This window comes from Doryrhamphus excisus, chromosome 1 (assembly GCF_030265055.1).
Source record: "Doryrhamphus excisus isolate RoL2022-K1 chromosome 1, RoL_Dexc_1.0, whole genome shotgun sequence".
NCBI lineage: Eukaryota > Metazoa > Chordata > Actinopteri > Syngnathiformes > Syngnathidae > Doryrhamphus > Doryrhamphus excisus.
This window is the reverse complement of record NC_080466.1, coordinates 29971371-30027426: the sequence shown is the minus strand read 5'-3', so window position 1 is coordinate 30027426 and position 56056 is coordinate 29971371. Positions and strand designations below refer to the sequence as shown.

Sequence of the window (56056 nt, the reverse complement as noted above, 5' to 3'; positions counted from 1 at the left end):
CCACCCCCACCACGTCTGACCGAGGCAGAGGAGCTGGCCATGAGTCAGACTGTCGGGAGGCCAGTCGCAGAGGGGATCCCTGGAGGAACCTCATCCTCGGACATGATTACACAGGAGCCACCAGCCTTGATAAGATGCAATAGGCCTAGGTCTCAAACTTCTTTTGGGCCTATAGTTCAATGTTAATTTCCCTTTCATGTGTTTTTCTTTTGTCTCAACAGATTCTGAAGGCGTACTTGGTCTAGTGGATCCATGTGCCACTTTAACTGTAAGTAGCCAATAGTCCAGAGATTATGCCATATTTAAAGTATAGCATAGTGAAACACAACACTCTAAACAGGATGATGAAGATGATGGGACCACAATGTCTGCTGCCTTCTCTGTGGTGTCTGAGAGGGAGCCTGAGAGGCCTACAGATGTAAAATCTTGATGTTACTGATTTCCTCTCCATTCACATGTGTTTACATGCTTTTGTGGATTATAGTGACTTTTAGCCTACACTGAAGTATTAACGGATTCTTATCCATTTTAGCAGAGCATGGCTGGGCAGCAGGAAGAGGGTCCCTCAACCTCCACAGCACAGATTGACACAGTGAGATACATATTCAGTAAATTCCAGAGGTTAATTCAGTGGAATTCATGTGCAACTGTATAATGTCATCCTTATGTGTTCTCAGCTACCACTAAAAGAAATCTACAAAGTGCATTTATTAAAAACAGTACAAAAAACAGAAAAAGAAATGGTGCTGCTGGACCGCCAGATAACTAAAACGGATCTGGAAATTGAATTATTAAAACACAAGTTAGAGGTGGGTGCATGGTCATAGGTGAATTGTGTTGATGATTGTAACAATTAAAAAGTAAGAAACCATTTTTTTTTCTTATTTGTAGGAAATAAAGAAGACCAAATAAATTTTTTTTTGTCTTTCTGTTTATTTTACTGCTGTTGGTGATGGTGATTATGAAAAACGACCAAACTGGCTTTAAACACGCGCGACAATGAATGAATCACACCGGAGACAGAAAGAAACTCGAGGTTCATTGAAGAAAACCTGGTCCCGACCAGGTTATGTTCACAGAGTCTGTTGCCATAGTAACTGACACCGAGGTTAAGTTACCTCTCTCTGTGAAACAGGCTGGAGTTACTCCTCTGTCTCTGGTTTGACTTACCTCCCTTTTTGAAACGGAAAACTCAGAGTTTCCCTCATTTCAGGGTTAACATACTCCGAGTTTTCACTAAACCTGCTTCGTGAAACGGGGCCCAGGGTTCGGTCCCCACCCTCGGCCATCTCTGTGTGGAGTTTGCATGTTCTCCCCATGCATGCGTGGGTTTTCTCCGGGTACTCCGGTTTCCTCCCACATTCCAAAAACATGCTAGGTTAATTGGCCACTCCAGATTGTCCATAGGTATGAATGCGAGTGTGAATGGTTGTTTGTCTATATGTGCCCTGTGATTGGCTGGCGACCAGTCCAGGGTGTACCCCGCCTCTCGCCCGAAGACAGCTGGGATAGGCTCCAGCACCCCCCGCGACCCTCGTGAGGAAAAAGCGGTAGAAAATGAATGAATGAATGAATTATATATAATAATAATGATAATAATATTATGGAATAATAATAATAATAATAATAGTATAATCATTATTATTATTATATAGTATTATATATAATGATAATAATATTATATAATAATATATATTTTATATATTATAATTATTAATATAAAAAATAAAAATATATAAAAATAACAATTAAAAAATAACAACAATAATAATAATATTATTATTATTATAAAAAATCATTTAAAAAACAACAATAAAAAAAATAAATACAATTCGATTTTCAAATTATTTATAAAATGTTAGAAATTTTAAAGCAAAACAAATAAATGAATAAATAAATAAATAAGAAGGGGTGTTGACATGTGATTCATTTGAATAGGATGCAAATGCTATAAAAAACTAAATGAATACATTTTTTTTACCAGACATGTAGGCAAACGTACACAGAAACATGTATGATTCAGTCCAGGGATTCTGCGATCGGTCACCGGTTTTTCTGTGAAAAATCCCATGAAGGACATGTGCCGATAAATGCCAACATATGATACAAAAACTATCTCACGCAGGTAGCACGTTAAAAACAACGAATACTTCATAGAGTGAAATGTTTACCAGTAATCGTCAACGGTGGCCAACATTCACCCGTATGTGCATGACAGTCACAATGCAAAAAAAAAAACCAAAAAAGAATTTAACTCATCGGACAAAATGACCAAAATGATCAAAGCATCCCTAAATGAGTCGTTTTACATTTACTGTTAAAACATTAAAAACATAAATCAAATACATCAAATTCCACAAGGTCCGAGTCTACTACCATGTCACATTTATATACATATATTATATTTGACACCTATATACAGCAGCCACCGTCAAGACCCGTCAATCAAGTTCCCAATGCGTCTCTTAAGTCTTGAACGTACAGCTCAAAATGTCCGAAAAGGAAGCTAAAACTGGTGCTGATGTGATGTAAAAGGTGTTTTTAATGAAGTGACATGTGATGTGTGTACCTGCTTGAACTATTCCGTGATTGGGTGATTGATTGTGAGTCCCATCAAATAGCGTCGCTGCAGTTCTCCGGTTTCTCAAGGACCTCCGGGAGCGCCAGAGAGTCCACCTTGAAAGTCCGGCAAAGGTCGCCTGCAGGCCAGCGATGACAGAGTACCGATGGAAGATAAACAGGATGAGACCTTGGGTGTCTGATATGACAATATGACATATAAATGGCTGCCATGTCTGCATTGGGGGCGGGGATAACTCAGGAAGTGATGACCTTATTTATTGTGCTTCTTCCACAGCTTGGATTATGCTATGTGAGTGTCGAGAAGGAAGAAACTGCTCTTTTAGGAGAATAATAATATTCATAAATAGTTAGCACGCAGGTCTAATGTTACACTGATCTCTTATTTTGTATACTAACACTAAATAATAGGAGTGTAAAAGTGACTATAGGGGTGTTATTTCACATCTGGAGGGCTCTAATAATGTTAAAAACTGTATTTAGAAGGTCAATATGACAATATGTAATTTCTTCACTGATAATATTCAACCACGAAACCATGTGATCGAGTGGTTAGTGCGCAGGCCTCACAGCTAATAGACCCGAGTTCAATTCCACCCTTTGTGGAGTTTGCATGTTCTCCCTGTGCATTTGTGGGTTCTACAAAATCAGATCTTGTTTTATACAAGATTTACACATTTTAATATCACAAGCAGCGCGCAGTCCAAACAGTAAATGTGACTATAGGGGTGTTATTTCACGTGTGGAGGGCTCTAATAATGTTAAAACACTGTATTTAGAAGGTCAATATGACAATATGTAATTTCTTGACGGATAATATTCAACCACAAAACTACGTGGTCGAGTGGTTAGTGCGCAGGCCTCGCAGCTAGGAGACCCGAGTTCAATTCCACCCTTTGTGGAGTTTGCATGTTTTCCCTGTGCATTTGTGTGTTTTTACACAATCACATCTTGTTTTATACAAGATTTCCACATGTTAATATCACAAGCAGCACGCAGGCCACACAGTAAATGAGACTATAGGGGTGTTATTTCATGTGTGGAGGGCTCTAATAATGTTAAAACACTGTATTTAGAAGGTCAATATGACAATATGTAATTTCTTGACGGATAATATTCAACCACGAAACCACGTGTCGAGTGGTTAGTGCGCAGGCCTCACAGCAAATGTGACTATAGGGGTGTTATTTCACGTGTGGAGGGCTCTAATAATGTTAAAACCTGTAATTAGTAGAAGGTCCTAAGCAGGGTTTCCATACTCTAACCACAAAAATATTGCATTAATAATCCTAGTATGAGTGGTTAGCAGCAGGCCTCACAGCTAGGAGACCCGAGTTCAATTCCACCCTTTGTGGAGTTTGCATGTTCTCTTGCTAAATTAGTGCTAAACATGCATGTTTTCGAAGAGAATTGTATCCCTGAGTAAAAATGACATCACTCACAGTCTGGATTCCACACGATGTACTCCTGTTTGGCTTCGTCTCTGCTCAAGTTGTCTGTGATCGTCTCCTGTCTGACCTCCCAAAACTGCAGCTTGACGCTGAAGCATGCGACCCCCTGGTGACACAATCATCATTATATTGCAACGCTAGTCCAGGTAAATGTTGGTTTTCATAACTCCATTTCGTTTCCGACAACATTTTCCACTAGCTAAACATTGCACATGGCATGTTTTGCGGAATTGTTTTTTGTAAATTAAATTAAATTAAATTAAATTAAATTAAATTAAATTAAATTAAATTAAATTAAATTAAATTAAATTAAATTAAATTAAATTAAATTAAATTAAATTAAATTAAATTAAATTAAATTAAATTAAATTAAATTAACAAAAAACAATTTAAATTATATTAGGAAAGCAGGAAGTGAACAAATGTAACAGTTACTGATTGTAAAAGTACCAGATGGAGGGGTAGGATTTAATAAGCTTTGCTTCTTCCTACTCCTTTTGGACATGTGGAACTGGGAACTGATTTTTTGTGAAATTAAATTAAATTAAATTAAATTAAATTAAATTAAATTAAATTAAATTAAATTAAATTAAATTAAATTAAATTAAATTAAATTAAATTAAATTAAATTAAATTAAATTAAATTAAATTAAATTAAATTAAATTAAATTAAATTAAATTAAATTAAATTAAATTAAATTAAATTAAATTAAATTAAATTCAGAAAGCAAGAAGTGAACAAATGTAACAGTTACTGATTGTAAAAGTACCAGATGGAGGGGTAGAATTTAATAAGCTTTGCTTCTTCCTACTCCTTTTGTACATGTGGAACTGGGAACTGATTATGTGATGCATTCAATTGTAATCTGATGCATGTTCAAATGAAATAAACACCATTACCATTACCATAACCAATGTGAGTGTGAATGGTTGTTTGTCTATATGTGCCCTGTGATTGGCTGGCGACCAATCAAAATAATTATAGCAAAACTATAATTATGCTCTATAAAATGTATTTTTGTTGCAATTTTTGGGTCTATTTTTGCCTGAAACAATCAATTATCATCACAGAGGTTAATTCATTTTCAACAGGTTGATGCTAACTTTCCTTGGAGGGGTTTTTTACTATCAAACAATGGCCGGTCCTGAATGAACCATCGGCACCAAGACCCTTAAAAAAAACTGTGTCCAAATAAGTAGGTCAGTGCAACCCCAACACACACATTTGAGAAGTGCCACCCCCACCTATTGAATACACAGTCGGGCAGACCCAACCCACAAGGGAATGAAACAAGAAGCCATCTAATGTCTATAAAGAAAAATTAATCTCATTATAATGATTATTATGTCTAACATGGAAATGATCTTTAAGGAAATTATATATATACAAGATTATCTTTTACCCTTTTGGCCGTGACATGATCAGAGTTAGTCTTTGTTCTTGGCAGTACATTGACCCAGTTCCCCCCCAACATGTGTTCCCCCCCCCCATGTGGTCATTAAAATTGCATAAAGCAAGCACCGCTTGAGTCTGGTGGAGGCAACCAGCAGTCTCAGGAGGACCAGACCTCTCGACTAGCTCGTCTAGGGGACATGACATCACCGAGTGCACCAGATTGTGTTTTCAACTGGATTTCAACTCTCAAATGCAAGAGAGGATGAAATATCATATCTTAACGTGACTTCAATCTGTTGCTTGTTTGATGTTTTAATTACATAATAATTCAATAATACTGCATACTGTATATTTCTTAGTTGGTTTTTTGTATTGTTTAGTGAGATAAAAATAAAAAACATGGAACTATTATTATTATTATTATTATTATTATTGTATTTTTTGTATTATTATGATTCCTATTTTTATTTTGTAATGTTTACATTTTTATTGTTTTTGTTATATTTAGTACTGTTTTTTTGACATTTTGTACATTCAAAGAAATAAATTAATTTTGTATATTTTTCATGTTATTTTAATGTATTTATTCTTTTATTTCTTATCATTCTGTATTGTTTTTTGACATATTGTACAGGCTTAATGCCGTAATTTTAATTAAATGTTGTTTATTTATTAATTTTGTTATTATATTTTAATATATATTTTTATTTTTTTATTGTTTTATTGAGATAAAAATAAAAAAACATGAAACTATTAAGTAACTTATTATTATTATTATTATTGTATTTTTGGTATTATTATTACATTATTATTTTGTAATGATTTACATTTTTTTATTGTTTTTGTTATATTTTGTACTACTTTTTTGACATTTTGTACATTCAAAGAAATACATTTATTTTGTATATTTTTTGTGTTATTTTAATGTATTTATTCTTTTATTTCTTATCATTCTGTATTGTTTTTTGACATATTGTACATGCTTAATTCTGTCATTTTAATAACATTTAGTTTATTTATTAATTATGTTATTTATTGTATTTAAAAATAATTTCATTTTTGTTTATTTTTTACTTATTTTATGTATTCTATATTTAGTATTATTTTAGTAAATTAAAATTAAAATTAAAATTAAAATTAAAATTAAAATTAAAATTAAAATTAAAATTAAAATTAAAATTAAAATTAAAATTAAAATTAAAATTAAAATTAAAATTAAAATTAAAATTAAAATTAAAATTAAAATTAAAATTAAAATTAAAATTAAAATTAAAATTAAAATTAATAGGCTGCTGGAATGTACTTGTTTACCTCTTCATTTCATTTCTGTTCCACCTGTAAGTATTTTGTTCTTATTATTAGTCAGTCAGTACATAACCTAAGTAAAGAAAACTGCTTTATAGAAGATCTGAAACATTAGGAATAAACCCAGTACCTGCTTTCCTCTGTATGCGTTGCCTGTTGTCGATCTCATAAACTTTAATATCATAATTCTCTGGGATTCCATGATCCGCCCAGCGAGATTGCACGGCATTAGAAGATTGTCTGGTGGAGAGGGGTGGGTCCTGGGAAGGATAGCGGGGATGACTGCCTGCAAAAACAGAAACATCCTTTTGAAACCTGCGCGTATTTCCATTTTATAACAAACATAACACTGAATCCTTGAACCTGCTTTCTTGGTGTTTTGAATGCCATAACCAAGTGCGACCTAATTCTGCAACTCAACTGTTAAGTGCAACCTTGGGGTTCATATATTAATGATATGACTTCTGGCAATGGAAGGCTTTCCCTGCCGCTAAGTGTCCGTGATATGACGACATTCTACACACGTGTCATCTCCAATTCATGTCACAATATAATAATAATATAATAATAATACATTTTATTTAAAAGCGCCTTTCAGGACACCCAAGGTCGCTGTACAGAAGATAAGAACACCAATATAAAATACAAGATAAAAGACAACAAACAATAAATAAAAGCATACAAGAAATCGGGATAGGGGGGACCATGTGATGGCAATATGGCAGCATGGAATTGTTATTCATTGAAAAATCACTACAATCTTCAGCTTTTTATACAATTCCACATGTCCGAAAAGGAGTAGGAGGAAGCGGAGCTTATTTGTAAAAGTCTCAGCAATCACTAAATATTTACTTCCTGTTCATTCATTCATTCATTCATTCATTTTATACCGCTTATCTGCTGGAGCCTATCCCAGCTGTCTTCCGGCGAGAGGCGGGGAAAACCCTGGACTGGTGGCCAGCCAATCACAGGGCAGATATAGACAAACAACCATTCACACTCACATTCATACCTATGGACAATTTGGAGTCGCTAATTAACCTAGCATGTTTTTGGAATGTGGGAGGAAACCGGAGTACCCGGAGAAAACATGCAAACTCCACACAGAGATGGCCGAGTGTGGAATTGAACCCGGGTCTCCAAGCTGTGAGGCCTGCGCGGTAACCACTCGATCACCGTGCAGCCCAGCAATATATTATTCATTTATTCATTCATTCATTTTCTACCGCTTATCCTCACAAGGGTCGCAGGTGTGCTGGAGCCTATCCCAGCTGTCTTCGGGCGAGAGGCGGGGTACACCCTGGACTGGTGGCCAGCCAATCACAGGGCACATATAGACAAACAACCATTCACGCTCACATTCATACCTATGGACAATTTGGAGTTGCTAATTAACCTAGCATGTTTTTGGAATGTGGGAGGAAACCGGAGTACCCAGAGAAAACCCACACAGAGATGGCCGAGGGTGGAATTGAACCCGGGTCTCCTAACTGTGAGGTCTACGCACTAAGCACACGACCACCGTGTGGGACTGCCTTAACAATTTTGGGACTTGAGGCTGTCTCGCTCGGTGCTAGCTAGGTAGCCGTTAGCATGTTAGCATTTTAGCTAATTAACTTATGTCTAAAGGCAAATACACACATGGCATGATGTGGGGACATTGTTTACAATAAAACTAATAAGTAAAATTGTTTTTATATTTTATAATATTTTATAATATTGTGGTTATATTTCATTTTATTTTCATTTTGTGTTGCTAGAGAGCATCATAACACCTCGATTACATCGGATAACGGTCGCATGATACCTGTGTTTCCTCTTCGTCGAGACGATCTGCTGCCACGGGCCTCTCGAAGAAGAGAACCACTCCTGTCGCTGGTGGAATCTCGGTTCGATGCCCCGCTGCCCGTGGCTTCGCTGTCCCTCAGCAAGCTGTCATAGCCGCTGCTCATGGTGCTGTTTCTGTTTGAGAAATACAGCGACGTTTTACCCATGGCGGGCGGAAGATCGCCACTCAGGACGCTGGTGGCATCACTCGCATGTCCGCTCATGTGCGGCGGCGTTCGAGGTGACGTGACTTGGCTGTACGGAGACGGAAGCGAGCCCGTTTGGTCCACTGCGACAGAATCGGGGCCGTCGGATCTTTCCCTAAGGAGCTCTGAAATGCGACCTATGGTGAATCCCTGGATGGCGGACTTCGTGGATGAACACGTGGAGCTTTGACTCGGAGTTCTACTCATGGAGTGAAATGAGAGTGGAGGAGACGAGGAAACGAAGGAGGAAGTCCTTTCAAAGCTTACGCTTCTGCTGTCTGGGGAAAGACTGGAACTGCGGTTTACGGACTCTTGCAGACTTTTGTTGGGAAGACTGAGGTTCTTGATGCTGGGGGCGGATAAACGTCGGACTTTGGGGCACGCCATCTTTAGTTTCCCGACAGCGGAAAGCTTCGAATGACTCGGTCTGGATTGAGGTACATTTTCAGAAGAATTATGACCGTGGTTGGTTTGTCGACTCTTTCTGGAGGTCTTGCTAGACCTTGGCAATGTACAATTCCCAGGACTCTTCCCTTTATGAGCCCCTTTGGAAGCACCTTCAGAACTTCTCTTGGAGCTCCCCTTTGAGTTTAGAGAGGTGTTGCTACTTCCTGGATCTAATCTTGGAAAGTCAGATTGGTTCCTACCGAGGGACTTGATCGTCCTGCTGCCGAGTTGATCCGTTTTTGCACTGGAAAGACTTCCGCTCTCGTTCAGGGGTGACATCATTTTCCTCTGCATATGATCGTGTTTCACGCCCCCATGTGGGGAATCAAACAATGATCCAACACCCTTTCTGAGGGGTCTCTTTGCTTCCTGTTTGAAGTCCGTATCATATTTCGGATATGATAAGCTCTGGTTCACTGGGGAACTCTGTTGGCCTCGCCTTCTCTCCAGGGTTACCCCGGGGCTGCACGGGGTGGATGACGTCACCCCCCTTGGGTGTCTCCAAACATCTGCCGTGTGACTGGCGTCCAACCAGCTTCGAGGTAAGCTCCCCGTATTTAAGGACGCAGAGGCCGTTTCCAGGCAACGATAATTCCCGAGACGTCTGCAAGGAAAGTCTTCTCCCGATGAGGTCTTTGGGGGGTTTGCGGAAGAAACATGTTCCCGGTCTCGAGGGTGGTTCTTTTCTGCATGTTGTTTGTTTTCCATGGCGGCTTTGCTACAGGATGTATCCTCCAAGAGCACTGATTTATAAACGTCGGAATGAACTTCTGGGAATTTGATTGTATTCCCTTTGAGCTCGGAATGAGTTATTTCGTTGTGTTTTGGATTTTTAACTTCTGACTGTTCGTCAAGGTTCATTAACATCGGATTTATAAACGACGGTAGGGTTCGCTGTCTTCTTGAGTGACTGTGGGATTTTTCAGTATCAGTTGCCGTATCTCCGAAACGAACAAATGTATTCCCGGGAACATCGGTCGGACTTGTTGCTGTGGAGTCTTTACCGATGTTGCTGATAATTTGGATTGGTTTGGAACCAGCAGGCCCCGGAAGATGCGCCGATGACTGCGCGGTGTCTTTGATGCAAATGATGTTCCCTCCTGTTCTGCCACGATCCAAACCCCCACTGATGGTCACTTCCTCCACCATTGAGAAGACGAGTTCATCTTGACCGGCGAAATCCAGCGGTTGTTGAACGGTTACGGTGATAGTGGCCTTCATTTCTTGAGCGTCCTTGGCGGGACGATGAGGTGCCATGACACCTCCGGCGACTGGCGATGAATCGGAAGGAGACGGAGGAGATGCGGGTAAACTTTTTCCGACGGGCGAGGTCCTTTTGTCGGCTTTGAACCAATCGGTTGCTTCGTGATTGTCCGGTTTCTCCGCAATGGTTTTGACGTTGACGTCTTGAGACGACTGAGTCCCGGTTTTCCGTATCTGATAGCGGCAAGCTGTGTTTTTTCGATTGAGACTTTGATTCAACGGTTCCTCGCTTGAACTTGTCGCACTGCACTCCTCGCAGTCGTACAGACCGGAGTCCTCCCTCTGGAAATTGTCCCCGGGGACGGCGCCATCGGTTTGTTTTTCCCGAAGCAAAGTCTGATTGTTAAGCCCTTGCTTTAACATCTGTGGCGTTTCTGATGATTCCGTGGTCGCTATCTCTTTCGGAGATTGTGGTTTGGTTGGGACAGTATTCCCAGAAGGAATTTTTGAGGACGACTTCAGCAAATCCATAGTTTCCTCGCTTCCGTCAATACAACCCAAGCGTTCCTGAAGTTCCGCAAACGTGTCACATTTAAGACAGTCCCTTTCCGGCTTCTTCGGTTCAGCTTTCATCCCTTCGCTAAATCCTTGAGCGTCTTCTTTACTGTTATTATCGCTGTGCAACTTCGGGATTTTCAGTAGCTCCTGCAGCAAAGCCGTAAACTCCGCGTCTTCCATGTCGGCCTTGCTAGGGTGCAGGGAAGGTATAATGGGCACAAATTCAGGTTGGGAAAACCTCGGCGGTGCTCGGGGTTGGATCAGACCGTCGGAGTCTATCTGGATGACCGTGTCGCAGGACTGGTCGCTACTGGAGTGTTCATCCAGTTCCCCGCGTAGGCGGAAACGTTGGACGTCAACGTCTACCTCATCTGTGGAGTGGAAAGCCCGCAGAGAAAAAGAGGGGGGTCCTCTTTTTTGTCGAGTCAAACTCCTGCCGTTTGGGGAGCATGAGCTGGACTGCTGTTGAAGGAGGATGAAGTATACTGATCAGTATTTAGGGAACTAAATACTATCAGAAAGTATTTGATAACAGTATTATTCATTCATTCAAGAAATAACTCATGGCAAAAGAGGAAGGTGGGGGTGGTTGATCTCGCTTCAGTGAAGGCAAAAAAAGGCCATTAAATGTTCATTTATCACTTTAATTTGTCATTTATTTACCATTTTGTTAGCTGCCGTAGCTAATAGGATGCTAAGAAGGAAGGGTGTTTTTGTAATAACAAATACACTAAAAGCATTTTACGATTGAAAATGAAAAATATTCAACTTTGTTGTAAAATTCATGCTAACCGATGTTCCGCTGTATTAAAATAAATACTAGGACTCGTCATTTACATGCTGCTTTTTACTGCAATTTCCGTGACTTTGCGGACAGTTTACAGCAGGGGTCTCAAACACACGGCCCGCGGGCCAAATGTGGCCCGCAGGACACTAGTTTGAGGCCCCCGCCTTGCGGCCCCGCGCAAGTTTGATTTGGATGCTGTATGGTATCATGTACCCAGAAAAAAAATATTACGTTTGATTAATGTTCATGTTAAAGGTTAAATAACTGTTAATAGTTATCCTCCCTATTCGTGTGGAAGTGGTAGGTTTTTGGCTTTTTTAAGTTTAAAGAAAATAACTTGCAGGCTACCGTTTAGGTCGCTAGCTCTCTAGTTTGCGAGTTAGCATGTGTCTCAAGACCCTGCAGTTGCGCAATATGTTGTAAATCAGGGGTCTCAAACACACGGCCCGTGGGCCAAATGTGGCCCGTAGGACACTAGTTTGAGGCCCCCGCCTTGATATGAAAGTTTAATGTTAGTGCGGCCCGCGCAAGTTTGATATGGATGCTGTATGGTATCATGTACCCAGAAAAAAAATATTACGTTTGATTAATGTTCATGTTAAAGGTTAAATAACTGTTAATAGTTATCCTCCCTATCCGTGTGGAAGTGGTAAGTTTTTGGCTTAAGTTTAAAGAAAATAACTTGAAGGCTACCGTTTAGGTCGCTAGGTCTCAAGTTTGCGAGTTAGCATGTGTCTCAAGACCCTGCAGTTGCGCAATATGTTGTAAATAAAAAGAGTATAAATGTGACTAGCATGAGGCCCTCACGCTAACCACTCGACATGTGGTTTTGTGGTTGCATATTATCTGTCAAAAAATTGCATATTTAAGCAAATTGTATGTATTTTAGTCTAAATTAAGTATTTTCAAGCATAAAAATGTCAAAATAAACAAAAATACAAATATAAGGCATTCAAAAGATGCGTTCAAAGACATTGTGATGATATGTGCAATTCTACTCTGGTCACTAGGTGTCAGTAATGTTACATTGTTGAGACAATAGCCACTGCAAAGTAATGCGCTGAACAGAAAATTCAACATACAACGGAGAACAAATGGATCGCTCTAATACACCAACAGGACGCAGAACACAATATTCATACGCTGTTAAAAAATATGCAAAATTGCACTTTAAATTGCGAACCGTGTTGTCTATGTGTCTATGTATTGAAACTTTTGAAACTTTTCAAACAAGTAGCAGTAGTAGTAGTAGTACCTTGGTTCTCTTCTGGGTCCTGCGTATACGTGAAGCGAGCTGAATGATGGAGGTGGTTTCTTGTAGGAGTGCCAGTGAATTAGCAACCTGGGCGACGACTGCGGTGTGGCAGTTAGCATGACTCAAGGACTCCCGAAGCAGCATGGCTAACTTACTTCCCCTGCACAGACACGGGTTCGTTATGTCATATTTCAGCCAATAGAAAGTACGAGCAATACAATTCATTTTCAAATGAATATGATATGATATTTTCCCATTAAAAACAACACAACCTACAATTGACCCACGGTTTGGACACCCCTGCGCTAAGGTTATAAACAATTCATATACATTTCATTATGATGCTGAGATATACATTTTTGGCCGTTTAAATACTTTTTTATACAAATATATAACCGGCAAGGCATGCTGGGCATCCCACATACACACTTCAATTACCCAGCATGCTTTGTGGGTTATACAACAGCATAAAATTGTATTATTGTGAGTGTTTACTTGTGAGTAAGGATTTATTTTGATACCTACACAGTCCGTGTGATTCAGTTACATTTTCTATTCCACATTCTACATTTTTGGTTGCACCGTGAGTGACAGTGAAAGTGTGGGATTTTTGCTGGATAATAATACTGACTAATAATTGTCGCTTTTTTTACTATTTTATACTAATATATAACCCGCAAGGCATGCTGGGCATCCCACATATACACTTCAGTTACCCAGCATAATTTGTGGGTTATACAACAGCATAAAATTGTATTATTTTGAGTGTTTACTAGTGAGTAACCATTTGTTTTGATACCCACCTCAGTTACATTTTCTATTCCACATTCTACATTTTTGGTTGCACCGTGAGTGACGGTGAAAGTGTGGGTATTTTTGCCGGATAATAATACTGACTAATAATTGTGGCTTACTTTTTGGGGATAGTTTTATTCCCGCTTAATAACGACAAGACGACAGGACCCAGTTCAGAATGCGGAGGCTTGTTTTTTACGTATCCAACGCCACCTTTCATACCGCTACACACGTCAATCATGGTCAGCTTGGTTGGGCCGCGTGAACCTAAAGCAGAAAAAAATAAAATTAATTAAAAAAATACAAATAAAAAAATTAAATAAATATTTTTAAAAAGCATGTTATGTTGATTAAATATTAAATAGAATTAAGGAATAACTGAATAATAATGAATACGGAAACATCTACTTTGCTGCCATAGTCAATAAATATTTGATAACCTTTTCCCGTGGTGTTGCTTTCCGTGCGAGGGGGTTGGACATGGAGAGTGAAGAACATTATGGAGCTGTGGGACAAGAAAGTGGTGAAGTCATTGTGCCGCCGTGCCGCAATGGCCACATCGAGGAGGGAGGCAGCACGTTCTGCAGTAACGGCCTTGACCCGATTGTGGTTCCGGAGCTTCAAAAGAAAAATAATAATAATAAGTACAAGAGCAGATGTATTGTGAATTAAAATGATTGTGGTTGTAGTTTACATTAGAGTAGAACTGTGTAGAACTACTGGTTTCTGATCCAGTAGATCCATTTTTACCTTCCAAGACCACGTCTATCATGTATCATGTACTTCAAAACTATCACGACTTAGGGTACTGTAATTTGATTATCTACAACAGGGGTCTCAAAGTCAATTTACTTGGGGGCCACTGGAGCTACGGTCTGGGTGAGACTGGGCTGCATCAGGTTTTCCAAAAAAAAAAAAAAACGCATTTATTACAAAAAAAAAAAAATTTTTTACTTCGCTTTGGTTCTAATTTTCTACAAGAAAAGCTCTGATAAAACATTCCACTGTTCTCAAATATCTTACTTTTTATTTTTCTACACAAAATAAGATGGAAAAATAAATAAACAAATCAAGAATAAAGAAAATCAATCAATCAGTAATAAATAAATACATATAATAATAATAATAATAAAACGGCAAATAATAAAAACTTAAGAAACCACATATAGTTGGTGGGTAGACAAATTATTTTTTTTCAGATTAAAATGAACAAAGCATTATTAGAGCCCTGTAGACATGACAAAACACGACTATAGTCACATTTATACTCTTTTTATTTACAACATATTGCGCAACTGCAGGGTCTTGAGACACATGCTAACTCGCAAACTAGACAGCTAGCGACCTAAACGGTAGCCTTCAAGTTATTTCCTTTCAACTTAAACAGCCAAAAACTTACCACTTCCACACGGATAGGGAGGATAACTATTAACGGTTATTTAACCTTTAACATGAACATTAATCAAACGTAATAATTTTTTTCTGGGTACATGATACCATACAGCATCCATATCAAACTTGCGCGGGGCCGCACTAACATTAAACTTTCATATCAAGGCAGGGGCCTCAAACTTAGTGTCCTGTGGGCCACATTTGGCCCGCGGGCCATGTGTTTGAGACCCATTTCATATTATCTGCAAACTGTATTTGTATATAACTCTGGGTAAAATTGTTGATTTGTTAATACTTGGGTTGTTTATATTGTTTTATTTAATATTATTTATTTATTATTAAATAATTATTTTTATATTATTTATTTTATATATATTTATTTTATTATATTTTTTATTTTTTTATATTGTGTATTTTGTACTTTTGTACTGCTTAACTGATTCTGTACCGCAATGCAAATTTCCCGACTGAGGGACGAATAAAAGGCATATCTTATCTTATCTTAAAATAAGTAAAATACAAATATAAGGCATGTGGTGAAAATGTAGTATTCTAGTATATGTAGTATTCTACACTGGTTTATAAACATAAGTAATGTTACACTGATGAGAAAAGCTACTGCAGAAAGTACTGTACTGTACTGAAACCGTACATAAAACGAAAACAATATTGAGGAAGTCGCTCAATGCTAATATGTGTGAGTCTACTTTATGTGTTCTTATTTCTACTATATTAGGTAATACAAGTGTAAAAGTGACTACTATAGGGGTGCTATATCATGTCTAGAGGGCTCTAATAATGCAAAAATGATCAGAGGTTATCATTGAAACGATGATGATGTCTTACTACCTGTATCCCATGGATGGGGTCCTCCTGGAGCCGAATATGAGCTCTGGGGCTGTCGTGTATGCTTCCCAAGGACGGGGGGGCTACCTCTCCGAGTAGATCCCTCAAGGTGTCCTCCTCGCCGCAGCAAAGTTCAACGGCAGACACCGATACAGTCATATCCGTCCACGTCTTCTCCCTCCGCTTCTCGATGGCGCTGTACAGCCAGGAGATGGCGCACGGGATCAAGCCCAGCTTCTGGATGCTCTCAGCGTTCCCCACCATGCTGGACCAGGAACCTGAAATAAATGAAAAAAATATTTTGGTACTGTTTTCCTGTTTGAGATTAAGTAGTGTAATTCAAGAAAAAAAAACAAACTGAATTAGTCTCCACATTGAGAAAGCTACTGTACGGTGAGGAAATATGCAATGAGGCATGATGTGCTCCAAGGGTGTGTCAAAAATAGCCATGGTGAGAACCATGTGCCATGAGGCATGAGGGTAACATATGCCCCTCTGTGTCCCCTCTGTGGGACAAATGTTCACCAGCCACTAGGAAAAATACCAAAACTGGCAATATTGTTGTCAGAGAACAGAATTAGAAATAACTAAGTCAGTACATTTACACGGTGGTCTAGTGGTTAGCGCGCAGACCTCACAGCTAGGAGACCACGGTTCAATTCCACCCTCGGCCATCTCTGTGTGGAGTTTGCATGTTCTCCCCGTGCATGCGTGGGTTTTCACCAGGTACTCCGGTTTCCTCCCACATTCCAAAAACATGCTAGGTTAATTAGCGACTCCAAATTGTCCATAGGTACGAATGTGAGTGTGAATGGTTGTTTGCCTATATGTGCCCTGTGATTGGCTGATTGGTAACCCGCCTCTCGCCCGAAGATGATGGATCAATCAAAGTATATGTATGTAGTGGATCACCGCACATTCTAGATTTGCAATTCAGAATTTATGGCCCCGCAAATATGCAATTTTTTTGGCAAAAAATACTGCGTCGGGCTCCACGGTGGTCAAGTGGTTAGCACGCAGGCCACTCAGCTAGGAGACCCAAGTTCAATTCCACCTGATTATGAAAAACTTGTAGCCAACACCTTTCCTGACACAGAGCAAATCTGTTTAGCATGTAAGGGCATTTAGATCAATACTCAATACTATCTGCCCCAATGGCTGGACGGGACAACAAAAAAATAAATGAAAAACTTTCCCGATCATTAAAAACGATATTTGTATACAACACATACGTATGTGTCCATTCCACCACAGGAGATGTGTCATGTTACATATATCGATAGCGTATGTGTACAACAACAGAGGTTTTATATATAACTTGGTCCAAATACTTAAAAGTCCCTGCTCATTCACATCTTGATTGATGTACAGTATTTCAATTGTGGTGGTGTATACATATATCTATCTATATACGTAGATCTGGACTTAAGTGAGTTGACATAAATAAAGACAGATACCCCAGCCCTACTCTTTCCCATCATGCACTTTTTCCCTGACATTAAACTCAACATATGGTCCTGTTTGACTCTTTTGTCTTATCCAAACGCTAATTGAATGAGGATAAGAGAATTGGTTTATTGCAATTAGAGGCCAAACTGCCTGCTACTTTCTGTTATTCAGACAGAATGCTATTCTGGTTAGGAGATTGATATCCCCCCCCCGTCTGTGGGCCGCATGTAGTCTGCACGGGCCAACTAATTCATTTAAGGAGAGTGGCGTCATGTGAAAGAGCAGCTCCAAGGAGACCCTGCCCTATGTGTGTGTGTGTGTGTGTGGTCTGTCTAATATACGCTCTCAGCAAGGCTAAGTGCAGGGCATCCATATCTTTAATAGCAACATTTTACAGTCCTGCACGCTCAGAGTGTCCCTACAATATAATAAAACGTGTGTATTGGGAGTGTTTGCATGTACAAAAAAAAGTATACACAACGACTGGTGTATTTTTTATGGTATGATGATGGAGCCACACTTATGATTCCTTTCATTCATTCTTTTTCTTTTTTTTGTCCTCACGGGGGTTGCGGGAAGTGCTGGAGCCTATCCCAGCTGTCTTTTGTCGAGAGGCAGTGTACACCCTGGATGTGTGGCCAGCCAATCACAGAGCACATATAGACAAACAACCATTCACACTCACATTCATACCTATGGACAATTTGGAGTCGCTAATTAACCTAGCATGTTTTTGGAATGTGGGAGGAAACCGGAGTACCCGGAGAAAACCCACAGAGAACATGCAAACTGCAAACCGAGGGTGGAATTGAACCCTGGTCTCCTAGCTGTGAGGTCTGTGCGCTAACCACTAGACCGCCGTGCCGCCCCTGTAAATGACTTAGTTATTTCTAATGCTGTTCTCTGACAACAATATTGCCAGTTTTGGTATATATTTGGTATATAGACAAACAACCATTCACACTCACATTCATACCTATGGACAATTTGGAGTCGCTAATTAACCTAGCATGTTTTTGGAATGGGATTGAACTCGGGTCTCCTAGCTGTGAGACTCTAACCAAAACAGACTCTAACCAAGTCAATTTTTCCCATAAGAAATATAGTATATCTCATTAATCTGTTGCAGAAAGTCAAAAATGTTAACACAAAACATGTTTTTATAATTTTCTTTCGCCTCTCGGCCTGAAGACAGCTGGGATAGGCTCCAGCACGCCCGCGACCCTTGTGAGGAAAAGCAATAGAAAATGAATAAGTAAATGAATACAGCGTCGTTAATTTGTTCCAGAAGGTAGGACTCTAACCGAAACAGACTCTAACCAAAACAGACTCTAACCAAGTCAATTTTTCCCATAAGAAATATAGTATATCTCATTAATCTGTTCCAGAAAGTCAAAAATGTTAACACAAAACATGTTTTTATAATTTTCTCTCGCCTACCGGCCTGAAGACAGCTGGGATAGGCTCCAGCATAAACGTGACCCTTGTGAGGATAAGCGGTTGAAAATGAATGAATGAATGAAAAACAATGATACCACAATATTTAAAGTAAACAATTTTGGTGTATTTTTGTCTCTTATAATAATAGGGTTTTAGCAGCCCCACTTTTGTGGCTTCCATATAAAAAAAAGTCCACTTGGAGTAAAGAGGACAAGATAAGAGGACAAAAAAATGAAGGGCGTGTGGGGGGATTGACGTGAACAGAAAAAGGATGGATGCTAACAGGAACGAGACAAAGGTGGAAGAGGTGGGGGGGATTGGATGGCCCTTCAGCTTCAGATAAAAGCATCCCACTCTCATTTTCAAATGTGAACCCCGCGGGGCCCCTTCTCGCCGCGACTCGTTACTCACCCACGTCGGCGCAACCAAGGCCCAGCACGCATCCGTCGCTGCCGCTGAGCACGCAACGGATGACATCAGCCAAGACGCCTGAACACACCTCAGTCTGCAGGACAGCAGGAGACAGTGAGTCATTCATGCATTGAAATAGTAGATTCGGTTAAATGGAAGAAACCAAGCAGGGTGGGGGGGGGGGGGGGGGGGCACATTGTCAGTTCCCTCGGGTTGAAATACTGTAACCAGAGCTCAGAAGACCGTGAATAGAATTGACTAGGTGAGTAATTATGATGCAAAGATCATAGATCCGTCTCATATTAACATGCAATGAAAGGCAATTCTAATTAAAAGGGATATTTGGCTGATTTACAATGAAGCACCAAACCTGACTCGAGTCTTGAGGGTACACGGCGTCATAATGGAAAGCCTTCAGAAGATCCCCGCTCGATGCCGTCCTCGTGCGCGGTGAGCTTTGGCACACTGGCTCTAATAAAATGGCTCTTTTCTTACACGGGTCAACGTGGAGGACCGGCGGTTGGCCCTCGTTCGTCGTTGGGTTCACCCTCAACACAACTTTCACCTGTCAACAAACATGAAAATGATATAAAAAAAACGAAGCACCATCAAGTGGCCAACTGGTTCGCAATTTAAAGTGCAATTTTGCATATTTTTTAACAGCGTATGAACGTGTTTTGTGTTCTGCGTCCTGTTGGTGTATTAGAGCGATCCATCTGTGCTCTGTTGTATGTTGTTCATTCATTCATTCATTTTCTACTAACCCATTCCTTTCAATTCATGGGAAAAATATGCATGAACAGCCATTTGGTTGCAGTGGGGGGAACGGTGAGCCAACAGCGCCATCAAGTGGCCAACTAACATGAAGACAAAGGTTTGAAAACGAGCACATTTGTCGCACACATAGACAACACGGTTCGCAATTTAAAGTGCAATTTTACATATGTTTTAACAGCGTAAGAACGTGTATTGTGTTCTGCGTCCTGTTGGTGTATTAGAGCGATCCATCTGTTCTCTGTTGTATGTTGAATTTTCTGTTCAGCGCATTACTTTGCAGTGGCTATTGTCTCAACAATGTAATATTACTGACACCTAGTGACCAAAGTAGAATTGCACATATTAACATGGACTCTGCTACATCATGTGTCATGTGGACTTTAGATCCTTTCAACTGATAGCAGTTCAAAAACCCAAACTTGTGTTAAAAAGTTAAAAATATCTTCATATTCAATTCACAGCCATTAAAAATACATGCCTTGCGAACAACATGAAATATTTCTTTACTGCATCCATGCTGCAACATCTCCAGATTTGCTGTTTAAAATAGAGAACAGGGCTGCACGGTGTTCGAGTGGTTAGCGCACAGACCACACAGCTAGGAGACCCGAGTTCAATTCCACCCTCGGCCACCCCTCAGCGGTAGAAAATGAATGAGTGAATGAATACAGCGTCGTCAATTCGTTCCAGAAGGTAGGACTCTAACCGAAACAGACTCTAACCAAGTCAATATTTCCCATAAGAAATATAGTAAATCTCATTAATCTGTTCCAGAAAGCCAAAATTGTTAACACAAAACATTTTTTATAATTTTCTCTCGCCTGAAGACAGCTGGGATAGGCTCCAGCACGGCCGCGACCCTCATGAGGAAATGAATGAGTGAATGAATACACCGTTGTCAATTTGTTCCAGTAAGTAGGACTCTACTGAAACAGACACTAACCGAAACAGACCCTAACCAAGTCAATTTTTCCCATAAGAAATATAGTAAATCTCATTAATCTGCTCCAGAAAGTCACAAATGTTAACACAAAACATGTTTTTATAATTTATCTCGCCCAAAGACAGCTGGGATAGTCTCCAGCACCGCCCGCAACCCTCGTGAGGATAAGCAGTACAAAATGAATGAATACACCATCATCAATTCGTTCCAGAGGGTAGGACTCTAACCAAAACAGACTCTAACCAAAACAGACGCTAACCAAGTCATTTTTTTCCATAAGAAATATAGTAAATCTTATTAATCTGTTCCAGAAAGTCAAAAATGTTAACACAAAACATGTTTTTATAATTTTCTTTTGCCCGAAGACAGCTGGGATAGGCTCCAGCACCGCCCGCGACCCTCGTGAGGATAAGCGGTAGAAAATGAATGAATGAATGAATACAGCATCATCAATTGGTTCCAGAAGGTAGGACTCAAACCAAAACAAACTCTAACCGAAACAGACTCTAACCAAGTCGATTTTTCCCATAAGAAATATAATAAATCTCATTAATCTGTTCCAGAAATTCAAAAATGTTAACACAAAACATGTTTTTATAATTTTCTCTCGCCTGAAGACAGCTGGGATATGCTCCAGCACGCCCGCGACCCCCATGAGGAAAAGCGGTAGAAAATGACTGAGTAACTGAATACAGCGTCGTCAATTCGTTCCAGAAGGTAGGACTCTAACCAAAACAGACTCTAACCGAAACAGACTCTAACCAAGTCATTTTTGCCATAAGAAATATAGTAAAACTTATTAATCTGTTCCAGAAAGTCAAAAATCTTAAGAGAAAACATGTTTTTATAATTTTCTCTCGCCCGAAGACAGCTGGGATAGGCTCCAGCACGCCCCACGACCCTTGTGAGGAAAAACGGTAGAAAATGAATGATTATTATTATATTGTTTACAGTCCTGCGATGAACTGGCTACCTAGTCCATGAGTGTGCTGTACCAAAAATCGTTTTATTACCGTGAACGTGACAAAGAGTATTTTTTGTTTTTAATCTATCTCCACCGCAAACCGCATCCGCTATCCACAAACGAGGAGACAATGATTCCAAACGACTGCTTTTAGGCTTATCTGGTTAGCACAGATACGGAATCTATACATTCACTCACATAGCGACGCAAACCGCCTTCACATCATGACATTAATTACTTAATGCAGTAGTCTACAGGAATGGGGCTTTGAGGTCTTAAATTTGGTTCGATCCCCGACTGACAGCCACTTAATAAGGTTCACAGGCTCTTATTGTGAGTAGGGTCGCTGCAGTAGAATGAAGGTAGCATACTGTAGCTGTAGTAAAAGGATTTATTTATCACCGGGATGAAGACTTGAATCTCCATAACACCAGGATGACATCATCATTATTGACTATGGAAGCGTGCAGCGTGATCCGTCTGCATGCCCTCTCCTCATAATTTTGGATCATGTATGCACAAAAGAGGCCGTCTAATCATATTGAACCCGTGTCAAACTAAATTCATGAGGCTTCAATTATTCAAGAGACACTTTAACAAGCGCAGAAAATGTTTTCTTTCTCTGCTCTCGCACGAATATCATTTAGCACGCAGAGGCAAAACAGAACTGAGTGCTCAAGGGCAGGTGGCAGTGGTGGTCTTATCTGTCACAGAGGGTGAGCACATCCATCCAAATGTCCATAATATTGATACCATACTAGTATATACTGTAGTTTTTGCTTCGGGTAGGTATTTTTGCAGTATTGTAATATACAATACAATATTGTTACACCTCTGGCAGTGCTATTATTGTTGACGTGCACGTATGAGATGGTCCTGTCTTAATAATAAATGTATCCACACAAGTTGCTAACATGCTAGCTGTTAGCATTGACATTTTTGGCGGAATTCTCTCCTAATTAAATAGGTGGCAGTTCAGAGTTGAGAGAATGAAGTATCTTGCTAGTTTTAGCAATTTAGCACACACAGAGTTGGCATATTAGCAACTATCTATATATGCGGTTAGCATTGACATTTTGGCGGAATTCTCTCATAATTAAAATAGGTGGCAGTTCCGACTTGACGGAATGAAGTATCTTGCTAGTTTTAGCAATTTAGCACACACAGAGTTAGCATATTAGCAACTATCTATATATGCGGTTAGCATTGACATTTTGGCGGAATTCTCTCATAATTAAAATAGGTGGCAGTTCAGAGTTGACGGAATGAAGTATCTTGTTAGCTTTAGCAATTTAGCACACACAGAGTTAGCATATTAGCAACTATCTATATATCTGTTAGTAACTATCTATATATGCTGTTAGCATTGACATTTTGGGCAGGATTCTCCCATAATTAAATAGGTGGCAGTTCAGAGTTGACGGAATGAAGTATCTTGCTAGCCTTAGCAATTTAGCACACACAGAGTTAGCATATTAGCAACTATCTATATATGCTGTTAGCATTGACATTTTGGCGGAATTCTCTCATAATTAAAATAGGTGGCAGTTCCGACTTGAAGGAATGAAGTATCTTGCTAGCTTTAGCAATTTAGCACACATAGAGTTAGCATATTAGCAACCATCTATTGAAGCAAGACATGTTCCTGTGTTATCGGAATGTACCCACACAAGTTGCTAACATGCTAGGTGTTAGCATTGACATTTTGGGCGGGATTTTCTCATAATTAAAATAGGTGGCAGTTCAGACTTGGCGGAATGAAGTATCTTGCCAGCTTTACCAATTTAGCACACACATAGTTAGCATATTAGCAACCATCTATTGAAGCAAGAGATGTTATTACAATGTATCCACACAAGTTGCTAGCATGCTAGCTTTTTTAGATTGCTAGCAATGAGATTTTTTGCTGATTCCCCCAAAAATAAACATTTAGGTGCATGCTACATATCTTGCTAGGTGCTAGCATTTTGTATATCACATATATTTTGTTTATCACAACCCTCTAATAAAGCAAGAAATGTTCCCACGTTATCACATGCATCCACTCATGTTGCTGGCGTGCTAGCTGTTAGCATTGTTAGCAAGTCTGTCTCAAATACAGGCCCGGAGGTTGACAACAGTGACAGGCCCGTCAAACTAACTAGTTCTGATTATAATCATGATCAACAAATTCAAATCATGATCTTGAACAATTTCCGATATCGGTACTGACTCTGAATTTAACCCGTATCGGAGCGATACCAACATTTGCAGTATCGCCCACCCCCAATCTGTAACCCTAGACTACACCCAAGAGTCTGTCTATGAGACAAGGAAAGAGCAGGCCCTTGTATTGATTGAGCTCACTTTTCCCGGCGGAGTAAAGGATGTGGAAGGAGAGAACAAGATGGAGGCATTAGTGCCACATAACACTGCAGCATCAAGGAGAAGGGGGTGATACAGTATCTCCTCCAAATTGACTGTGATGTCTTTACAATTCGATATGGGTGGTAAAAATGCTTACAAAATGGCATTTGTGGTCGAGAACCCCCCCCCCCCCCCCTCTGCATCTGCTCTATAGAGCCGCACTTTTGTTTGTATTTTAAAACGAGTACTTCGAAGGAAAAAAAGCAAAAAAAAAAGCAAAAATGGAAAAACAGCAGTCATTTTCTAAGAATGAAAAAATATGTAAATTATTAATCAAAAAAAGTCGAGTAATGTTGTAGTATAATGAGGAAGAATACCGCCATTTTAGTGGCATAAAGTGTGGAGTTATTAAAGAAAGATGCTACGTTGCAATGTTATGAAAAACAAATAAAGTTGTAATTATAAATAGAGTCGAAATATTATGACAATACAGTTATAATTACAATAAAATAAAATTTACAAGAAAGTTGAAATAACAAAAAAACGTCAGAAATGAAAAAATGCGAAGAAAATACGAGAATAAAATCAAAATCAAAATATTGGAAGAAAAAAATTTTATCTATGGAGAAAAAGTCCCAATGTTACAAAAATAAAATGTTAATATTGTGAGGGAAACTGCTAAACATTATTTCCGTAATTTAGAGTTGAAATATGAAAGACAATATGTTGGAATTTATGGAATACTATGTTGCGGAAAAAGTTATATTCTGATTATTCTGATTCTGATTCTGATTCTGATTCTGATTCTGATTCTGATTATTATTATTATTATTATTATTATTATAATTCTGATTATTCTGATTATTCTGATTATTCTGATTATTCTGATTATTCTGATTATTATTATTATTATGATTATTATTATTATTATTATTATTATTATCATGGGAATGAAGTCATAACATTAGAAGAGAATATTTTTTCTAAAGAAAGTTGAAATATTTGCAAAATTAAAAAACAAAATGGAAAAAATTGACCACCATTTGCGCTAACAGCCATTCCCCTTAAGGAAGCCCTCTGTGACATCACAAAGGAACAGTTTTGTAACAGCCCTCTGAAACCGGGTGTTTGGAGCCATCCCAAACTTTTTTCAGGACTCACTTCCAAATGCGCAAACCTCATTATCTGAAGCTTTGGCATGGTTTAACACGAGAATTATTATTATTGTTATTATTATGGGAATGCAGTCATAACATTAGAAGAGGATATTTTTTCTAAAGAAAGTTGAAATATTTGGAAAATTAAAAAACAAAATGGAAAAAAATTGACCACCATTTGCGCTAACAGCCACTCCCCTTAAGGAAGCCCTCTGTGACATGACAAAGGAACGGTTTTGTAACACCCTCTGAAACCGGGTGTTTGGAGCCATCCCAAACTTTTTTCAGGACTCACTTCCAAATGCGCAAACCTCATTATCTGAAGCGTTGGCATGTTTTAACACGAGAATAATAATTATTATTATTATTACAATAGGTCCGCTTTTGTTTAAAAAATATGAAAACGCCCATTGCATTCTTTCATTTTTCAGTATGTGGCTTTCGCTTGAAAATGTTTGGACACCCCTGGTATGAGGAATGAAATCACCTTGCCAACATTGGGCGAGTCTTTGCTTCTGGTGGCAGCTTGCAGCAGGCAGGAGGGGACAGGCGGTGGATTTTTCTGGATGATATCCTTGAATCCGTTGGAAAGATGAGCAGGAGCCGCGTCGGAAGCCTGGCCTTTTTTCCTCAGCGTCAGGTTGAGCTTCTCTGCTGCCCTGTGGAGAAAGTGTCATAATACGATGGAATAATACACAAATTTATTTCATCATCTGTATTATCTTAAAGGTACATTTACCTGGCCAGAAAGGACATGGCGGCAGTGTTTGCAATGGTGACCACCCTGGAGAGATGCGGTATCTTGGAGCTGGTGTGTACAAGATCCGTACAGCGTAACACGGCATTGTCTGAAGCCTGCCCCGTTGGAGAAAGCGTTGTATTAAAATACAAATATGTAATTGCACTGAAGCACCCGCACTTAATGGCGCTATTATCAGAAGGTGTTAGTCTAAGTGGGGCACGCCGGGCTATACACACACCGTTAGTCTCATGATGGAGTGGAGGTGGAGTGGAAGTGGAAGGGATGCTTTGTGACGGCTTTACATTAGTTTGATTTAGAGCGTGACTCAGAGGATGGAATGAGAAGGTATACGTGGTTTGCTGATTAATACTGACATTTCTATACTGTACCATTAAATCTTCACATCTTCATTCAAACAGCTGCCCAGCTAGACATGCTCTTGTTCCTGTTGCAATAATAATGGGACGTCTAACTGCCTCATACAGTATTTGTGTGGCCTTTTATTTTTAATTACTTTACTCATTTGACAAGACAGCTGGGATAGGCTCCAGCACGACCGCAACCCTCGTGAGGAAAAGCGGTAGAAAAGCGGTAGAAAATGAATGAGTGAATGAATAAAGCGTTGTCAATTTGTTCCAGAAGGTAGGACCCTAACCGAAACAGATTCAACCCGAAACAGACTCTAACCAAGTCAATTTTTCCTATAAGAAATATAGTAAATCTCATTAATCTGTTCCAGAAAGTCAAAAATTTTAACAGAAAACATGTTTTTATAATTTTCTCTCGGCCGGAGACAGCTGGGATAGGCTCCAGCACGCCCGCGACCCTCGTGAGGAAAAAGCGGTAGAAAATGAATGAATGAATGAATGAATGTTTTTATAATTTTCTTTCGCCCCAAGACAGCTGGGATAGGCTCCAGCACGCCCGCAACCCTCGTGAGGAAAAGCGGTAGAAAATGAATGAGTAAATGAATAAAGCGTTGTCAATTTGTTCCAGAAGGTAGGACCCTAACCGAAACAGATTCAACCCGAAACAGACTCTAACCAAGTCAATTTTTCCTATAAGAAATATAGTAAATCTCATTAATCTGTTCCAGAAAGTCAAAAATTTTAACAGAAAACATGTTTTTATAATTTTCTCTCGGCCGGAGACAGCTGGGATAGGCTCCAGCACGCCCGCGACCCTCGTGAGGAAAAAGCGGTAGAAAATGAATGAATGAATGAATGAATGTTTTTATAATTTTCTTTCGCCCCAAGACAGCTGGGATAGGCTCCAGCACGCCCGCAACCCTCGTGAGGAAAAGCGGTAGAAAATGAATGAGTAAATGAATAAAGCGTTGTCAATTTGTTCCAGAAGGTAGGACCCTAACCGAAACAGATTCAACCCGAAACAGACTCTAACCAAGTCAATTTTTCCTATAAGAAATATAGTAAATCTCATTAATCTGTTCCAGAAAGTCAAAAATTTTAACAGAAAACATGTTTTTATAATTTTCTCTCGTCCGGAGACAGCTGGGATAGGCTCCAGCACGCCCGCGACCCTCGTCAGGAAAAAGCGGTAGAAAATGAATGGATGAATGAATGTTTTTATAATTTTCTTTCGCCCCAAGACAGCTGGGATAGGCTCCAGCACGCCCGCAACCCTCGTGAGGAAAAGCGGTAGAAAATGAATGAGTAAATGAATACAGTGTCGTCAATTTGTTCCAGAAGGTAGGACTCTAACCGAAACAGACTCTAACCGAGACAGACTCTAAACGAGACAGACTCTAACCGAAACAGACTCTAACCAAGTACATTTTTCCCATAAGAAATATAGTATATCTCATTAATCTGTTCCAGAAAGTCAAAAATGTTAACACAAAACATGTTTTTATAATTTTCTCTGGCCGGAGACAGCTGGGATAGGCTCCAGCACGCCAGCGACCCTTGTGAGGATAAGCGGTAGAAAATGAATGAGTAAATGAATACAGCATCATCAATTCGTTCCAGAAGGTAGGACTCTAACCAAAACAGACTCTAACCAAGTCAATTTTTCCCATAAGAAATATAGTATAGCTCATTAATCTGTTCCAGAAAGTCACAAATTTTAACACAAAACATGTTTTTATAATTTTCTCTCGCCCGAAGACAGCTGGGATAGGCTCCAGCATGCGTGAGGATAAGCGGTAGAAAATGAATGAATGAATGAATACAGTGTCGTCAGTTTGTTCCAGAAGGTAGGACTCTAACCGAAACAGACTCTAACCAAGTCAATTTTTCCCATAAGAAATATAGTAAATCTCATTAATCTGTTCCAGAAAGTCAAAAATGTTAACACAAAATATGTTTTTATCATTTTCTCTCGCCCAAAGACAGCTGGGATAGGCTCCAGGCAGTATTTCATCCACGTCAGTTTAGCCAAGTGAGCTGATTGCAATTAGTACACTTGTAACCTTTTATAGCGGACACAGGAGATCGCATGTGAGTGTGACTTCCATCAAGCTAATGCATATTTATATTCCGCCATCTGCCCTTCAAACCATCCCGTCTATTGATCACGAGTGCTTTTGGACTGGCTGCAATTTTACGAGAAGGGGTAAATCATGACCCAATTCCCTTCCATTAGCAAAAAGTACTTATGACGACGTCTCCAGCCAAGGGAAGCTGAAGTCGGCTCTGAGTAGGAGCAGTCAATCACTGCTGTGCTGACACGTGCACCCATAAAGATGTATATTACCCTTAAAGCTCGTTAAAGGGGAGGTTGGGGGGGTGTAGGAGAATCTGATGTGTGATTAAAGGAAAGCTTTTAGGGGTACCTGCTTGTGTGCATAGACGGTGACACCATCAGCTAAAGAAGACCCACGATGATGCTGATGTTGCTGCTCCTCCACCCAGCGGTCCATGTCCTGGTTTGGGACCCTCCGTCTGAGAGTCTGAGGCGTCCTGGGACTCCGAGGTGTCCTGGGACTCTGAGGGGTTTGATTCAAGCTATGTGGCTGTGAAGAAGACCTATCCCCGAGTTTTGCGTTGCCGTGTCCCGGCGGTGTAGCGGTCCTGGTGGTGGACGACGGACCCCTGCTCAGAGCTAAGTGGATGGCCTCTTGTTTGAGATGGTTCAGTTTTGTGCCACAGGCGGGACACTCGCCTTGATCCCTGCATCGGTCCCTGGACTCCGTGGTGGAGCGGCTGTGGACGCGGAGGTTGTCGTGAAGAAATGCAGACAGGTCGTTTGTTTCCTGTCAAATGTAACAGCAGTCAATCAATCAAAGGTAGTCGTGTAAAGCGGCAGTAAAATCATGACTGGACAATAAAATATCAGCTTGTAATGGGTATAATAGCATCGTTGCCATGGAAACCCAAACTTTACATACACTTTGTTCAGGAGACCATACAGTCCCTCTCATGGGTGGAGGCGGGGCCGCTAGCGGAGTGCAGAAGAGTGTATTGTAGTATTACGGTAGTAGATTAAAATACATTGTATTACATTCATTCATTCTACCGCTTATCCTCACGAGGGTCGCACGGGTGTGCTGGAGCCTATCCCAGCTGTCTTCGGGCAAGAGACGGGAAGAAGTCTGGGATTCAAACCCAAAATTTCCAGATCTCCTGACTGTGTGGCCGAACGAGGGCCTTCAGTCAGGAGGAATGCCCCCTGCAACATCTCCGCATAGCCGTCAACCATTTGACGCCCCCGCACAAATTGAAGCTCCATTGAAGCATTGAAGAAAAAAAGCAGCCCAGATCATGATGTAGTAAGAAAAGTACTACTACAGGCAAAAATCACTGAGGTTTATATACTATAACCATTTTAAAAAATGACTAGTACAGTGTAGCCTGATTCACAACTCAATACACCCAACATTTTCCAGCAGGAAGATGCTTTGACAAGATATGATGTTGTTGTGTAACTGTATGTTTGTAAGTACAATACTATAAACTCATTCATTCATTTTCTACCGCTTATCCTCACGAGGGTCACGGGCATGCTGGAGCCTATCCCAGCTGTCTTCGGGCGAGAGGCGGGGTACACCCAGCCAATCACAGGGCACATATAGACAAACAACCATTCACACTCACATTCATACCTATGGACAATTTGGAGTCGCTAATTAACCTAGCATGTTTTTGGAATGTGGGAGGAAACCGGAGTACCCGGACAAAACCCACACATGCACAGGGAGAACATGCAAACTCCACACAGAGATGGCCGAGGGTGGAATTGAACTCGGGTCTCCTAGCTGTGATGCCCTCGCGCTAATCACTCGTCCGCCATGCAGCGTAAAAACATCTTATTTTCTCTTATTATGTCTACTATATTGGGTAATATGAGTATAGAGTTCACTATAGGGGTGTTACTTCATGTCTAGAGGGCTCTAAAATGTATTCATTAATTAATTCATTCATTTTCTCCCGCTTATCCTCACAAGGGTCGCGGGGGTTGCTGGAACCTATCCCAGCTGTTTTCAGGCAAGAGGCGGGGTACACCCTGGACTGGTGGCCAGCCAATCACAGGGCACATATAGACAAACAACCATGCACACTCACATTCATACCTATGGACAATTTGGAGTCACTAATTAACCTAGCATGTTTTTGGAATGTGGGAGGAAACCGGAATACCGGAAAACCCTGGGGCAGAACATGCAAACTCCACACAGAGATGGCCGAGGGTGGAATTGAACTCTTGGTCTCTTAGCTGTGAGGCCCTCGCGCTAATCACTCGTCCGCCATGCAGCGTAAAAACATCTTATTTTCTCTTATTATGTCTACTATATTGGGTAATATGAGTATAAAGTTCACTATAGGGGTGTTACTTCATGTCTAGAGGGCTCTAAAATTAATTCATTTTCTCCCTCTTATCCTCACAAGGGTCGTGTGTTTGAGACCCCTGGTATAGTGTATATAGAAATTGAATTATGTGTGAAGGCTATAGCTTTAATCTTCAGATGCTAAATGCTAGCTCGGGAATGCAAAGAGTTCCTCTAAGCTTGTGAAGATGTTTTATCCAGATTACAGGCCCTATAAAAAGATGACGGAGCACTCCACAGACGCTATTAAGAAATGATGTCCAGATCGATAAAGCTTTCCAAAAAGCAAAGCGTCTTATCCGGTTATCGCCCTTGACCACAGAACAACGTCTCTGAAGCATATACGGTTTTCCGTCTAAAAAACATGGCGGCAAGCTGCACTGCGTCCCACGAAGGAAGACAACAACAAATAGTCTGTCATGGTGGACATGACACAAAGATGTAGAGATGAAATATTCATGCATCGTTTGCAGCCACTTGCTGAGAGATATTGCCGATGGCTTACTTTGTCGAGTGCGGCTGATGGATGTTGGCGGTGGGAGCGGAGGATGTGGGACGCTGGGCTTTTGCTGCCGTAACCAATGAAAAATCATATTTCAAATACTGAAACGTCATTTCAAAAATTACTAAAAATTACTAAAATGTCATTAAATGCACCAACAGACTCGAGATTCACTGACTCATAATAGATGATGAAGACTCGAAAGTTCACTGACTCACGAGTGCTTGACAAAGACTAGAGTATCACTGACTCACGGGTACCGGAAGAAGATTTGAGTTTCACGGACGCATGGGCGTTCGACAAAGATTCAGCATTCACTGACTCACAACTACTCGATTTGACTTGTGTTTAAATAACACACAAGTACTTTGACGAAGACTCGAGTCTCACTGACTCATGGATGCTCGTCAAGGACTTGAGTTTCACCGACTCAGAGGTACGCCACAAAGTCTTAAACTTTCACTGACTCACGGGTGATCACCAAAAACCCAAGATTCACCGACTCACGTCTACTCGATGACTACTCCAGTTTAAATGACGAGTACTCAATGAAGACTCGAGTTTCACTGACTCAGGGGCGTTTGATGAAGACTTGAGTCTAACTGACTCATCGGCGCTCAGCAAAAACTCCAGATTCACCGACTCACAACTACTCGATGAAGGCTCGAGTTGAAAATGACTCACGGGTATGTGATGAAGACTTGAAGTCTAACTGACTCATGGGTGCTCATTTCAATAATTTCTCAAGTACATGTAAACACAACGGATCCGATTATTGGAAATATCCCACACAGACTGATTATTATTATTAATAATAATAATCATCATCATCATCATCATCATCATCATAACGGGACATGAAGAAAAGTTTGTTAACTCAATGCGGCCCACGAGTCAAAATGTTTGCCTACCGCTGTACTAAGGCATGCTGGGTAACACCCTGTTGGGGAAGGGCTTCCCACCAGCATGCCTTGCGGGTGATAAACTAGTAAAAATAATATTATTTTGCACGTATATTAGTGTGTAAGTGTATTTTTCCCCTAATACTAACATACTGTTGCTTTGTGTTCAAGTGTTGTAATCGGGTGAATTTCCACTTTCACTTTCACTTTCATTTTCATCAACAAACCTATCTGTGAAAAAATGACAATTTATTATTATTATTATTATTATTATTATTACTTACTTACTTACTTACTTACTTACTTACTTACAGACTTACAGATTATTTTTTATTAATAATAATAATATTGTTATTATTATTATTATATACACTTTCATTTGCAATTGAAGTGTATTTATAGTGTTTTTATTATTATTATTATTATTATTAATAATAATTATTATTATAATAATATTATTATTATTATATAACTTTCATTTGCAGTTGAAGTGTATTTATAGTGTTTTATTATTATTATTATTATTATCATTATTATATATAATATAATATATTATTATATTATTAATAATAATGATAATCATCATCATCATAATCATATCATAATCATATCATAATTAGAATCATAATCATATCATAATCATAATAATATTATTATTATATACACTTTGATTTGCAATTGAAGTGTATTTACAGTGTTTTATTATTATTATTATTATTTATATTATTATTTGATATAATATATTATTATATTATTAATAATAATGATAATCATTATCATAATCATAATCGTCATATCATAATCATATCATAATCATATCATAATCAGAATCATATCATAATCAGAATAATATTATTATTATATACACTTTGATTTACAATTGAAGTGTATTTATAGTGTTTTTCTACACTGCTCCATCTGCTGGATGTACTGGAGAACTGCCCCAATGTGAAATTGCCAGGGAACTGTGTAGAATACTTAATACTTCCATAAACATACACCACAAATACACCACAACAACATGCTGAAACATCTAAAATGGGCTATCGAACATTATCAATCATTAGGTCACCAACATGTGAATCCCATGAAGACAAACCTTGCAGGAGAAGTGATGATGCACAGACAGGCTGAGAGCTTGTTTCTTCAGAGCCACAAGAGTAGCTGAGCATCTTTCACAACATGCATCTTTCCTCTCAGACCTTCCGAGTCCAGGATTCGTGTTTCTGTGGAGAGTTTCACCCAAGGACATGATGCGTTCTCCCACGGAACCAGGGAGAGACTTGTAGGACGGGACGGCGTCTCCTCTTTGGTGATACATGCTCCTGAACCCCCCTGCACCCTCGGGCGTGGGGCGCTCTTTCGGATTGTCTTTAATAGTTGAACAAACTCTTGAGAATTCACAGTGATGTTCCTGATAATAAAAGAGTCATTAGAAAGACTCGTGTGGTGGAAAACGCATCAATGGACGTTGCAACCACACCCAAATGTTTTTTTTTAATCAAACAGTGAAACAATCGTATCCCTTTAAATTATGCACCATGTTATTTAAAGTGAATAAAAACATATTTTAAACAATAAACATGACTTACCAAACGTTTTCCCCTGACCGAGGTTGTAAATGTTTCACCTCCTCCTGTCAGAGATGACATGACAACTTGTTAATATTTAAAAAGACATCCGAACAAAGGGTGGTTGCACTTTGGTGTGATTTTGCCAAAGCTCTGTTGATAAAAAGAAGAAATATCCATCCCATGGCGGGTTGAGATGAAGAAGATGGAGCAAAAGAGTGAGGAGACACTGTCAGAGGTGGCTGAATGACAATGTTTGAGGACGGAATGAGCGCCGGGTGAAACGCTCATCATTTTACACTTTCACTTTGCAGGACATCCTCAAGGGGGCGCCAAAGTCTTCAGACGCTGAAGCTGCAGCATCATCATGACCGGCTGTATTGTGGGACACTGGTTCTCCAATTTGGGTGCAAATATCGTGTCAAAATATACATTAAAAATAGAAAGAATCTGATATTCGGTAAGACAACATTAAGTAAAGTTGATGAATTAATATGTATTTGAATTTAAGAACTGCGGCAACGTACAAACAATTCAAACACAGAAATCCATCTATGTCCAAGTCCAACCAATGTATTTTTAATTTGTATACGTTCCATTATTGCGTCTAATAAAGTACATTTTAAAGTGTAAATGTACCTAAAGAATTTAAGTTTTCCCCATCTATCAATCCAATGTTATTGTTTTTTAATGTTCTCTGGTGTTGTCTCAAGGTGGCAGCAAAATCAAGCTGCGCAGTTCCACCGTCATTACGGTAGTGACGTCAACGCCCTCCCCCCACTACTTGATCGTCAAGCCGTACCATTTGGCGCAGTTTCCAGCCATATCAGCAGAACAAAGGCCGTTCAGTTATTTATTTCTTCATTTCACACATTTCTTCATAAAAAAAAAAACACGATGAGTTCCATCAACGTGAAAAAGCTGAAAGTCAACGAGCTGAAGGACGAACTGAAAAAGCGTAATCTCTCCGACAAGGGGTTGAAGGCCGACCTGATGGACCGCCTGCAGGCCGCCTTGGACGAGGAGGCCGCGGCCGCCAGTGACTCGCTCGAACAGGAGGCTGCGGAGGATGAAGGCTTCGAGCAGGCCGCCGACCAAGAATGCATGGGGGAAGAGGAAGAAGGCGAGGGTGAGGGCCCGGTGGAAGAAAGCATGGAGGCGAACGACGTGGAAGGCGAGGGGGAACAAAACGGTGGCGGCGGCGGCGGGAGCGACGACGTCGTTGCTGAAGATGAGGAGATGGGCGACGGGGAGGACGACGACGAAATGGACCCCATGCTCAAAGCCGATGTCGACGACATGGAGAAAATAGACGCTGACGACGGTGAGCCGGAGGAGCAGTCCACTGAAGGTGAGTCGCTTGAACTGGTGTTGAAATTGTGTTGGAATAGAAATGAACGCCTCACGACACCGCGGCCATGTTGAAAACGGCGGCGTGACCTCCGATAGGTTAGCATTAGCTTCACGTACGATAGCACATCAAAGCAAAGTTTACGTTTACCTCCGAGCTCAACTTAATATTGTTGATATTTTATATCGTTGGCCAATTACCATTGGTGATAGAAAAAGCTCGTACTTTAGTCGTTAACAGACGAGAATTGGTGGTGAATGTTAGGTACCTCGCTCGCAGGGTAGCGTCATTTTCTTTGTCTGGGACAGTCTTGGGGAGCCCGTTTGCCGGTTGGTTAGCGCGGTGTTTTCCGCCATTTTATGTTACATTTTCAACGAATATCTTTTGTCGTTTTATCGCTAGTCGCTCTGCATTGGTATACATATTTTTTAGGCCAACATCGTCCGCGAAAATCAATGGTCCCGATATATAAAATAATAAACATAAATGATTAAAATAACCCGAAATTGCTTATTTAGGCGACATGAATCGGCGTAGAATAGTAATAATCGTTTAGTCACTCGACTCCAATAAACCTCAAATTGTAAGCCTTCGTCCGCCATTTTGAGTCTACATATATTGGGAACGGGTTGTCAGTGAAGCCTGCATGGTGCATTAGCCTTATACTATCTAGTACAGTGAACACACCCCACACTAATATTTAACCCCTTTTATAGGGTTAGTGTTCTCATTCAAAGCTCAAAACATGTTTCCCCAGCCCTTGTGGCCACTGTTTATAAATGTAAATGTGGACCAGCTTGCATTGTAATTACTCCCTGGTCATTGCAGTTGTCTTATTTATTTGCACTGTGTAACTATGATGAGGTGTTTCCACTTCTTTAGCTAAATGATGGTCGACTCTCTGTAAACTGATCTATAACGGGCTTTGTGGGACAGAAAACCCCCCACTGCCAGTCCGACCTCTCTCTCAAAAGGAGCACCTCATTCTATATCTTTGTTCTATTTTCAAAGGGGATGCGGACAAAGACACGAATGCTGATCAGAAGAATAAGAAGGGTGTTAAGAGACGCCGGGAGGAACATGGAAGGGGCTACTTTGAATTTATTGAAGAGAACAAATACAGCTGGTAAGGATGGGACAGAGCAAAATGGCCTTCAGCATCCCTGAAGTGCCATCCATGTATTGGCTTTAAGCGCCAATGCACATATACCTTGCTAAAGGACAATCCTTTGCATAAATAACCACTTTTGTCATGTTTTTGGGGGTTATCCCTGACTGCTCAAAGAACCTTACCATTTATCTTGTTACAGTGCCCATTCATATTGTTTTCAACTGCAATTCTGTAGCAGAAGTGCATCTGTTCCTCATGACACTTAACGTTTTGGTAAGCCAGTTGTGTCCTCAAGGTGATTCAAGGCTGCCCTCAAAAGAACCCAGAGGGATCTAGCAGATGTTCATTGAAAATGGAGGGGGCGGGGCTTGGGGGTTCATAGCTGAGAATGGCGGGAGGAGGGGTCCAACTGCTGCAGGGTAGCACACAAGGACGCTGCAAAAATGTCTTTAAAAAAACAACAACAACCACCGAGGATATCGCTCTTGACCGTCCATCGTTTGCCTCGCAATGATCACCTCCCCCACTCTTTTGTATGATGTCAAGATGATGTTTCTGTCGAGTATCGTGTGTGTGTGTGTGTGTGAGAGAGCGAGAGATGTCATGGTGCGAGTGTGCAAGGTGTGTTAAATTTTTTTTTTCTTCTCCATTTCCCCCCTGTGCTGGTGATGTCATGCATGGTGCGCCTGTGAGTAGTGTTCTCATTGCGTTAAATGTTCAAACTTAGTTTATGTACTTCATAGAAGCAGGCACAACTTCCTACTGTGTTTATTATAGTACCGTAGTGATTACATCAGGCATTTTAGCATTAACCCTTATGAGTGACACCAAGTATATTTGACCCACTGGCTGTGTATTATAATAATAATAATACTGAGCTGAAACAGTTTTCCAGAGCCCCCCCCCCCACACATTTCCCCACTACATACTCTTCATACTGGTTTTACCCAGGGATGCCTCATCCTACTAAGGAAAATAATTCCAAACGGACAAGGTTCTTTTAAACCCTCCTGTGATTTAGGGGCCTGATCTTGTGCTACAGATTGGGTAAGTTACTGTAGCCTGCATTTCTCCACATTCTTATTCATATTCAATTACTGTGACAACTTGTACTACATTTTGTCAAGTCACGTGTTCAAGAATGCAGCACAAAAAGAATTAATTGTGTTGAGTAAGATTAAAACACAATGACGCTATATAAAGTTACATTTAAGGCTTGCAGAGGAGCTGTTTTCTTTATCTCCTTACATGTAGATTTCACTGGATGCTGCAAGGTAAGTGTATCCCAGAGGCCACAACATGCACTTGGAGGCTCATTAAATGTTAAAAATTTCTAGTGTTCAGTTTTCCCCCACTTCTTTCCAGCAAGTGGCACCCCTCCAGCTCAAACGACCTTCATCTAATTGACTGTTATACGGTCTTTCTTTTCTCCAGGGCATCATTTAAGTCTCCCGTGCCACCTTTGGAGGAAGAAGATGAAGAGTTTGATGATACTAAAGTCTGCCTGGACAACTGTGAGTCACATCTAATGTGATAAATGTCCACACATTGACTTTTATTCTCACCTTTGTGTTTTTGGGTTTCAAAAGTACCGTATTAGATGACTATTGTTAGTGAGTAGAACATAATACAATCAGGAAGTAATGATAAATAGTTGTATCACAATTTTCTAACTGTTGCCGTGTTTCCTCATACATTCACTGTCCTAATGAATGCCGCAAATAGATTGTGGTGCCTGTTCTCCCTCACTCAAACACAGAACGTACCTGGTCTGCCAGAGGATAAGACAGCAGGAGGGATCAGCGTTTCTAATTTGGCAACTTTGTCGCCACATTTAGCCAGTAACCGTTTACACTTAGATACTCTTTTGGGGACTCTGACTTGAAAGCATGTATCGTTCTTCTCAGCTACCATCAAATAGGTGCTGTTAAAGAAGTGACGATAGAGTTGATAGTTGCAGAATCTGGAAGATCTAGAAAGCTTTGTGTGCGGTTTATGTGCAGCTGCTCTATAGGAGTCCACAACTCAATACAAATGGCTGAAAAATAGCATAATAGATCCCATTAAAATGTTTATTTTGTTGCAATCTGGCACTAATTAGAAAAGAAATAAAAAAATTAGCTTGATATCGTGGTGGGTGTGCGCCGAGTAGAACGGTGCACTGTGGTCTTAAGGTAACTACTTGGTTGTATTACGTATATGCTGGGATGCCAATATCAATGTAAATGTGTGTGTTGCATTTCTAGACAACTGTGACCTGCACTTTAAAGTGTCACGAGACCGCTACAGTGCCTCATCACTCACAATGGAGAGTTTTGCTTACCTCTGGTCCGGCGGCAAGGCCACATATGGAGTGAACAAAGGCAAAGCCTGCTTTGAAATGAAGGTACGGAAACTTTATATAAAGGACATGTTTATGTTTGATCTTGCAACCAGGCCTGGGACAGTTACAGGTTTGAAGGTATACCACAGTTTGAAAACCATAATTTTGTATTTACTCAGCACTGAACAAAATGACACATAATTATCATCAAACTGTGACCAATACATATCATACAATGAAACCCGTGCCTACTTGCAGCCGTTCTCAAATTGCACTCCATAATATGTCGAAACTGTAATCAATAGCCACATGATTTGCTGTACAGATCACAGAAAAGATTCCAGTGAAGCACATTTCCAGCAAGAACATGGAAATCCACGATGTACAGGTTGGCTGGTCTCTCTCTGCGGCATCACTGCTGCTCGGTGGGTTTCTTCATACTGGTAAATAGTGTGTTAAATGTCATGTATGTTGCACCTTGTTGACTAACAGTTCCATGTTCTATCGTCACTATATAGGTGAAAGCATTCATTCCTATGCATACTCTGGGAAGGCAAAGAAGACCACAAACTCCATGACAGAGGACTTTGGCGAAACCTTTGATGAGAATGATGTCATCTGCTGCCTTGCTGTAAGTCATATGCCCAATTTAGTGTTGTCAGTACAGCTGTGTATTTGATAATGGTTGATTTCTGAGGTGATGGTACATTTTCAGTTTGATCTCAGGGAAGAAGTACATTTGAAACACTTCTATGCTAGGACTACGTTATGCTAGCCATAGCATTTCAGTATGTGGAATCAAACTATGGAATGGATTGAGTAAGGAAATCAAACAATGCACAACGATGAGCCAATTCAAGAACCAATACAAGCAGTTGTTTGCTAAATACAAGGATGAAGAGTCTTGAACCAGTCATGATGTGCTATATATATCACTATATTGACACTTACTATGGTACCCATTATGTCATTGGATGCTCATATCACCTAGTAAAAAATGTAAAAAAAAAAATAATAATAATAATAATAATAATTACATTAAAAAAATAAAAAATAATAAAATAAATAAAAAACAAAAAATGATATTAGGAAAGCAGGAAGTGAACAAATGTAACAGTTACTGATTGTAAACGTACCAGATGGAGGGGTAGGATTTAATAAGCTTTGCTTCTTCCTACTCCTTTTGGGCATGTGGAACTGTGAACTGATTATGTGATGCATTCAATTGTAATCTGATGCATGTTCAAATGAAATAAAACCATTACCATAGTTTGGAAGTGACGTTAAGAGCTTACGGACACGTCTTTTGATAACCGTGACCTAAGAATTCTGCCGTGTCGGCTTCCTGTAGGACTTTGAAGGGGAGGAAGTGGTTCTGTCCTTCTGCAAGAACGGCGGGGAGCCAGCAGAAGCCTTCCGCGTGAGCAAAGACGAGCTCAACGGCCAGGCTCTGTTCCCTCACGTCATGTGCCACAACTGCGCCGTGGAGTTCAACTTCGGACAGATGGAGACCCCGTATTTCCCCCCGTCCCCGGGATACGATTTCCTGCAGCAGATTCCGGTTGATGACCGCTTGCGTGGACCACTCGGGCCGCAGACCAAGGCGGACTGTGAGGTAGGCTGGGCGGGGGCATAATGAGGATGTACAGTGCAGTCCAATTAGTGTACATTTATATTATCTTTTCTCTCTTAATTGTCTTGTGTAGATCTTGGTGATGGTTGGCCTGCCAGGGTCAGGCAAGACTACGTGGGTGAAGAAGCACGTCCAGGAGAATCCCGGCAAATACTACATCCTGGGCAGTGACACGATCGCAGAAAAAATGATGGTAGGTTCTGATTATAGGGGTGTTAGTTCATGTCTACAGGGCTCTAATGCTAAATATTTTTACAATCATTAACAGATTTTCTATGCTGTGACTCTGTAAACAAAGTACAAGATTTGATTTATTGGGGTTGGGTCTGGAACCAATTAATGCCTATAAACGTCTGCTCGCCCTTGCACACATTGACATTAAAATTAAGTGAAAGGTGGTGGTTAACACTAAGAACTAGCAGAAGACATAAATTCAAGGCAAACTGGTTAGTTATTGGCCATCTTGAGTTCCTGTAATACTAGTTGTGCAATCTGGTGTAAACGATTAATAACTGGCGTATAATGGTTGACTATAGGGGTGTTAGTTCATGCCTACAGAGCTCTAATGCTAAATATTTTGTCAATTTAACATATTTTTCTATGTTGTGACTCTGTAACCATACAGCATAAGATTTGATTTATTGGGGTTGGGTCTGGAACCAATTAATGCCTATAAACGTCTGCTCGCCCTTTGCGCGCGTTGACATTAAAATGAGGTGAAAGGTGGTGGTTAACACTAAGAATTAGCAGAAGAAATGAATTCAAGGCAATTCAAGTTCCTATAATAATAGTTGAGCAATCTGGAGTAAACTATGAATAACCGGAGTGTAATGGTTGACCATAGGGGTGTTAGTTCATGTCTACAGGGCTCTAATGCCAAGGATTTAGATGCCCATTAACAGATTTTCAATGCTGTGACTCATAAAATGTGTTTCCGCAGTATAACATTTGATTTATTGGGGTTGGATCTGGAACCAATGAATGCCTATAAACGTCTGCTCGTCAAGTCAGACTAGTAGATGGTGTCATATCTCTGCATACTTGTTAAACAGCACGTTGACCACAATGGCAGGAGGTGTCCACCTGTTGTCCCTCATACAACACAATAATACATCCTGGCGATACAGGTTGTGGGAAAACGGATTTGTGGACTATTGATGCTGATTTCTGTAATCCTGTCACACAGCTCAGCAGCCTGAACCGCCAATCAAAAGAATTCACAAAGCTGACAGCCATTTCTCAGCGTGCGCCACTTTTCTTGGGGAAGTTCATTGAGATTGCCGCCCGTAAGAAGAGAAATTACATCTTGGATCATGTAAGTTATATTTTTCTACTAATATGATATTTGTAATGGATTTCTAAAAAAAAAAAAAAACTGTTATGATCTCCCCAGACAAATCTGTCTGCCCCCGGCCAGAAGAGGAAGATGTGCTTGTTTGCGGGCTTCCAGCGCAAAGCAGTGGTGGTGGTCCCTTCCGACGACGACTATAAGGAGAGGGTCCAAAAGAAAGTTGAAAGTGACGGCAAGGAAGTTCCTGAAAATGCTCTTCTAAAAATGAAAGGTGAAATAAGCCCCCCCCCCCCCCCCCCCCCCCCCCCCCAGATGGACCCATCCAGAAGATGTTTGTGCGGCTAACGGCGTTCCTCTCACAGGGTTTTATTGTCTACCTGAGGAGGGCGAGAGCTTCCACGAGGTGGTCTTTGCCGAGCTGCAGAAAGATGACGCAGTCAAGGTACTGGAGCAGTACAAAGAGGAAAGCAAGTCAGCCCTGCCTGCTGAGAAGAGGCCCAACCAGGGAAGTTCTACACCCAAACGAGGCGGGGGTGCCCGTGGAGGTGGCGGCGGCGGTGGCGGCCGCGGAGGCAAGAACCAATTTGGGCGCGGCAGCGGGCCCGTTCAGAGAGGCGGAAACCGTGGAGGCTTCCAGAGCAGAGGCAACTTCAGAGGAGGTAGGAGTCACGTGTGATACACCGGCGGAACGTACCATGTATTGCCTTTGCTTGACGTGTCGTCCGCCCGCAGGACCCGGCCCCCGTGGTGGCTTCAACCGCCCCCCTCGTGGCTTCCTGCCGCCCCCAGCCTTCAGAGGCGGCTTCCCCAACCGCGGTAACTATAACCGTAGCGGCGGTCCGATTCCCAGCCTCAGCGGATCCCCCAGAGGCGGACCAATCAGGGGCAACATGGGACCCAGAGGCGGGCACATGAACAGAGGCGGCGGTCACATGGCCAGAGGGAACATGGGCGGCAGGGGTGGAGCCGGCATGAGTCGTGGTGGCAATAGAGGACATCACAACCAGGTTGGTTCATCTTTCGAGGAAATCTTCATCAGGATGCATCGTATTATCTTTTCATCGTTTTTTTTTTTTTTTGCAGTTTCAGCAGAGAGGCGGCGGCGGCCGTGGCAACTACAACAACAAGAATGGGAATTTTGGCAACAGGAACAGCGGCAATTTTGGCAACAGGAACGGCATGGACAAAGCCCAAGCCTTCAACCAGAGCTGGCAACAAGGGGTCGGTACTTCCTCAACTATCTGCTGTCACTTTGCATTTATACTCGGCACATAAACCTTATTTCAGTAGGTTGGTTCCCCCATAGGACCAATTTGTGGACCTTTCCACTCAATCGGCACCATTTGCTTCTTGTAAATCTCTTTAAAATCACTATCTTTTTTTCAACTCTAAATCTGATTAGGCAAGTTCCTATGCTGAAGATGACTCGTGAGTTAAAGGACAGTTTGAAGTTTTTTAGTAGTCCATTGAAGGAAGTTTTGAGGGTGTATTCACTGGATACTAAGGATTGACCAATATATCGGGCCGATATTTGCGTTCTTTACTGAAAGAGCAAAAGCAGTATCGGCCACAAATATCAGCCTTAGCAAAATCGGCCATCAGCTAAGGGTAATGGGGGGGAAATCGGTATCGGCCCAAAAAATCAGTCAATCCCTACTGGATACCCATTTGTCCTGAACGGTTACTTGGCATTCTTCATTTATTGAATTAAGACAAAACACCCTAATTATTATATATATGTATTATATATTTGTTACCATTGTCATTTTTTCATTTATATTGAGGGAGCAAAAGCAGTATCGGCCAGAAATATCGCCCTAAGCAAAATCGGCCATCTGCTAAGAGTGATGGGGGGAAAAATCGGTATTGGTATCGGCCCGGGAAAAAAAAAAACATATCGGTCGATCCCTACTGGATACTCATTTGTCCTGAACGGTTACTTGGCATTCCTCCTCATTTATTGATTTAAGACAAAACGCCTTCATGGATTTCTCTTCTTCCTGCAGTTCTGGAACCAGAAGCCATGGAGCCAACAGTACCAGCCCGGATATTACTAACTAACACTACACTTTCTCTGACGGGACTGCTGGCCACACTGAAAACCACTCTAGCCACGGACCAATCCTCCTTCCTTGCCTCCTTTTCGCTGTCTTTTTTTTTTTTTCTTCATACAAAATCCACTTTTAAGAATCTCAACAGGAAGCATGACTGACGAGCAACATGGTCCACATTCCACTCCCTGGGGAGGAGATCTAAAAAAAAAAAGACACTTGGGACGCATTTGTTTTTCTTCATGTTGTATATTTCATTTAATTTTGCTTTTCACTCCTTTTTAAACCACATGCTTTTAAAAAAGTTTGTAACCTAAAGAACCACATACACATATATATACACACACCTTTGCCCTGCCTGGTACGCTTTGTTTCCGGGGGGGGGGGGGTCAGTTTTATGTGGTTTTTCTTTGGCTTTGTTATGCTGAATTGTACATATTTGTTTTGCGTAGCTGAAAAAAAAAAATCGCTAAGTGAAAGGTTTGTTAGAAGGTGATATTGTTTTGTCAATGGAGTCCACTGTCCAAGTTCTAGCTGCAGATGAGTTCCTTGTTAAATGTAACCCAAACTTCATAGATTTGCAATAAACTCCACTTTGGCTCTTTTTTAAAAAAACAAAAAAACATTGTACATGTCCTGCTTTGATATTTGTTGGCGCATTTTATTTTATTTTTTTTTTCACCAGCAAACCAAAAAGGGCTACATGGTTCACTTCAATCCCCCCTTTTTTTATATACAGTATCTACCTTTATTATTTTCCTTCTTCTAAGGGATTTTAAAGCATGTAAATATCAACTCCTACTGTATGGTGATGAATGTTATAGTTTACCCGCTTAACTGCTGTGTCATCCACTTATGTTTAAATGTTGACGGTTTTTTTAATATATATACATAAACATATATATTAGGATAATGCAATACCTTGTTTCCACACAAGTCAAATAGCTCTATTTTTATCGCTTTATGTTGCAGTTTATCAAGGCCTCGTATTATGAAATGATCAGCGCTACAGGTTACTTTTTTTTAAGTTGAGTGCGGTTTATGGTAATAAACATTGTTTATTCATTACAATGGCATACATGGTGATTTTTTATTTAACTATTATATTTCTTATGCATATTATTAAATGAACTTTGCACACCCCCAACCTAGACAACAACAGACACTCAAACCCTTTGAGAGGCATATTCATATGCTATACTATCACATGCTTGCAAAATACTTTAGTGAAATAAGTGAAAAATATATTACATTTATTTCAATGCAGACTACGTGGCAAATTATAGCATCAGGAAGTAGCTTGTTTATTTTTCATCTTATTTTGTGTAGAAAAATAAAAAGATATTTGAAAACAGTGGAATGTTTTATCAGAGCTTTTCTTGTAGAAAATCGGAACCAAAGCAAAGTTTTTTAAAAAATTTTGTTTTTAATAAATGCCTTTTTTTTTTTTTTTGGAAAACCTGATGCGGCCCAGCCTCGCCCAGACCCTATCTCCAGTGCCGCCCCCCCCCCCCGGTAAATTGAGTTTGAGACCCCTGCTGTAAACAAAGCAGGCAGGCAGCTGTATGTGCTAAATCATGCATGTTAATGTTCATCACAAGTGTATGTGCTTGTTAAAAAAAAGACATTTTAGTGAAACAAAATAGTTTATTTTTTCAAACATAAATTCCTTCATATTATGTACAACAACATGTCAAACAGAATTTGCACTCATGCAAAAAAAAAACAAAAAACATATCAAAATGTAGAAAATATATCTAAAAAAGTGCTGGGAGAGGAGTTGTGGTGTGTTTAAATAAGAAGTACTTGTTTATAATCCATTAAATATACCTTGAAACAATGTCGTAATACAGTACATCCCCACTTAGTCAACATTTTCCAGCAGGAGGATGCTTTCACAAGATGTGAGATATATGAAAATAGATATTCTTACGGGTGTGTCCATTATTTTCAGGTAGTCTTAGATGATAACGTGTACAACCTCACACGATGGAAACATTGTCCATGGTGCACGCGCACCTCTCAACGATCATATTGGGAAACTCGGCCACTTCGATCTCCGTGTAGTCCCCCTTCTTCACCAGGTACATGATGGGCAACGGGGCGCTCTCCGACACCGTGCACCTCCTTTCGCCGTAGCCGTAGTTCCGCTTGGGCTGCCTGCAGCCTCCGGTGCACCTGAAGGCCTGGTAACCGGCCGGCTCGATGATCCAGTACTGCGTCCACGTCAGGGCGCGGAAGTCGATGTAGTACTGCTCCCTGCAACAGGCGTCTTTGTTCTGGTGGGCTTCGCAGTCGCCGCGAGAGCTGTGATGGAAAGGAAGAAGGCGGGTTAGATGGCTGCTGCTTGATTGGGTATCACGTAATCACCTGTATCATTTTGTTGCTATTATTACATTGTTGTATTTACGTATTGCTTATTATTTACTATCACAAGCAACAAATTAACAGCAAAATTATGTTAATTTTTTTTGTTTTATTGTGGTTTATAATAATATATTTTTTTTAATTCTCATAATTATATTTAATAAAATTTTAGAATCACCAACAAATTAAGGGAAAAATCCTGACACATTTGAAGTAAAAAAAAAAGTATCAATATAATTTACTTGGTATCGATGTTACAAAAAGTGCAGTATCGCCTATTGTGATTAGTCGGTTAGTCGTCCATTACTTCCTGGTTTTTATACAAGTCGTTTCGCTAACCTTCTCGAATTTTCCTATCAATATTCCAATCGAAACTATGCGCTAAAAGTGACTTTTGTAATACATAGATTATTTTTCTTCTCTAATAAGTAAAAAAAAAAAGTATCAATATAATTTACTTGGTATCGATGCTATACAAAAAGTGCAGTATCGCCTATTGTGATTGGTCAGTTAGCCGTCATCTACTTCCTGTTTTTTTATACAAGTCGTTTCGCTAACCTTCTCCAATTTTCCTATCAATATTCCCATCTAACCTATGCGCTAAAATTTACTTTTGTAATACATAGATTATTTCCTGCTCGAATAAGTTAGTATTTATCGTGTTATTATATGTATTTGTTCACTCATTATCGGCGGAGTAAGCTAACTGGCTAGCTAGTCGACGAGTGTCATGAAGACACTGCCCCTAGCGTTTAGGCGGTGAATGTACAATTATATGTTGCTACCTGTGCTTCCATTGTAGTAACACTTCCGTCAAATACATTTAAATGCGTACTATGTGTTAAATTGATTTGAAAACTACTAAAATGACACCCCTACTATAGGTGGCAGGTAGGGTTAATTGTCACATCTCTCCAATAATTTAGTATTTATCGTGTTATTATATGTATTTGTTCACTCGTTATCGGTAAGCTAACTAGTTAGCTAGTCAACGAGTGTCATGAAGACACTGCCTCTAGCGTTTAGGCGGGATTGTACAGTTATATGTTGCTACCCGTGCTTCTATAGTAGTAACACTTCCGTCAAATACATTTAAATGCGTACTATGTGTTAAATTGATTTGGAAACTACTAAAATGACACCCCTACTATAGGTGGCAGGTAGGGTTAATTGTCACATCTCTCCAATAATTTAGTATTTATCGTGTTATTATATGTATTTGTTCACTCATTATCGGTAAGCTAACTAGTTAGCTAGTCAACGAGTGTCATGAAGACACTGCCTCTAGCGTTTAGGCGGGGATTGTACAATTTTATGTTGCTACCTATAGTAGTAACACTTCCGCCAAATACATTTAAATGCGTACTATGTGTTAAATTGATTTGAAAAATACTAAAATGACGCCGCTACTATAGGTGGCAGGTATGGTTAATTGTCACATCGCTCCAAAAAATTAGTTTTTATCGTATTTGTTCACTCATTATCGGCGAAGTAAGCTAACTGGTTAGCTAGTCGACGAGTGTCATGAAGACACTGCCCTTAGCTTTTAGGCGGGGATTATACAATTATATGTTGCTTTATATGTTGCTACCCGTGCTTCCATAGTAGTAACACTTCCGTCAAATACATTTAAATGCGTACTATGTGTTAAATCGATTAGAAAACTACTAAAATGGCGCCCCGCCCCCTCCTATAGGTGGCAGGTAGGGTTAATTGTCACATCGCTCCAATATCCGGTATATCAAAAGCTCCCTTACCCGTATTCTTCGAGGTTGAGTGTGTAAAGGACGAGCTCCGGCTTTCCCAAGGTGTTGTCCGTCTGCTCCTGGGTGGTAAAGTGGACACTCTTGGCCACCTCTGCCGCGTAGCTGCCAGGTCTCTCGCCCTCGATCCACACCTCCAGGTGCATTGGCGTCTTCTGCTGAGCTTTGGACCAATAGTGCACGGCCTGGGTCACATCAAAGCTCTTCCATCCCGTCTCGTGAATGGGGATCAACCTGTGAACGTTATTAATTAGATCCCATGTGACATTTCATTATGGCCAGCCGCAGGTGAGAGACCGGATGTTGTCACAACGCACCTTGAGTCCACCAGCGAGGTCCTGTTGGAGCCGTTGGGGAGTTCCTCGACCCAGTAGACGCTGACCCGGGCGTTGCTGACCGGCCGGTGGCTCTTCCTTTCCACAGCGAGTCGCTTGCTGTGTGACGCCCGCTGATAGAGCTTGAGCTCGGCCATGGTCACTTCGCTGTTGTCGGGGATCATCGCCTCCATGTCGAACACCATGCGATGCCGGGTGGTGTCAGAGTACACATACTCGCCGGAAATATCTACAGAAACACCACTTTTGTTACCACCAATCGTGCGTAATAGTCGCGCGTAAAATTACGCACAATGACAAATTTCTTACCAGCATTGCCGGGGATTCCTCTTAGAATACCAGCCAGGCTCGGCAAAGAGCGACGCCTCCTGCTGTGGTGCATCTTCAGCATAGACAAGTACTTGTTTCGGATGTGAACCGGGACCACCAAGTTCTCCAAATCCCGCTTGTGGATGTTGGGGATCTCATCCAAACCCAGTTTGCGCAGAAGCGCGTCCTTCATATCCTGGTGCGTGAACGCTTGGCTGAAACCGAGGAGAACGAGGGTGCAGAGAACGCAAGCGCGGATGAAATCCATTAGGAAGATCTTGAAGCAGTGATGACGCACAGGAGTGGAGTGGACTAGGGCGCCCTGACACCTCGCTGTGGACCCCTTTATATCTCCACGGCCCCCCCCAGTAGTTTGTGGAGGAGGAGGGAGGGGGGCTTATCAGAACAAAGGTGCGACAATGCAGGAGCCATCCACAACAGGATATCTTCAAACAGCAACAATTACACTCGAGTGCCATCAGTGTAATTACTCTTGCTTGGTGGCATTTCATGATAGGAGTCTGCAGGTAAAATACACACTTTTACACGCCATTTTACACTTTTTGGCCTGTTTTGCACACATAGATGTAGTATTATTTGTCAGTATTTTTTTGTACATGCATCATTACATGGGAGGGACAGTGCAATAAATGGACATTCTAGTAACTGGATTCAATAATAAGGTTTTTATTTAATCATAAACAATATGTATAATGTAGCTGGAATTTGTACTCATTTTGGTTTTGAATTGGTAATTAAAATTTGTAGTTGTAGTGCAATAGTCATGTGAATTTTTAATAGTTGTTGACAAAAACTGGAGTTGTTTACATAAATTTGTGATATTTTGAATGAGAATCTGCGCTAGTTGTCAACAAAAACCTTATGTAAATTTGTGGTAGTTGTGCATGTACATTTGTTTCCATGGTTGATTTAAAAAAAAATGTCATAATTGTTTGTGTGAATTTTGGATTGTCGTCGCCAAAAACTCTTGTTTATGTAATTGTTGTTTATCTTTAATTTGTAGTCATTCAAGTAAAGGAGTTGATAGTTGATAGTCTAGTAGTCGTGTCCAGATGAGTCCTAGACAGACGATGATGTCTTGACCCTGTGACTGTTGGAGTGCCCACACATACACACACACACACACACATACAGAGAGTGTGTTGTGTACATTCCACCAGACGATGTCAGGCAGCAGACACACACACACAGATCTTATTTGTGTCTGGAGTTGTGCTCTTGGTATGGCGGGCAAGTGGATCAGGATCAGGTGTGTTGGTGATTTTTCCAGGAGGAAACGGAAGCGCGGTGACAGATGTATGGAAGGAGGGGGGGTGATATCGGGGGAGGGTTTGAGGATTTTTTTTTATAGGATGTTTATTCCGACCCTTGTCAGCCCATTCTTGGCCTTCACTCCAGCAGATTAAAATTATTAGCCAAACAGACAGTTAATCCGGGGGGTGGGAGGGTTCGGAAGGGCTTGGGGTGGGGGGTGCGGGATGTGGATTGGGGCAGGCTCTTCACAGGTTGGTGATTATCTGATTCCATTGCAAGGATTTGCCTTTTTTGTCACACAAACATTACAAGAGGGCCCACAAGGCCTCCCTGTGATTGTGTATTGGCTTTGTTTGCTTGCAGATGTCAGACAGACTGGAGAAGCACACAGGAAGAACAAATGACAGATGAATGCCAGCCCTGCTGCTCCGACACAACTACTGCTATGTACTGCATACTACACTCCATGTATGTACTCCATATATACTGCATGCATGAGGATGAATGGAATTATTTGGAAAGTTGCACACATTTTAATGTTGCACAAACCTCCGTATACTGCATGCATAAGCTACCAATCCAGTCCACACGTATCAGAGATGCTCAATATGCAATTGGATGGAATTATTTGGAAAGTTGCACACATTTCAATGTTGCATAATCCTCTGTATACCGCATGCATAAGCTACCAATTCAGTCCATATATATCAGAAATGCTCAATATGCAATTGGATGGAATTATTTGGAAAGTTGCACACATTTTAATGTTGCACAAACCTGCATGCATAAGCTACCAATCCAGTCCGCACATATCAGAAATGCTCAATATGCAATTGAATGGAATTATTTGGAAAGTTGCACACATTTTAATGTTGCACAAACCTCCGTATACTGCATGCATAAGCTACCAATGCTGTCCACACATATCAGAAATGCTCAATATGCAATTGGATGGAATTATTTGGAAAGTTGCACACATTTTAATGTTGCACAAACCTGTATGCATAAGCTACCAATGCAGTCCACACAGATCAGAGATGCTCAATATGCAATTGGATGGAATTATCAGAGTTGGAAATTTGCACACATTTTAATGTTGCACAAACCTCCGTATACTGCACGCATACGCTCCCAATGCAGTCCACACATATAAGAGACGCTCAATATCCAATTGGATGGAATTATCCGATTTGGAAAGTTGCACACATTTTTATGTTGCACAAACTTCCATATGAGAACCAATATAACATTCTGGACGGCAGAAAAAAAAAACATAGTCACATGATCCCGTATGTTATTTTTAATGTTGTTATGTTTATCATCGGCCGACAATATCCCCTAATATCCCGATGTCCCTTATGTACAGTATATTTATAGACTCACATATACACATATATACAGTATATGTATGTTCCAATACTACATCATATGTGTATGCTACAATCTAGTCTATATAGGTGCAATATGCATGCTACAGTATATTGTATGTATATGCTGCGGTATAGTCCATATACTGTATATAATATCGACTATATATGCTGCAATATAGTCCATATACTGTATGTATATGTTACATTATAGTACATATACTGTGTGCACATGCTGCAATATAGTCCATATGCTACTAAAGTCTACGAGATGCAAGAATACATACAATTGTCCATGTATGCGCTGCAATATTTTGTACATATAGTATGTTGAAATACAGTCCATGTGTTGTATGTATATAGAATATATACAGTATGGAACATAAACTGGGATTAGATGGTTTGGAGACAGTGTAGCCCAAAAACGAACAGAGGTCCCCCCGAGTGCTCAATCAGAGAGTCTGATGGGGGTCTAACGTGGCGTCCAGTCAAGAGCCGGTCTAAGTACGCTAAAGCTACATTTGCTGTCCTCCCTCTGGATGACATTACAAGCCCTAATTGGCGAAATGAAGATGGCCTTTTTTGTGTGATATTTCTCAGTCTTCCTTCCTTCCCAGTTCAAAGCCTGCCGTCGATGCGGCGAGGTGCCATTTCTTCTCAATCAAAGCTCCCACAATCAACAATGGAGGTGTTAATTAACATGCAACATTTGCATCCAATTTATAGGCCGTTGCCTTCCATTTGTGCACACACACACACACATTGTTTGCGGAAGACTTGATACACACATTTACAACACGCAGCTCCACAGAGTCAATATTGAACCTGTGTTGGTGGTCACATTCTTCATTCCTCCGATCTCAACATCAAATATTTGAGGGATTGCTCTCTAGTTTGCACCCTAATGGCGGCTCGCTGCACCCGCAGACATCCTACATCCACCGCAATCATCATCGATCAGTCTGTCCGAGGTGGGAAGCGCCAGACCAGACTTGGTGGACACCCCCCGGACGACACAGTTATTACTCGACGACCCCGGGAGGGATGGACCATACTGCTCGTTTGATACCATATATTACAGGTATGCTGTTGCCGATACCGATACAAGCCGATACCGGGATGTGTGCCATGACATATCTCCTGTAGTGGAATGAACACATATTTTTGATATCGCTTTATGGTCTGGAAAAAAATCTGATACCGATATCAACCGATAACTATCGGTGCCATCGCTAATTATAATAAGTTGATGTTAGTAAAACACATTTTCAAGTTGGAATAAAATAGAAACACTGGAAATAATCCACAAAGTCAGATGAAATTTAGTACTTTTTTTACTTGAAAACATTCAAGATTATTGAATTATTTTATTAAAGAGATTTTAATCAGAATATAAAACACAAGAATATAGGCAAATGATCAATGCACTCGTTTTTTTCGAGTTTCGACCAATTCATTTTCTACCGCTTTCTCCTCACGAGGGTCGTTGGGGTGCTGGTCTTTGGGTGAGAATAATAATTTTAATTTTAATTTTAATTTTAATTTTCATTTTCATTTTCATTTTCATTTTCATTTTCATTTTCATTTTCATTTTCATTTTCATTTTCATTTTCATTTTCATTTTCATTTTCATTTTCATTATTTAATTCATTATATAAAATATGCTATATTTAATTGTATTAAATAAAATAAATAAATAAATAATAAAATAAAAATAAAACAATGAGTAATTATTATTTATATGAGGTGTCGATTTTGGACCAATATGCAAATTTGTGGAATTTTTTTAATGAGTGGAAATATGACTGGAAATAACCAATTGAGTCAGGAGAATTGCAGTAATTAATACATGAAATATATTTGCAATATATTTTTGCAATATTTCAAGCTCATTGAAAGATTTTGGTGCTTTTTTTGTAATTATAATCGGAATAAAATTACTTTTGTAAAGAATATATCCATATAACAATATGAACAACACAAAAAATAACCATAGAAACAATTTAGATCATAGAACCATTTTTATGAAAAATAACCATAGAAAACTATCCATCTGATCTTCTAGTATTGACCCGATACTGCCAGTACCCTCGGTATCGATGTTATCTCGATGTGGATCGACCCTCAGACAGCCATTCAAGTCGAGTCCAGTCTAATTGCATTTCAGACGAACAGAAGCAGCCTTTAATCCCACAAGAGTCGATTTAGACAAATAGGATCAGACCTGATTAGACAGCCGTAACAATTCATATTTTCATTAACTTTTCATTCATTGGCGTCCAATATACAAACTATAATAAAATACATACTGTATTTATGTATATATTATGCTGTAAGGTACACATATTATGTTTCAGTTACACTTTTACGGATGAAGTAAAAAAAACCTAGCTAAGCCAATAGACTCAAAAAGGATGCAGTTTTGCCTTTTAAACACTAGAGGGGAGTGTTGTAACAAAAATCATTCAATTGTATTAGACTGCATTCCTGGAACAAGTCCATCGGTTTTATCGCCATGTTGAAAAATAAAACAGCTGCCATTTAATAGAAAATCAATTATATTCGCAAACTATGATAAAAAAATTAACTCAACTCGTATATTTCATCTAACTTTTAAGCATATTTGACCACTCAGTAAAGCAAATCAGCAAAATATGTCAATTTAATTGCATTTATTTACCCCCCTTGAACACTTAAGGCCTAAATAGGACAAAATATTGGCAAAATAGGACTTTTGTATGAAATGTTGTCTTAAGGGGATGAAACTCAGCCACTTTTAAGAGGTTTTCCCTATTGGGGACCCTTGGGGGCCATTTGGGTTGTAATATACTCAGTTATAAATGCATATTTTTGTTGTTTCCTATTGTTTCCTATGCTTGGGTTCCCACTTAGACTCGGTGAGACTGAAATGGAAAGTATATAATGATTTATAATCATATCATTTTCATAGAACAACTAAAATGCGATTGCTCCACAGGTTCATGATGATAACCGACACGTTTCATAATAGAAACGAAATAGAACAGGGCTCTCAAACACGTGGCCCGTGGGCCAAATGTGGCCCGCAGGACACTAGTTTGAGGCCCCCGCCTTGATATGAAAGTTTAATGTTAGTTTGATATGGATGCTGTATGGTATCATGTACCCAGAAAAAAATTATTACGTTTGATTAATGTTCATGTTAAAGGTTAAATAACTGTTAATAGTTATCCTCCCTATCCGTGTGGAAGTGGTAAGTTTTTGGCTATTTAAGTTGAAAGGAAATAACTTTAAGGCTACCGTTTAGGTCGCTAGCTCTCTAGTTCGTGAGTTAGCATGTGTCTCAAGACACTGCAGTTGCGCAATATGTTGTAAATAAAAAGAGTATAAATGTGACTATAGTCGTGTTTTGTCATGTCTACAGGGCTCTAATAATGCTTTGTTCATTTTAATCTGAAAAAAATAATTTACCACCAACTATATGTGGTTTCTTAAGTTTTTATTATTTGCCGTTTTATTATTATTATTATATTTATTTATTACTGATTGATTGATTTTCTTTATTCTTGATTTGTTTATTTATTTTTAATGTTATTTTGTGTAGAAAAATAAAAAGTAAGATATTTGAGAACAGTGGAATGTTTTATCAGAGCTTTTCTTGTAGAAAATTGGAACCAAAGCAAAGTTTATTCATTTTTCTGTTTTAAATAAATGCGTTTTTTTTTTTTTTTTTTTTGGAAAACCTGATGCGGCCCAGTCTCACCCAAACCCTAGCTCCAGTGGCCCCCAAGTAAATTGCGTTTGAGACCCCTGAAATAAAAAAAACAACTACAAACCACTACAAACGGGATGTTATTAGTGAGGGATGATTTTCTCATTACAAGCCGATTTCACCATCATAACAATGACATGAAAGCATTTCAAGTCCAATTATTCCATGGTTTGTCTTCAAAGCAAGGAAGCAACAACTCCAATAAAAAATAATGTGAAGAGCTTTTGAAGAGTGACCCAAGCGCCGGGTTACAAGACGTGATGTATCCTAGACCAAGATTCAGCACATTTGCTTCTTTTTTTTGTACACTAGCACACAAAAAACATGTCCAAAGTGCACATGAATCCATCATGTGCACATTCTCCTGCTGTTCCAACATCAACTGAACGCTTCAAATGACCCACCACTCTTGAAATTGTATTTTTTTTTACATATTTTGTGCGTAAAAGTTGATTTTCTGCAATAGAAACACTTCCGAAACAGACAAAGCTTCATTCTCGTGCCTCCCCCTTGCTCTTATTTTCTATGGTGAATATTGGGCAGACCTCCATGTTGCCTGTTAATCATTCATCCGTGCACTTTGAGCGGCGATAAGCGCCTCGCTTTCAAAGAGCACGTGGCGAGATAAGTCAGTTCTTATGACATTACCGCCGTCAATCATATGCTGATTTGACTTGCAGAGTCCTGTGATCAACCTACTGGACCAATTCTCCACAGAAATGAACGTTTTTATGCATTTCTGCGTCTTCATGCATTCATCTCTTGTATTTAACATCTTAAAATCAATGCAGGTGACCCCAAAATATACATATTAGATTTATTACATCATATTTATGCATTTTTAATGCATTAAATAATTATCTTGGGTGAAAACTATATACCATAATATTTTTTGGGGGGTCAGAAAATTATGTAAAATTATGTAATAAATAAAAACACAATATTTAAAAATGTATATAGCACTACTTTGCTATATTTTATAAAATTTTAGTTGAATTTAAATTTTGAATTAAAATTTTAAATGTTTGCATTAAATAATTTTCTTGGGTGAAATCAATAAGCTTACGCTACAATATTTTTATTTTTGTCAG

The 56056-nt window shown here is 40.0% G+C and overlaps 3 protein-coding genes across 5 annotated transcripts; 1 reads left to right on the top strand and 2 right to left on the bottom strand.

Annotated features, from left to right (window-relative positions):
• Window positions 1-1912: 1912 nt before the first annotated feature.
• kif26bb (kinesin family member 26Bb) lies at window positions 1913-34473 on the bottom strand. 3 transcript variants are annotated; one of them, XM_058091713.1, is made up of 15 exons: window positions 34060-34473; window positions 33567-33881; window positions 29072-29491; window positions 26275-26390; window positions 26023-26194; window positions 19719-19913; window positions 19349-19442; window positions 16052-16326; window positions 14251-14428; window positions 13930-14077; window positions 13016-13175; window positions 8540-11435; window positions 6863-7018; window positions 4023-4137; window positions 1913-2699 (listed from the first exon to the last, which is right to left on the bottom strand). In XM_058091713.1, exons 1-15 carry the CDS (start codon window positions 34117-34119, stop codon window positions 2645-2647), a joined length of 5355 nt encoding a protein of 1784 aa, XP_057947696.1. In that variant the 5' UTR covers window positions 34120-34473; the 3' UTR covers window positions 1913-2644. The 3 variants fall into 3 exon arrangements, with proteins under 3 accessions (XP_057947696.1, XP_057947697.1, XP_057947698.1); XM_058091714.1 differs by having other exon boundaries at window positions 8540-11432; XM_058091715.1 differs by lacking the exon at window positions 33567-33881.
• Window positions 34474-34806: 333 nt separating this feature from the next.
• On the top strand, window positions 34807-43914 carry hnrnpub (heterogeneous nuclear ribonucleoprotein Ub). The gene is made up of 14 exons (XM_058074602.1): window positions 34807-35389; window positions 36401-36515; window positions 37935-38014; window positions 38747-38886; window positions 39149-39248; window positions 39342-39454; window positions 40175-40438; window positions 40530-40649; window positions 41643-41771; window positions 41850-42018; window positions 42110-42406; window positions 42480-42754; window positions 42831-42968; window positions 43754-43914. The coding sequence occupies exons 1-14, from the start codon at window positions 34936-34938 to the stop codon at window positions 43802-43804; spliced, it is 2445 nt and encodes an 814-aa protein (XP_057930585.1). The 5' UTR covers window positions 34807-34935; the 3' UTR covers window positions 43805-43914.
• Window positions 43915-45474: 1560 nt separating this feature from the next.
• lft1 (lefty1) lies at window positions 45475-48840 on the bottom strand. The gene is made up of 4 exons (XM_058074634.1): window positions 48573-48840; window positions 48246-48492; window positions 47923-48162; window positions 45475-46105 (listed from the first exon to the last, which is right to left on the bottom strand). Exons 1-4 carry the CDS (start codon window positions 48838-48840, stop codon window positions 45781-45783), a joined length of 1080 nt encoding a protein of 359 aa, XP_057930617.1. The 3' UTR covers window positions 45475-45780.
• Window positions 48841-56056: the final 7216 nt, after the last annotated feature.

Bases quoted from the DNA above. Each gene is read 5' to 3' on its own strand.
- lft1 (XM_058074634.1), bottom strand. From the start codon at position 48,840: ATGGATTTCATCCGCGCTTGCGTTCTCTGCACCCTCGTTCTCCTCGGT. The intron at 48,493-48,572 runs GTAAGAAATTTG...GTGTTTCTGTAG, and splicing joins AGGAATCCCCGGCAATGCTG to ATATTTCCGGCGAGTATGTG. The intron at 48,163-48,245 runs GTGCGTTGTGAC...TAACGTTCACAG, and splicing joins ACCTCGCTGGTGGACTCAAG to GTTGATCCCCATTCACGAGA.
- kif26bb (XM_058091713.1), bottom strand. From the start codon at position 34,119: ATGTCATCTCTGACAGGAGGAGGTGAAACATTTACAACCTCGGTCAGG. The intron at 33,882-34,059 runs GTAAGTCATGTT...TTTTATTATCAG, and splicing joins CGGTCAGGGGAAAACGTTTG to GAACATCACTGTGAATTCTC. The intron at 16,327-19,348 runs GTGAGTAACGAG...CATTTATTTCAG, and splicing joins CCTTGGTTGCGCCGACGTGG to GTTCCTGGTCCAGCATGGTG.
- hnrnpub (XM_058074602.1), top strand. From the start codon at position 34,936: ATGAGTTCCATCAACGTGAAAAAGCTGAAAGTCAACGAGCTGAAGGAC. The intron at 39,249-39,341 runs GTGGGTTTCTTC...GTCACTATATAG, and splicing joins TGCGGCATCACTGCTGCTCG to GTGAAAGCATTCATTCCTAT. The intron at 40,650-41,642 runs GTAGGTTCTGAT...CCTGTCACACAG, and splicing joins CGATCGCAGAAAAAATGATG to CTCAGCAGCCTGAACCGCCA.